Consider the following 72,089-nt stretch of genomic DNA (forward strand, 5'->3'; position numbering starts at 1 on the left):
CTCTGTCTGCTCCTCTTCGGAGACATCTTTGCACCTAGTTCTCCCAAGCAGATCAGAGGAGGGCAGCTTCAGTCAGGGAACTGTGAGTTCCTTCAGTCTGGAAAACTTACCAGGATCTTGGAACCAGGAAGGAATGGCATCAGCGTCTACAAAACCTTTGGAGAACTTTCCACTGGAAGTTGTCACAAGCACAGCAGAAGTGAAAGATAACAAAGCCATAAATGTATGATATTAGTGCCCATGAAGCAGCTGCTAATTTCAAACCTACCACTGCATGACAGTTTTAGTTTGCCTTTTTTGCCTCTGGTGGGTAGGAAGACTGAGCAAAGCTGGGAATCCTGCAGAAAAGAGTGTGAGGAGTCAGGGAAAGGCAGAACCACCTCCATGCTGTAGCAAACAATTTCTAGATGCTAGAAGCATAATAGAAACATTTTTCTGTACAGGTATTAAACTACTGGTCTGTTTGACAGACATTGGTAACAATCCAAAGACCCTGAGGGTCTGAGCAGCTAGAAGTCCTAGACAAAGAATTTGTGGATGACTTTTGTCCCAGGTGGCTTTTGTGAAGTGTGGCAAAGGTTTTTCATGAGTGCCTGATTGTCATTCCTGAACAATATCCATAGCACTGTTGGCCTCAGGAGTGTACAGCTCCTGCTGATCTATTTTTCTTTTTGTGAAGGCAAAGGGACAATTATCACTGCATGTCATCTCCTAGACAATCAGTCAAATAGAACTGGTGGCCAATTGTTAGCTATTCGCACGTTATTTGCCATGTAAATGAAAACGTCTTTATTTATCAAAAAAACACAGAGGCTATTTTTATATCCTTGGTATGAAATATGTATTTAAACTATTTAAATATTTATAAAGAAATGAATGTTTTCTTTTCATTTTGGTAAAAAAAAAAAAGCTTGCTGTTTTAACAAGAAATGCACTACTGTTGTGTATAGTAGATCAAAAATTATTTATTACTAAGAGGATGTAGTTTCCAAAGGAATCCCCCATTTTCTCTGCATGTAGTTTGCAACAAATGTATTCTCATGCTTCTGGATTATAAAAGAAAAGTGAAGTCATATTTTGTTGATGAAATAAAAACATGGACTGAGTGTCAACTACATGAGCTTTGGCATGGGGGTAGACAGGCTCCATCTAGGCTCTGCCGACTCATGTCAATGACCTGATTCAAGGTCGTTGTGCCAGCAGAAATGTCTGTCCTCTAGGCATCATATTTTGTGGCTCAAGAATTCAAAATGGGTCTGTGGACATAGGGCAATTTTGGACTCAAAGTGAGGGAGAAAACCTGGGTGTGTCCTTTCCCAGTGCTTTTCTTTTACAAGAGGTAGTAGACCAGTGGAAATCCCCAAATGGAGCCAAAACTTCTGAGCTGTAACTTGTGGGAGTAATACCAGCTTGCAGTGGGTCAGCACTTTACCTTTTTTCTTTAAGGCTCCACAACGCTATGCAGTGCAGTTGTTTTCATTCCTATTTTTCATAAATCTCAGGGGAAGCCCCAGAGATTACACAGTTAGGAATGCTGACACAGTCTAGAATCCATAATGTTCCCTACATCTCTCACTAACAGGCAAATTCAGATGCTGGGATTGGCAATGATTTAAGCACCTTCACTTAAGTTTTATGTTATGTTTTAGAACAGTTATGGTCTAATTGTCTTGGACATTTTGGGAAGACATATTGGGTTCACATTCTGGAGTTCTCTATTTTCCACCACAAAGAATAAACAATCTGAGAATTGTATCATTAAAAGTATCTAAACACACCAAGACTTCTGATGTTGTGTGAATCTTGCACCTTAAAACTGGATAGAACAGCAGAGAGAAAAGATATCTTTTCTAAGAAAAATGAACACAGGACATGTTTATAAGGCAGGTCACTCAGGACTCAATGCCTTCTACTTTCCTCCTCTCCAAAATTCAGTCTTTCCCTAAGTTAAGGCGAAAAGTGAGACAAAGACAGCATTCTAGATTTCATGTATTCATTTACATTCTGCCTTCTGCTCTTCTTGACCTGTGTAATCATTTTAAGTGCAGTTCAAACAGAGTTAACTGGTGTTGGCTCACAGGTGTCCTTCCGGCAAATTACACTGCTATTACTAATGTTAACAAGAATAACTGGCATTCTGTTTCTTGAGTACTGACTTTGTACCAGTCAGTTTTTAGGAATTAATACACATTATACTTCCTCGTGTATTAATCAAACACTGCTAACAGTTACTTATTTGTTATTATTATCCCTATTTTACAAGTGAATAATTGAGGCACAGATTTTTTTTTAACTTGCCCAGTCACTTTATTTTAAATGATTGATAGACTCATGGCTGCTCTAAGTACCTCTCTCTTCATGTTCACATGCATGCTTGTTGATCTTTGAAACTTTACTAATAATTACAATTGACCACTGAACAATGAGGGGCAAGGGGGCTGGCCCCACACACAGTTAAAAATTCATATATAACTTTTGACTCTCCAAAAATTTAACTTTAATAGCCTATTGTTGACTGGAAGCCTTACTGATAACATAAACAGTTGATTTACATACATTTTGTATATTATATGTATTATATACTGTATTCTCACAATAAAAAAGCTAGAGAAAAGAAAATTGTATTAAGAAAATCATGAAGAGCAAATATGTTTACTCTTCATTAACTGGAAGTGGATCATCATAAAGGTGTTCATTGTCATAGTCTTCACATTGAATAGGCTGAAGGAGGAAGGGGAGGAGTCTTGCTGTCTCAGGGGTGGCAGAAGCTGAAGAAAATCCTCATACGAGTGGATCATGCAGTTCAAACCCATGTTGTTCAAAGGTCAACTACAACTTTTTTCAAAATCAGTGAATAAAATATTTGAGTTATTTTTACAATGCAAGTAAACAAATAGGATTAATTAGCTAAGTTCTTGGGATTTGGGGATGTTCCCGTGAATTGGCTGGAAACAAGCCCATATTTTCCATCCAATCACCTTCTCTGTATTTACTCAACATCTGACTTCAGCAGGCATGAGAGCCAGCTCCCTGACCTGCATGGAGCTGCAGCTGGACAAAAGTGAGCAAGCACCTGGGAGGAGAGAGGGCTCCCATGCATTTCTTCCAGGAGGACCTCTGCCTCATCCAAATCAGTCCCATTTTATTCCTTATGGACACTTTCCCCCATCTACTCTGACAAATAGGACTCTCCCATATCCAGGGCAACTCAGGATGATACAGTTTAGTTCTATTTTGTTTAAGTATGTGCTAATAATATTCTAGAAAGTGAGAATTTCAAGTTTTCCTAGATGTTTCATTGTCCAAGCATTGTAGCTGCATAAATAGCAAAGGCCCTTGTTTTCTTATCAGGGATGCATTTTTGAGCCCCTCCATTTTCTTCACCTACTCACCCTCTGCTGAAGGAACATCCCAGGAACCCAGAGGCAACAAAAGCAGTTACTTTCTTGGTCAAGGTAGTTTTTTTTTTATTATTATTATGTTGAGAATAAATATCTTCTATGCAATTCTAATTAAAACGAGAGAGATTATGCAAAACTTCATATTAATTCTGATAGAAATTAATAAGAAGAAATTTCTGATAATTCCGGCTACTTACAAATGGAGTTTATTGTTTATCCCCAATAAAGTGTCCTCTCAGAGGCTGCATGAGTATTTGTAGGAACAGTTTTTCCAGAAGGGCTGTGCATTGGATGTGAAGTCAGCAGAACGCCTACATCACAACCACAGGGAGTATATATTTGAAATGCAGAAAATGTAGCTTCAAGCCAGCTGCTTTGGATGGGTCCTGAAACTCTACCATTTAGTAAACTTCCTGCATGACTCAAATCTAAAGGCTGAGAAGTATTGGTCTAGAATCTATAGAAGTACAAGTCTGAGTCCTAGCTAATCTGTATGTAAGTAGACAACTATTGAAATTCTATTAAGGACAGCCCAGAGTCTGTAATTGTATAATAAAGAAAGTTGATTAACTTCTAAATCAGTAGTCCTCCAACTTTAGTTCAAATAATGTATTTCTGGAGGATCTTATTAAAAGAGAGATTTCAGGGCTTCAACTCCTCGGACATGAGCTAAGTCCCCAAGTGATTCTAATATGTATGTTCCAAGAAATAAATTCTGAAAACATTGTCCCAAGAAGTACAACCATTCCTTTTACAATGAGCTAGTTCTGTGAGAAGATGGACCATCTAGAATCAAACCAATTAAAACCGACAAGTTTCTTTCTGTACAGTTCCAAATACATCAATGACTTTTTTTAATCAAAGTAACTGATATCTTTTCTCCAAGAGAACTTTGAACATGCATCAATTACTTCACTGAAAAATGATTGTCTACTGTGTGTCTTGCACCACTTATACCTCTTGATTTGTTGTAGATCTTTGTTTTCTTGTTTCATTTAGATTTTCTAGAAGAAAAAAGAAAAGTGAAAATACCTTCTGAAGTTTCAAAAACGGGTCAGTTATCTGATAGGAATCATATTTGTATGTGAAGCAAGATAACTATTTGGTCAGTAGATGACAGTTGCTGTGGATGTCCCCTATGTGAAATGGAATTGCTAATGTTAAGATTGTGATTTTATTCATAACAATGAAAACAGCCTGCCCCAAATAGTTCTTGCTAAAGCTACTTATTCTCATGGCATATATAGCTCATTTTCTAAGGTCATCTTTTTAAGACGTTGCTTTTATGTCTTCTTTTCTAAGTATATAGTGCTTCAAATGTAGTCTTCTCTTAGACACCATCATCACTGAAAATAGAACTTGGGTACATATGCAGGCACAGGCCTTATTAAAGGCTCTTCCAAAAGGCTTTCCTTTGCCTATTTATTTCACTTTATACAAAGGCAAATGGTCCAAATAAATATTAAGCTGAGAAAGGAGCAGGAGTTTTGGAAGAACACAAAGGAGTGTTTGCCTCCAACCATTTTTTCTTGCTCTGTGATCTGGACAGTTATTCAAGACATCTGAGCCTCAATTTCTTCATCTAAAACTTGAAGAATAAAATACATCCAATTTTCAGAGTCTTCGTGAGAGTTAATGAAGGAATTTTTGTGAAGGCACACTACCCGACGTACAATAAACGCTAAATAAATGTCAATTTATCTTCCTGACCTTTCATCCCCTGGTTCCTAACCTATTTCCCCCTCCTCCCCTCATCTCCTTCTGCCCTCTCCTTCCTGATTTTTTCACCTTTCCTTGCCCCCACCCTCCTCTTCCCCAACTTCTTCCTGGCTCTCCCTTTATCTCCAGCCTCATCCCACTTACATCTTCTCTGTTCTCTCTTTCCCGTTCCGTCCTCTCCCCTTGGCCCTTCCTCACGCTTCCTCCTTTTCCCTCCCTCAGTGTTCCAGGCCACTTTCTGGAAAATGAATCCTCTCTTTGACATTTTCTCTGCTTAGGTCACAAACTAGCTTTCATAATATGTCCCCTACAGTCTATTCATCACAGTGTTAACAATCAAGTCAACATTTACCTTTTTTAAAAAAGTTGTTAAAGAGCCACCAGGGCAGAAAAACGTGCTGTTTCTGCCCCCAGCCACCTTATCCCCAACCCGTGTGGCTTCTAATATGTCTATCTGAATTTCAGTGAAGTTTTATTTTGAACTATTTAATTACAGAAGATACAGGAAGTTTACTCACTAACACAAATATATTCTACAAACACACACCATGTTCCCCATAAAGTTTTTCTGTAGAGATTTGCTGTTGCTTCAGAAATCACACACATATATGTCACACCTACCACCCCTGGTAACAGAAGACCTGAGCACTATCAGCCAAAAGCCTCAGAGCTTTCTCTGTGGCAAATGTTGTTGCCCTCTTACCCACAGTTCCTCTGGCTAGAGGCAGAGCTTATGAAATATCTGCCACTACACACAGATGCCTTCAAAGCTTCCCTAAAGAAGCCCATCATGTGAGTAGGTCTCATCAGAGGAAATAAGCCAAATGTTACCTCCTGCAGCTTGTGTCCTGAAAGAACCTATTCCTTGGGTTGTGTCATTCAACAGAGCCCTGAATAAACAGTATAAAAGACACAAGGGCAGCACAGTGAGGCAGAGATAGACCAGCACTTCCACACCTGTCATTGCAGGTAATTAAATAAGCTGTACATTCCAGAAAAAAAAACAGCTGGTGGGAAAAACTGTGTCCGAAGGGCAAAACTATGCCTTCTTAGGCTACTTCCTTTTAATGTGGGTTTTTCCCTTAAGGAGATAAGAAGCTGGAAATGGGATGGAATTTGATGCTGAAGCTAAGCTTCTGGGTCTTTTTCACAGTTGGCTTGATAAAAATAGAACATACATATGTGATATATTTAAGTACAACAAAGAATCAAATAAGAGGAAGTGAGACTTAAAAGTGTGTCTGTGCTTTTTATTTTTGTAAAGAACTAATATACTAAGTTGAAAGGACCATTTTCATTTAAGAATTTCCTCCAGGGTAAAGAGTACCCCATTGCTTTGGCACTTTTACTTGCAATGGTAATTTTTTTTAACCAGTACTGACTCCTGAACTTTACACTACTCCTGTAGCTTTATTCTTCACTATGGTTTATTTGTCCTGAGAGAGAATTATTTCTGAACTCTGCATGGGGGTCAGTATTAAATGCTACTAAGGAAGGGGCTCAAACTCAGCCGCATCTTTCGGGGAACACAGAGCCCTCTGGGTAGCTGCAGCCACATGGCCGACACTCAGCATCTTCGGGGCCCCTTGCTATGATTGGCAGTGATGTCCAGAAGCCCTCAGATGGAAACACAGATTTCCAAAAGCTGCCATGATAACTTATTGACCAAAATGAGTCATAAGAGTTCCTCCTGCTCTAATCAGACAACCTGTGGAACCAAATCTAATTGTCAACTCTGGCTTCTAGTACCCCAAAGGTATTTGAGCCCTGGGCTTAGATCACTTAGCATATCTCTTGTTAACTTACACAAAAGTCACGTCTACAGAAAAGGGGTAAAGAAGACAAAATTTCTGACTTTTGGTTCCCAAGGTGTGATTTCCGGGACAATAGCAGCAGCTTCATCTGGAAGCTTGTTAAAAATGCAAAATCTTGGACCCCATCCCAGAGCAGTGAATCAGGATCTACATTTTGACAAGATTCTCAGGTAATTTGTGCACATGTTAAAGGCTTAGAAATACACAGACAAGGCCGGGTTCTGTGGCTCATGCCTGTAATCCCAGCACTTTGGGAGGCTGAGGTGGGCAGATCACAAGGTCAAGAGATGGAGACCATCCTGGCTAACATGCTGAAACCCCGTCTCTACTAAAAATACAAAAATTAAACAGGTGTGGTGGGGGGCGCCTGTAGTCCCAGCTACTTGGGAGGCTGAGTCAGGAGAATCGCTTGAAGCCGGGAGGTGGAGATTGCAGTGAGCAGAGATCACGCCACTGCACTCCAGCCTGGCGGCAGAGCAAGACTCCGTCAAAAAAGGGAAGGGGAGGGGAGGGGAGAGTAGAGGAGAGGAGAGGAGAAGAGAAGAGAATAAAGAGAAGAGAAGAGAAGAGAAGAGAAGAGAAGAGAAGAGAAGAGAAGAGAAGAGAAGAGAAGAGAAGAGAGAAAAAAAAAAAAGAAAGAAATACCCTGACAAACATTGGTTCTTGACTCTGGCTACCCATTGGAATTACCTATGTCACTTTTAAGAAACAGATTCCTGGCCTTAATCACAAAGAGTTTGATTTAGTTTGCGTGGGTAGTACCTAAGTATTGGTAATGTTTACATTACTTCAGTATACACCCAGGGTTGAAGAAAACACTGCTTTAGAACGGTAGTTTTCAAAATGTGGTGGCTTAACCAGCAGCGACCAGCATCACCAGGAACTTGTTAGACATGCAAACTCACACTCCACCCCAGACATATAGAATCAGAAACTCTGGGGGTAGGCCCAGCAACCTGTGGTGCTTCAGATACCAGCTAAAGTTCGAGAACTACTGCTCTAGTCTAGATGACAAAGGACCCAGCCTCGGCTGAAGTAGGGTTTAAGCAGGAAAGAATGTGCATATAGTTATAAAGTGTATAACAAGATGTGTATCAATATCAACCTTCCTCTTGGAGACTCATCATCTTCTTTCCACTTCAAATACTCCTCTGTTTTAAAACCATCGTAGTAGATGGACCTATCACTTTCTGATTAGAATAGGCTCCCCATAATGCCATCTATTCTATCATTTCTAGTTTAGCTTAGAGATATCATTGTGAAGGATTTTATTCCTCTGATATCATTGGCACATCTCAGTTTTATGAGTCTGAGCTTGGGAAAAGAATAATTGTTGGTTACAAGAGTAGATCACAATTGTAGGTCTTGTGAACCATGAGCTGAGACAGAACTTTCTCTTTCAAGACTACAGACAGTGTGTCCCAGGGAAAAACAACCTAATGTTTTTTCTCATTTTGAGTAAAGATGGTTGTTGTGTTCAGAAATCAGAGCTTTATATTGCAACACAAAACCAGCTCCATATATAAGCCGTAAGAGCAGCACTGTGTTGTTTTAACCACGTTCATAAAAAATAACTAATAGCCTCCTATCTGACTGTGAAGAGGTGGTATCTACTGACAATAAAATATCGTATATGAAATAATGAGAATGGAAAGTTTGCTGTTATTACAAACTGTTTCTATATCTTAATGCTGCTGCCTACATGGCTGATGTGGCAATCCTTTACAGAGTTTCACTTTTAAACAAGTTAAATTTATTTTTATATGTACAGCACCTATACTCCAGGGTTTATGTATTTAGACTACAATAATAGGTCTGCATTTATCTAACACGTAGTTAACACTGTCTTTATAAAGACATTTTCTGAAGTAAATATAAAGAATGAGACTTGGGCTAAGATAAATTGAGTTCTTTTTTTTTTTTTTTTTCTAGACGGAGTCTCACTCGGTCGCCCAGGCTGGAGGGCAGTGGCGCGATCTCCTCTTACTGCAAGCTCCGCCTCCCGGGTTCACGCCATTCTCCTGCCTCAGCCTCCAGAGTAGCTGGGACTACAGGCGCCTGCCACCACGCCCGGCTAATTTTTTGTATTTTTAGTAGAGACGGGGTTTCATCGTGTTAGCCAGGATGCTCTCGATTTCCTGACCTCGTGATCCGCCCGCCTGGGCCTCCCAAAGTGCTGGGATTACAGGCGTGAGCCCCCGCGCCCGGCCTAAACTGAGTTCTTTACTGCTTAACTATTTGGCTTTGAACCAAACAAATTCTCAGACTCTTCACTCCCTTTTCTCTGAGACTGGGTTATTTCCGTATGACTTCTCCTAGAAGCATATCCTGATACAAAAATTTTGGTGAAACAGTTTATTTGGAGGATGAATTCAGGAAGCACTGATTAGGGAATGGGAAAGTGAGACTGAAAGAAGGAAGCTAGAAAGTGATATATTATTGAGCAGGTAACCATCGTAAGCAACTGAGGTTCAATCCCTCTAAGGAGCTTCAGACAACATTATAGAACATGACTTATGAGTTGCACGGGCTAACAAGGAAGAAGCTGGATTATTCATCCTCCAAGTCTCATCTGTCAACGGCTAAAGGCTGCACCCAAAGATGTTAACTATACATCGGACCTGTCCCTATGCAAATATAAAGACAAAACATTAGCAGCGAGTCCCAGGAGTTTGCAGCAGAATGCCTTAAGCAGAGCCTGGAACCGTGAGTGCACAGTGTATGTGAGAAGAGCACAAAAGCATCTGCTACATGAGTTATGTGTGTATCAGGTCCAGTCAAAAGGCAGAAACCACACAGTAACTTGAACAGGAAATGCTTAGCATAAATAATTATTATTATGGAAGATAGGTTTCTAAGAAAAGATGAAAGAACATCCGTGGTGGAGAGAGGGTACCCAAGGAGGGAATAAATTTGGAAAGTTTCCAAGACTAGGACACAGACTTTCTGAAAAAGTGGTAGACGTAGCCCAATGAGAGATTTGCTGGGTTGCCTGGGTAAGAAGTGGTCCATTGTCCCTGGACTGAGGCCAGAGGGAAATGCATGCTGGGCAAACAGCAAATCCATCCAGAGGTTCAAGTGGACCAAGGCTAGTGTGAGAAATGGCTCTGGTGTTCAATACACCACTGGGCACCCTGTACCATAGGAACCAACAAAAGAAGCAGGACACAGAACCCATGAAAAGAGCCCTTTCCTCTGCAGTGTCTCTCCAGCGCCCTCTACTGACAACGAGGAAATACTTAGAAGATCCAGTTAGTATCACAAGCAGTCTCACAAGCAGAGCAATGAAGGGCAGATTCTGACCACTGACACAAGGAAATACTATTTACATAAGATCATTCGATATGAAGTAAATGGAATAACATGTATTAAAATTACTTTTTAAACGGTAAAGTTCTCTGTGTTAGTCTGTTTAGTGTTTCTGTGACAGAATATCTGAAGTTGAGTAATTTATAAAGAAAATAAGTCTATCTTGTGATTTTGCAAGTTGGAAAATACAATAAGCATCGCAGTGGCATTCTCTCAGTTTCTGGTGGAGGCTTTCCTGCTGCCTCATAACGTGGGAGAAGGTCAAAGGGGAAGCAGAGAAGCAAAGATGCATAAGCTGAGGGCCGGCACATCCTGGCTTTATTACAACCCACTCTGCAGGAACTAAGGAATTCCCACGAGAACGAATCTGAATCCCATCTTGCCTGAGTGACAACTCACCAAACCATTTATGAAGGATCCACCCCTCTGACCCAAACACTTCCCACTAAGCCCCACCTCCAATGTCACCACATTGAGAATCAAAAATTTCAACATCAGTTTTGGTGGGGACAAACTCCAGCTGGATCCAAACCATAGCATTCTCCTTGGTGTGAAAGTAATTGCAGTTTTAAAAGACATTACTTTTAATGTAAAAAAACGCAACTACTTTTGCACTAACCTAATAGTATTTTTTAAATGAGTGTTTGTATGCAAAAACATCATCAGAATTACTATTTATAATAAAACTATGTTTTTCACTAGTATGGTTGATTTATTATATTTTTTAAACTATCTTTAGCATATGGTCTTTTAAACAAGGTTTTCTTCTCTGTAAAAATGTCGTAAATTGACTCCCATGTCCATATACATTTTTCATGGTCTAAAATTCCTTTAATGGGAATCAAGTCTTTCTTCTACAGTTAATGATAAGTGCAATATATTTATTTTAATCCACAGAATACAAAGGCTCTAGCATATTTTTATTTCTTTTACAGAAAATTTTGACAGATAATGGAAGAAGTGAGGAAAATGGTCTATGTACAAAATGAAAAAGCTATTACTGGGCAGTTAGACTGTCCTTGCTTCTCTCCCTCAAAACCCTTCAGGAAACCACATCTTTTTCTCTCACCCTAGTTAGCACAGAGTCAGATCAGTGCAAAAAAAAAAAAATATTGTGAAGCTGGAAACCACCATTCTAAGCAAACTATCACAAGGACAGAAAACCAAACACCACATGCTCTCACTCATAGGTGGGAATTGAACAATGAGAACACTTGGACACAGGATGGGGAATATCACACACTGGGGCCTGTCAGGTGGTGCGGGGCTGGGGGAGGGATAGCATTAGGAGAAATACCTAATGTAAATGACGAATGGATGGGTGCAGCAAACGAACATGGCATGTGTATACCTATGTAACAAACCTGCATGTTGTGCACATGTACCCTAGAACTTTAAGTATAATAATAAAAAAATTATTTGGGAAATTATGAAAAAAAATTGAGTTGAAATCCTCTAATTTATCACACTCTTCTCTCTTATTCTCCTCACTAGTGATATGTCAATTAAAATATCTCCTTGAGAGGTCTTTATCACATACGTATCCAATTAACCTTTCCTCTAAATGAATTAATCTCTTGACTCATCAATGTGCTTCTGGCTATTAATTTATTGTTTCCTTTCAATTACCATTCATGTTCATAGTCACTTATAACTCTTAGAAATAGAAAACCAATCTGTTGTCAGGTCTGCCGATAGGTCAGAACATCCTTTTTTCTCCCTTCTCTTTATTTCATGAAGTTTCAAAGGCTGTCAAAGGGATGTAATAGTACAGCATAACAGACAGGCACAGAAACCAAAAGACAAGAGGTAACCATGGATAGAAACACAATTTCTGTTTTGAGAGTTGTGTACATGTCAAAATCATTGGCATTTGAAAGGGAACTGTAACAAAATGGTCAAAGATGGCTAGATAAACATTGGTCAAGTTCATTGTGGAGGTGATGCATGCGATGAATTACATTCAGCCAGGTGGTTTCTGAAACATTTTCTGGCTTAAGATGCTCGAGCACTGGGGAAAGGAGAGAGGCAAGTCTAAGAAAAACTTTCATGTATGACTTGGACTCTACTCAGATGCAACCAAAATTAAAACTGGTCATCCACACAAGCAGAGAAGGTGATTATCTAGTCACAAAAGTGAGAAACCATTTGGATAGTAAATAGTCAAGTAGCTTATGCCCCAACTCGCGAAGCTAAAAGAAACCCAGCATCTAGAACTAACAAAGAGAAAAGTTGAATCCCTACATCCTTCTGATACTAGGGCTGATTCTGGATCAGTTACTTCACCTGACTCTTCCTGGTGTTAAACAGAAGGGCTGTGGAAGAGAGAGCAGGCAGATAAAAGGTAAATAGAGATGAAAAGTAGTATACTTGAGAAGTATGCCCACCTCATGCACCCAGGATGTCCACAGCTCTGGGGAGGTGTGAGCTGAACCATCAGGGAATGGGAATGGGCCTCTATGTTGGGGTTCAATGATCTTCCTCCATGGTCTTCCATATTTTACCTTTTCCTCCTCTTTTCATATCAAAATAGGAGGATGTTTATTGACTGTCTATTATATGCCAGGTACTTTAAATATGCGGTCTCATTTCATCTTCCCAACAAGTCTATAAAAAATGCTTTGTTATCGCTTTGTCATGAATGAAAAAGCAGAGGCTGAGAAACTATGCAAGTTTCCACAGCAAATAGGAAGCACAGTGCCTTTAGATTCCAAAAACCATACTCGGCACAACTCCACGGTGTCACCAGATCTCTCTCAGACTCTCCTGGATGTTTGTAAGTACATACTCTACCCTGCCCTGAACCCAAACTTGGTAAATAAATCTTGAAAAAGCATATACATCTGCAAAGTGCCGTAAAAGTGTGAGTGCTTTTATTTATCTCCTGATACACCTGTAGTATTATCAGAGGATAAAATATAAAATGAGGCTTATTCTGTAGAGGAGGATATTAAGGTAAGATTAAACAAAGAGTCTAAACTAGAAAGACATGAAAATAGCTAATATTTAATGGGTACTTATAAAGTAACAGGCACTATACTTGAAGCTTTAGATATCAACTCATTTTGTTCCAACAATAATCCTGTTGGGTAGTTACTGCTATTATATTCATTTCATAGCTGAGGAAACTGAGTATAAAATAAGTTAAATAATATATCCAAACCCATGCTCTTAGTAAGTAGCTGAGTTAGAATTCCAACCCAATTATATTTGTTTCAGAACTCTTGCTCTTAGCCCTGTACTGTATTCCAGGTTTTTTTGTTTGTTTGGTTTGTTTTGTTTTGTTTTGTTTTGTTTTGTTTTTGAGACGGAGTCTCGCTCTGTCACCCAGGCTGGAGTGCAGTGGTGAAACCCCGTCTCTACTAAAAATGTATTCCAGTTTTATGCTTATCTATTGCTCATGTGCCTCTTTAGGTTATAAGCCTTTCCAAGATGGCCAAAGTCTTTCAATAGATTTCTGATCCCCAAACAACAACCAGGACAGAGGCTGATGCAAAATGGCTGATAGGCCATAAAATCTAGACAATTACCATTATTTATATGGAGATTAATAAAAGTCTTGCCATTGTAAAGCTTCCCATAACACAATAAGCATTTAAACTAAATAACTAAAATGGAACTCAAATTAACCACTCCAAAAGATCTACTTTTGTGCTTCCAAATCTTCCACCAACTGTGGAATGAAAATCTGTGCAATATCTGTGTTTCAAACTGGTACCCAAAGACAAGCAGAATCTCTACTTGGCATCTCTTTAACCATTATGAACCCCTGTCCTTAACATAGCCCTCTTTGAAGAAGCTTCTGGGCATTTGTATACCTTAGAGTGTGAATCATCTAGCAAACAAATAACCTGAGTACATAGCATTACTATCCTTATTTTTCAAAACAAAAATGAAGTCAAAGGAAATGGCATCTTTTCTTAAGGCTTAAGGTCTTTGAATGCTTAAAGTCAATAGCTCTGACTATTGACTGCTGGTGATAAATAGAAGAAAAAAACCACACACACACACACACAAAAGGCTGTATTCCTCTGTCTAAGCCAAAATGGCAAGGCATTCACAGACAAACATTCAAGACAGGCAGACCCCTTTCTCCTCAGTCTCTCATTAAAGCAGGAACAGGTTACATGTGACTCTTATTGTCCCTACTTAAACTATTTCTGGTTTAAACATAAATTTTTTATTGAGGTCCCAAATTCTTAGGTTTGCCACTGAAGCTTTCTTTAAGAACAAAACTCTTGTTATTTATAAAGCTTGAGACTAAACAGAAAATTTCTCTGCCCTTCTTTGCCACCCCTCCTCCCTTTCCTTCCTTGTTGCCCTCTTCCCCTTCTCTCTCCAATTCATGCCTATACTTGAAATATCAACACAAAGGAGTTGGCTTAAATGTGAGATAAAATATTTCCATCATCTACTCAAGAGACTTCTGCCAAATATCAAGGTTGTTGACTTACATGGAGTGTAAATATACTCTAAAAACCATATGTCAAGGGACCTTGGCTTACATTATTCACTTGGGTCTGCTCAGAACTAGGCTACTCAAAGAGAGGGCTATATCAGACACCACAGTAAAAGCAAAGGTATAGTGTGATTGCTTTTTTATTGCTCTGAATGAAATCAGAAGGGGTGATTCACTTGCTGTGATACATTTATTGAGAAACACACAGCTCAATTTTTCATTTACAGAGAGGATATTTGACAGAGTAAAGGGGGCTTCAGATTTTTTCCTAAGTAACCATCTTTATTAGTTTCAATAGTCATGACTCTTTCCTTCTCTACAACAGCTGTAGATAGCTAAGTGTGATAAGCAGCTTCTGGCATAGCCCCAATGATGCTTACTTCCTGGTGTGCACACTCATGAAATCCTCTCCCCTTGAGTATAGGCTGAATCTAATGACATTCTTCTCACATATAGAATACAGCAAACATAATGTGTATCACTTCCATTATTAGGTAACAAAAGACTGTGACTTCTCTCTTGCTGGTATTTTCTCTCTCGGGTTCTTCTCAGTTACTGTGATAGAAAGCACCACAAGGCAAAGAACTGAGGACAGCCTCTGGCCAACATCCAGTAAGGAACTGAGGCCTTCATCCCAATAGACAGAAGAGAATTGAATCTTATCAACAACTACTGAGTGAGCCTGGGGCTGATCCTTTTCCAGTTGGTCCTTGAGTTCAACCTTGAAGCCATTGACTATATTTTTTTTAATTTTTAAAGTCGATACATAAAAGCTATACATATTTGTGGTATACAACATGATATTTTGAAACATGTACACACTGTAGAATGACTAATTAACATATGTATTACCTCAAATATGTTTTATTTGAGGTTAGAACACTTGAAATCTACTCTATTAACAAATTTCAAGATTATAATACATTGTTATTAACTATAGTCACAAGCTGTGCAATAAAGTCCCTGCTTGTATCTTAATGGCAGCCTGTGAAACCCTGACAGAGGATCTAGTCAAGCTGTACTCAAATTCGAGACCCGCACAATCTATAAAATAATAAATATATGTTGTTTTATGTTGCTAAATTTCAGTATAATTTGTTACACAGCAGGTAGATAACTAATACAATAAGAATGGTGGGGATATGCCCTTAAATTGAGCAGAAATCAGAACATACCTTCTCAGCATAAAAGTAGCATCAAACAAAAAACAAGCAAAGAAGAAGAAGAAGAAAAAACCTTTATGGGTGTAGGATTGCTTGGTGAGCATGACATAGGTAAAAAGGAATACAGTGACCTTGACAGATATGTTATCCAGAGTGGAACAGCTCTTAGTCTAAGAAAAGACTAAAAAGCAATGTTCCCTCCGACAGACAGGACTGGAAAACATTTCTGATTTTTTTGTTTTTGTTTTTGGTTTTGCCCTTTTCAGTCACGCCATCCTATTACAATATAATTGACTAGGTTTCTATTTCCCATAGTTATCTCTCAGTATCTGCAGCCCTCAACCACGCTGATTGGTTTGCATGGTTTCCAAGCCTCTTGCAAATGGTTCCACTGTTCATCTTACACTGATCTCATACTTTCCATCTCATTTTTACCCCAGTAACTACAGTATTATTCGCCCCACTTTATTCATAAGGAAGACTGAGAGAGGTCATATGACATACAAGTGGAAGAACCAACAATAGAATCCAGTATCAAGGGATCTTCCCTTGGATCACTGAACTTCAATATCATTCCTTCTCAATTCTGTGTAGAAATATAAAATAAACTTCAAGACATACATCGAATTGTGCTCATAGCTCCTGTTTCTACCAATTTCTGCACTAATATCTTGTACTTAATATTAATCTCTTATCTTCTTGGGTTTATGGTCCCTGACCCACCAGAAATTCCTTCTGATCTCTTACCCTACCATGTCAAAATATCAGAATCCAGTACCTGAGAATCTTTCCCAAACACTGTTTCTTGACTTTTTTTTAAAGCTTAGAAAGGCATGGATTTTGAAATCTAACATACCTGGGTTCCAAACCTGGTTCTATGATTCAGTATGATACTAGCTGTGGGTCTGTCATATATGGCTTTTATTATGTGGTATTATGTTTCTTCTATATTCAATTTTTCAAAGGTTTTTTTTTTTATCAAGAAGTATGTTGAATTTTATCAAATGCTTTTTCAGCATCCATTAAAATGATTGTATGATTTTGTCCTCCATTCTGTTGATATGATGTATCACATTGAAAGATTCACATATTTTGAACCATCCTTGTGTCCCTGGGATAAATCCCATTTGGTCATGTTGAATGATCCATTTAATGTATCATTTAATGCAGTTTCCTACTATTTTGTTGAGGATTTTTGCATGAATATTAATCAAATATATTGGCCTGTAGTTTCCTTTTTGATGTGTTTTTGTCTGGTTTTGGTGTCAGGGTAATACTGACCTCATAAAATGTGTTTGGAAGTACTCCTCCCTCTATTTCTCAGAATAGTTTGAGTAGTTTGAGTAGGATTTATATTAGGTATTCTTTTTTTTTTTTTTAGACAGGGTCTTACTCTTTCACCCAAGCCGGAGTGCAGTGGTGCAGTCATGGCTCACTGCAACCTCAAACTCCCTGTCTCAAGCAATCTCCCCACCCCAGCCTCCCCAGTAGCTAGGACAACAGGCATGTACCACCATGCCTGGCGAATTTTTGTACTTTTTGTAGAGATGGCCATGGTCTTGCCATGTAGCCCAGACTGGCCTCGAATTCCTGGATTCAAGTGATCCTCCTGCCTCAGCTTCCCAAATTTTGGGGATTACAGGTGAGTTATTTAAAGGTTTGGTAGAATTCAGTGGTGGGGCAGTTGGGTCCCAGGTATCTGTTTACTGGACACTTTATATGACAATTTTGATCTTGTTACTTGTTATTGGTCTGTTAAGGTTTTGGATCTCTTCATGTTTTAAACTCGGTAGGTTGTGTCTAGGAATTCATTTCCCCTAGATTTTCCAATTTATTGTCATACAGCTGCTCACTTATGATCCTTTGAATTTCTGTGATATCAGTTGTAATGTCCCTTTATTCATTTTTATCTTAGCCTTCTCCCTTTTTTTTCTTCATCTGTCTTCATCTGTCAATTTTGTTTGTCTTTTCAAAAAAAAAATAGCTTTTGGTTTCATTGATCTTTTGCTTATTTTTCTTCATTTCAAATTCATTTATTTGTGCTCTGATCCTTATTATTTCTTTTTTCTACTAATTTTTGGTTTAGTTAGCTCTTGCTTTTCTAATTCTTTAAGATGTATCATTAAATTATTTACTTGATGTTTTTCCTCTTTTTATATGTAGGCATTATAGCTATAAATTTCTCTCTGAGTACTGTTTGTGCTGCATCCCATAGGTTTTGGTATGCTGTGTTTCCATTATCATTTGTTTCAAGAAATTTTTCAATTTCCTTCTTATTTTCTTCAATAACCTGCTAATCATTCAGACACACAATGTTTGATTTCCAGGTGTTTCTATAGTTTCCAAAATTCCTCTTGTTATTGGTTTCTAGTCTTATTCCATTGTGGTCAGAGAAAATGCTTGATATTATTTCAATTTTTTGGAACATTTTAAGACTTGTTTTGTGACCTAACATATGGTCTATCCTTGAGAATGATCGTTGTGTGAAAAAACGTGTATTTTGCAGCCACTTGATGAAATGTTCTGAAAATATTGATTAGGTCCATTTGGTGTATAGTACACATTAAGTCTGATGTTTCTTTGTTGATTTTCTCTCTGGGAGATGTATCCAATGTGAAAGTGGAATCTTGAAGTCTCCAGCTATTATTGTATTGAGGTCTATCTCTTTCTTTAGCTTTAATGATATTTCCTTTACATATCCGGGTGCTTCAATGTTGGGTACACATAAATTTACAATCATTGTAGCCTCTTGTTAAATTGACCCCTTTATCATTATATAACAAACTTCTTTGTCTCTTCTTACAGTTTTTGTCTTACTCCTGCTCTTTTTTGGTTTCCATTGGCCCATGGAATATCTTTTTTAATACCTTTATTTTCAGTCTATGTGTATCTTTGTAGGTAAAGTATGTTTCTTGTAGGCAACAGACCACTGTATTTACACAATTACCAAAGAATTATAGCCTGTTTCTCAAAGTCTGTGTTTTTAATAGTGATCAATAGATTATTGAGACAGTCGTATTAACTCTCACAGTCCAATATGTTACTAGTGGAAACACTGAAAGATACCTGGTGTTTATATTTAATATAAGTTTCTATCTTTTATCTGTCAGGGGAAATTGAATGAGAACGCTGTGTTTTAGAATATCTCAAAATTTCTTAGCTGTAGCTCAGTATACAGATATAATTAATGGTGGGAATGAAAATTCCCCGCACTGGGAATTCTAGCTTTATTGCTATTAAATCCTCTGCACAGAGGTTGAGCCAGAGGTCTTGGGACCACATATTTTACTTCCTCCTTCTATCTTGTTCCCATTTCTGTGACTGACTGTCATTTCTCAGTTTTAGTTCTCCTCAGTTTTCTTTTCTCTGAGAATAAAATTATCAGATGTAAATGGCACCTGTCACCACAGCAGCTAAAATATTCAGTTCTACCTTTCTCTTCTGAAAGGGACCTTAATGTATTCAGTGTCTTTCTCTGGGTTAGAACAAAAGTTAGGAGCTAGGCTAGAATTGACCTCAGATAGTCTCACACCCACTGAGATACAGCATATGTGTGAATTCATTGACTGTTGATATTCCAAATCATTGTAAAATCACCTGTGTCACGAGAAAAAGAAACAATCATATGATTAATCAATGGTTCCATATTAACCCCATCTGTCTAGGGGCTCTTCTAAGAGTTCTACAGCAAGAGAGAACAAAGTACACTAATGGAGTCTGAACTTTCTGTGGCTTAGAAAGTTGGTTCCATTTCAAGTTAGATTCATGTTTGATTCCCTGCAGTTTAATTTAGCAAGCAATACCCCCATTAAGATTGGTTCTCCCTCTGATTGAATCAGATAATTACTTGCTTATACTTCCAAGCTCTCACATTCTTTCCAATTTCTTTTGTTTTCTCAATGGAACTACTGTCTGCTTGGTTAGTTGAAAGGATTAAAACCTAACTGAAAGAAAAGTAGGAGTCTTTGAAGTGGCTGCTCTGTCTCTATTACAGAAACAGGAAAGGCAGAAAGTCCTACAAAAACTGTCACCACATTTATTGCCAAGTTTGTTCATGTCTGTATCTTTTAAGGGATGGCTCTCTAAAGTCATGGAAAATTAAAATGGAGGAGATGGATTCTAAAGAAGGAACATATGTCAAACAAAAAAATATGTCCACATATAAAAATTGTATACAAATGTTCATCACAGCCTCAAACTGGAAATATCCTCATGCCCATCAACAGAGGAATGCATGAACAAAAAATACTGCTCAGCAATAAAAGAAATAATCTATTAATATATGCAGTAACATAGATGGATCTCGAAAGCATTATGCTGAGTGAAAGAAGTATACTATGTGATGACACTTATATAAAACTCTAGAAAAAAACAAATCTAATCTATAAAGACAAAAAGCAGATCAGTGATTGCCTGGAACCAAGATAAAGAGAGGAGAGGACTGGCTAGGGACAAACACAAGGGACTTTTGTGGAATGATAAAATGTTCTGTATATTGATCCCAATGGTGTTTGTATGAGAATGAATTTACCAAAATGTATCAAAACACTTAAAAGGATTGTACTTTATTGTATATCAATTATATCTCAATAAATATGATTTTTTAAATAATATATATTACATTAAATATATACAATGTGAACATATACATACATACATATATATACACACACACACTCTTAATTTCTTACTACTGAATCCTGTCAACACAGAGACTATCTTTTACCCTGGACTTCACTTTCAAATAGGGAAACAGATTCAACATTAAAAAAAAATTAGGTTCCCTAGTATATGGTTCCACAGATAGATGCTATTTACCTATAGTTGGTAGGATAATATCCTCAAACTTGCCACATCTAATCCCAGGAAGTTGCAAATGGAAAAGGATATTTGCAGTTGTGATTAAGGGTCTTATCCTGGACTATTCAGGTGAGACCTAAAATGCAATAAAAGTCCTTATAAGAAAGGGGAAAAACGAGATTACACACAGAAAATGTGAAGGCAGAGGCAGACAGAGACTGGAGTGATGCAGCCACAAGTCAAGGAATGCTGGCAGCCACAGAAGCTGGAAGCAGAAAGAAAAGGATTCTCCCCTAAGGCCTCCAGAAAGAGTGCAACCCAGTTTTATTTGGGGCCACTGATACTGATTTTGGACTTCCGGCTTCCAGAACCGTGAGGGAATAAATTTCTCTTCGTTTAAGTCACCAAGTTTGTGGTAATTTATTACAGTAGTCACAGACACTAGTAAAATAGTTTTAATCAAATCCCAAACATTTAAAATTTTAGAAATTCCACTCAATCAAAGATTTTTTTGAGTTAGTATTATGAACAAGGCCATGGGAAAAACCTAGCTTAAGTCATTCATACTCAAAGGAAGGAAGCAGATGCTGGAACACAGATCAGAAGAGATCAGAACTATGTGATAACAGAGAAACTACAGTGGTGATGAGAAAGGTGGGAGGAGGGAATGGTGATGTTATCTGAGCAAAAGGATCAGCGAATCCTTCAGGAAAAAGCTGGCTTCAAAATTGGCCTTGAAAGACTTATAAGACTTCAACAAAATGTGACAGGATACCTGAATATATCTGAGAGTCACCTGTACAAATTTATTCACAATAAAGCTTATTTGGCACTTTTGATATCGTGAATACAGCTAGCTTTTAGTTCATACAATGCACCACGAAATCATAGAACCACGCTCAGTCAGTGTAAAAAGCCTCTAATATGTGCGCTGTTCTTATATCCCAACATAGCCATGGGCACTCCTTTGTATCCCCTCCTCTATGGGAAAAATCTTGATACTCATATGAATTCTAAAAATATAGCTTATCCTGACTCTAGTTTTTTAAATTTGTGTCTCAAAGCAGGGATCTGAGGTTATCTAGTTGAGAGCACTCCCAATATCCCAGAAACTCATTTTCCAAAAGGGGTAATAGTCACACAATGTTATAATAAAAAATGAAGAGACAAAACAACATTTGAGGTGTGCCATCGCAAAAGATGTTTAGGGACTAGTTACCAAAAGCAGCCCTTTTCAAAATGAAAACTAGGTTTTAGGATTTAAAGTTTACTGTACGATAAAACTCTCTTCAGATTTTACTAAGGCCCCACCTCATCTCCTATATACTTGCATATTATCAACAGTGAATGAGAATGAACTCTGCCAGGTATGAAAGCACATGATAGCCATTAAAGCAGCTTGGTACTGCAGATGGCATATACAGCTTGATGATATAAAATAAGCGAGATTTATAAACAAATATGGGTGAAAATTAGATATATTATAAGCTAGTGTTTCATATCAATGGACAATAAATAATACTAAAACAACCAGCTTTTAAAAAGTAAGCTGGATTCTAACTCACCTCTTCAATGAAGGTACAAATCCCAGAAGAATCAAAGATTTAGATATGAAACACACACACACACACACACTCTCTCTCTCTCTCTCTCCCCCCTATCTCTCTCTAATAAAATCCTTGAGTAAATAATTTTTTTTTTTTCAGATGGAGTGTCACTCTGTCACCCAGGCTGGAGTGCAGTGGCACAATCTCAGCTCACTGCAACCTCTGCCTCCCAGGTTGACACAAGTCTCGTTCTCACGTCTCAGCCTCCTGAGAAGGTGGAATTACAGGCACGTACCACCATACCCAGATAATTTTTTTGTAGAGATGGGGTTTTGCCATGTTGCCCAGGCTGCTCTTGAAATCCTGGCCTCAAATGATCCACCTGCCTCGGCCTCCCAAAGTGCTGGGATTACAGGCATGAGCCACCACACCTGGCCCAATAATTTTATTCCAATCAGAAAACAAAAACCTAATACCTTAAAAACTAAAAAAGATTGAAACCATAAAGAGATTCATAAAAATGAACTAAAAAGAATATCCTTAACAAAGTCAACAGTCTGGAGAATATGAGCAACCAAGGACAAAGTGCTAACTTCCTTAATGTATGAAAAAAATATAAATATTCATTAAAGTAAGAGATAAGTTATTCCATGGAAAAATTGACAAAGAACAAGGATAAGTGGTTCATGTAGCTAATAAACATCTGTCGGTCTATGTTAAATTGATATCACCTTCTTAAAGGGCAATTTGGCAACATCTGGCAAATGTTAAAATGCATACAAACATAATCTGACAAAGATTTTACTTCTACAAATATTCTCAACCAAGTAAACATAAGCATTTTTTGGCTTAGCCATTTCTTTGTATTTTTAGTGATTTTTTAAAAAATTTCTGCCCAGTTATGACAATGAAGTGGGAAACCACAATTACAATTCACAAACTGTGGCATGAAAAACAACACACACCCCATAAGGAATTACACCAAAGCCTCTTCTTTCTGTTCATTCAAGAGAGTGCAATACGCAAGTGTCAAATGTAAGCACTGTATTTCTTTTTCTTAAAAGGTTATGTACAAGAATATATTTTATACGTAACAACATTATGGTATCCTATTGGCATGTAAAATTGTTTCATCAAATTTGCTCATTGAATGAGAGCCTTCATTGTTTATTATGGATGGGTATTTAGTGTCTCTCTATGGAAAGAGTCATACGCTTGTTGAAAAGATTTACGATTATTCTATCTCGAAAAAGTTTTTATTGAAAAAAAGTCACCAAGAATATGCTATGTGAGTGTGTACATCTGTATATATTCTTAATTTCTTACTACTGAATCCTGTCAACACAGAGACTATCTTTTACCCTGGACTTCAGGGTAAAATGTGCTAAGAATGTGCTAGGAAGAGGAAGAGGCAACCTATACTTACAAGTTAGTTAATACCATTTTACTTTAAAGAGAAGGGCAATAGAATTTCAAAAAATATGTGAAGCTTGAGGTACAGATATCTTCTAGGACTACAGCAATGCTGAAACCCATTAAAGTCGGTCACCCTCATTTCCTAAAATTTCCAGTTAATCACTTTAAAAATGTTTCTCACTCCACAAGCAAATAAGTGAGAAAAAGTGATGTGGCAGAAGTTGTTTAGGTAGGAGTTTTTTCTCAAATGATTGATAAGCCAGTTATAATGGCATATTCATCTTCCAAGTTATTAATAACAAAAGAGTTTCATTAGAGTAGTCTAACCTGAAACAAAGGCAATAATACAGGGAACATTTTACAACTCACGAAAAAAAGATGCCACTTTCAATTGTCCAATTGTCAAGAAACAGCTTTTATAAATGCTCAGAATTAAAAATACATGCTATGCTCCAGACAACAAACATCTTCAGCAGCTATAACAGCTTGAGAGGATTGCTCAAGTTCCTCCAGGCACACAGAGGATAGACAGCTACACGAGAAATAAGAAATCCTCGATTGGCTTTCACCTGTGCTCTAAACCTTCGGTAACTGAGGGAACACAGCCTTTGTTCTACCGATTCTCTATCTAGAAATCCTGTTAAAATATCCACCGAAGGCTATTTAAAAATCAGCACCAGTCATATGAACCCCTTTGTCAGTTCATGGAAGGATTAATTCTCCTGGGAATTCTAATTTAGAGCAAGAGTGGAGTCAAGAAGAGGGGTGTTAAAACATCACAGGTGGAGGCACAACCTTAAGATTTAACCTCAGGTGACTTCAGGGACAAATCCAACCACAAGTAAGAGACATCAGATTCTGGGATTTGTTGCAGTCTTTTCCTGATCATCATGCCGGTTCCTGTAATGAGAGAAACCCTTATCTGCATTTTCTGAGAAATTAAATAATTTACACAAACATACACAGCTATAAAGACGCAAATATTCCAAATACACAAGACCATTCTTACATGCTGCCATGACTGCCTGCCTTTGTTATATTCTCTGTTTGATCATACAAAGAATTATTTGCTCTGTGGCAGCTTTATACATACTAATAAAGACTTCAAATAAAGCTATAACCCACTCTCTCAGGTAAATAAAAAATACTGATATATTTGTTGTCCATTTACAAATTTATTTTTCCATAATTAAACTCTCAGAAAAGGCATTGTATTTTTGAGATGTAAGGAACACCTACTGTCAACCCAATTACTTTACTTTTAAATTAAACCGTGTCAACTTAAAATATACATAGCAATTTTACTCTAACTTTATCAGCACAGGAAGCTATCAATTTTTTTAATTTTCTGTTTAATATTGCTCTATTTTGAATTTTTATCACTAGATAGTATGAACAATTTCATGTTATCATTTTCCAACTGCATTTCCCCTTTTGAAGCGTCAGCTCACGTCACTTGCCTGCTTATCTTCTGTAGTCTCAATATTTTTCTCATAACTTTAGTGCATCCTTAATATTTTATAAATATTAAATCAAAATGTATCATACTTGATGTAAACATGTTGTGGTTGATCTATTTCATTACTATTTTCATCATAAGGATATTTTAAACTTGTATATATGAACATATTTTCCTTCTTCTGATTAATACTTAGATGTTGAAAAAGTTATTTCTCCATAAACTATTTTATCTTCTGCCAGTTCTTCTATAATTCGATATTTTATAATTAACCCTCCAATTTGATGTGATCTAGACATTTCATTCTCCTTCAGCACACAAGCAGAAACAGATAAATTACAATTCCCACTCTCAATGGTATAATAGCTATAAAGCTACTTCTTTTTCTTACACCTAGTGAAGAATACAGCATCATTCTACAAACAACGCTTATTATTACTCCACACCTTACCACCCACTCTCCCACCCACCTCCACCCAAATGGCAATCTCTGCATGATACGGTTTGGTCTGTGTCCCTGCCCAAATCTCATTTGGAATTGCAATCTCCACCTTTGGAAGTAGGGCTTGCTGAAAGGTGATTGGATCGTGGGAGTGGATTTCTCATGAATGGTTTAGCACCATCCTGTTGGTGCTAGTCTCTTGATAGTCAATGAGTTCTTAGATCTGGTTGTTTAACAATGTGTAGCACCCCCCTCCTCACCTTCTTTCTGCTCCTGCCCTAGTCATGTGACATACTTGCTCCCTATTTGCCTTCTGCCATGATTGTAAACTTCCTGAGGGCTCCCCAGAAGCCAGGCAGATGACAGTACCATGTTTCCTGTACAACTTGCAGAAGCATGAGCCAATCAAACTGCTTTTCTTTATAAATTCTTTAGTCTCTGGTATTTTTTTATAGCAACACAAGAACAGACTAATACATTGCCCTTATTCAAATGGAGTATATTTTGGTGATTAGTATAATGTGCTTTAAAATGCTATCCAATTATTCCAATGTGAGATAGTTAACAATTTTTCCTTTTCCCTCCCATGTTTAGTAAATGTATTCATCTTTGTGAGGTTTATTTATATCTACTTGATGCTACCCCATTATTTTATATTTTTATTTTTTACCAATATCAAAATATCTTAAATATTATTGCTTTATTATAGGTTTCAATATATAGCAGGTATTTTTCTCTCTATTGCTGTTCTTTAAGGCATTTGTCTTGATTTTTTTTTACCTGTTCACTTTTCCAGTGATTTAGAAGTTTTTTAAATCAAAATTCTTAAAACTTCTTCTGAGATTTTGATAGAAATACTTTCAAATATACTTTTTAAAAACTTGGATGCCACAATGTATGAATATTTCAAAACAACATGTTGTGTACAATAAATACATACAATTTTCATCAATTAAAAATAAGATAAAACTTGGAGAACTTACAATCCGTACGGCACATTGAGTTACTATGCAAAACCGACTGTTGTGCTTCAAACATTTAGAAAAGCTAGACAATATAACTATATTAAAATAAATACTTAATCAGCTAACCAGAAAATGTGGAGTAAATAAGATAATAAAATTTGTAGGAATAAATCTAAGATATTAGAAAAATTTAACTGTCATTAGAAAAATTATAGCATCATATAGAATACTATGTACAAAAAATGGAGAAATTTAAAAATACTTTTTTACAAGTAATTATATGTCAGTTATTCTTTTCCTACATCATTCCTTTTCTGATTTTTAAATTAATGGACTTTATCAGTGCAATTTTAGTTTGACATAAAAGTGAATAGAAAGTACAGGGAATTTTCATGTCCTCTTTCCCTTCCCCTCTCTCCCAACATACAGTTTCCCCTATTAGTAACATCTTGCATTAGTGTGGCACATTTAGTACAATTAATGAACCAATATTTACACAATGTTATTAACTAAAGTCCATCACTTACATCAGGGCTCATTGTATGATACAGTTCTATAGATTTTGAGAAATGTATAATGTCATGTATCTACCAACACAGTTTAATACAAAATGGTTTTGTGTCCAAAACTGGTTCCTTCCAGTGGGTTCTTGGTCTCGCTGACTTCAAGAATGAAGCCACAGACACTTGCAGTGAGTGTTACAGTTCTTAAAGATGGTGTGTCCGGAGTTTGTTCCTTCAGACGTTAAGATGTGTCCAGAGTTTCTTCCTTTTGGTGGGTTCGTGGTCTCGCTGACTTCAGGAGTGAAGCTGCAGAGCTTCCTGGTCACTGTTACAGCTCATACTACAGTGGGCACCTCCCGAGTTGTTTGCTCCTCCTGGTGTTTGTGGTCTCGCTGGCTTCAGGAGTGAAGCTGCAGACTTTCGCGCTGAGTATTACAGCTCAAAAAGGCATGGACCCAGAGAGTGAGCAGCAGCAAGATTTATCGCAAACAACGAAAGAACAAAGCGTGCACATATGGAAGGGCACCCCAGCGGGTTGCTCCCAGCATGGGTGGCCTGCTTTTCTTCCCTTATTCGGCCCTACCCACATGCCGCTGATTGGTCCATTTTACAGAGCACTGACTGGTCTGTTTCACAGAGTGCTGATTGGTCCGTTTTTACAGAGTACTGATTGGTGCGTTTACAAACCTTTAGCTAGACACAGAGCGCTGATTGGTGCATTTACAATCCTTTAGCTAGACAGAAAAGTTCTCCAAGTCCCTGAGGGAGAAGCCCAGCTGGCTTCACCTCTCAGTTTCACTAGCCTAAAAATCCCCCACACTCCACCTATTCGTCTATCACTCCCTCCCTCTCCTCAAACCCCTGGCAACTACTGATCATTTATTGTCTCTGTAGTCTTGCTTTTTCCAAAATGTGGTATAGTTTGACTCACACAGTATGAATACGTAGCCTTTTGGATTGGTTTCTTTCACTTTGCAATATGCTTTTAACGTTCTTTCATGTGTTTCAGTGGCTTAATAGCTCCTTGTTTGTTAGTTTGTCTTTTTCTTTTTCTTTTTTTTTTTTTTTTTTTTTTTTGAGATGGAGTCTCACTCTATCACCCAGGCTGGAGTGCAGTGGTGCAATCTTGGCTCACTGCAACCTCCGCCTCCCGGGTTCACACCATTCTCCTGCCTCAGCCTCCTGAGTAGCTGGGACTACAGGCACCTGCCACCACACCCAGCTAATTTTTTGTATTTTTAGTAGAGATGGGGTTTCACCACGTTAGCCAGGATGGTCTCGATCTTCTGACCTCGTGATCCACCCACCTCGGTCTCCCAAAGTGCTGGGATTACAGGCGTGAGCCACCTTGCCCAGCCTGGTTTTTTTTTTTTTTTTTTTTAAGATGGAGTCTCGCTCTGTTGCCCAGGCTAGAGTACAGGGGCACGATCTTGGCTCACTGCAATCTCTGCCTCCCAGGTTCAAGCGATAGCCAGCTAATTTTTGTGTTTTTTAGTAAAGACAAGGTTTCGCCATGTTGGCCAAGCTGGTCTTCAACTTTTTTTTTTTTTTTTTTTTGAGACGGAGTCTCAAAAGCCTATATAGTCCTAGCTACTCAGGAGGCTAAGGCAGGAGGGTTGCTTGAGGCTGAGCTTGAAGTTGCAGTGAGCTGTGATTGCACCACTGCACTCCAGTCTGGGTGACACAGCAAGACCTTGTCTCTGAACAAAACAACAACAGCAGCCGCAACAACCAAAAAAAAACCACCAGCATGGTGTGGTGACTCAGGCCTGTAGTCCTAGCACTTTGGGAGGTCAAGGCGGGCGGATCATGAGGTCAGCAGATCGAGAGCATACTGGCTAACACCATGAAACCCCATCTCTACTAAAAATACAAAAAATTAGTAGGGCAAGGTGGTGGGCACCTGTAGTCCCAGCTACTCGGGAGGCTGAGGCAGGAGAATGGTGTGAACCCGGGAGGTGGAGCTTGCAGTGTGCCGAGATGGCGCCACTGCACTCCAGCCCAGAGGACAGAGCAAGCCTCCATCTCAAAAACAAAAACAAAAACAAAAACAAAAACAAAAAAAAAACAACGAATTAGTTGCTTCTAATTTGGTGCAGACTTTTCAGACCTTTTCTCTGTTTTTAGAATAAAATGCAGTTGTAAATAGGAAAAGCGATAATATATATCATTATTATTTTGTTCTTGAATTTAAAAAGAATGTCTATACTTCACCCACATACAAATGTTGGCTTTGTGCATATGAGTGTTAACCATCATTCTTCACACTTTTTTGTATTCTTAAAACTGCATACAGTCAAAAAATACATAATATATGTTGTTAAAGATCAAGGAGGGGAGAGTCCCAGGAGCCAGCTGTATTTCTTCATTCAAATCTTTTAAATATGTCAAAAAACTTTATTTCCTTTTCAAAGATTCTACAAAATTTACCTCTTTGAACAATACTCATTTTTACATATTTGCATTTTATGTTTTCTTTTGCCATTTCACATATTTGCTATTTTTTTAAAAAGAACTTTAAATGCTTATCAGAGCAAGGTGATGTACAAATTCATGTTTTTCATTGTGACTTTGTAAGGTATCTAGTTTTCATTGTTATTGAACATAATTGATTTTTGTGTGTATATAATGTATTTACATGTATATCTGTGTGTATATTTATACTTATATTCATACAAAATTTTTCTAGTCACTTTATCAAGTATTTCCATTAATTCTACATGCCCCCCCCCTTTTAATTCCTGTATCATGATATTTATCTGGTTAGAAACCTGATAGCACATTTTCTCTATAGAAAATATATTTTTAGAAGCCTCAAGTTCCCAAAATGATCTCTATAACATTATCTTTTACTTTGCTTAATGTAACATTTATTTTTCCATGTATTTAATTTTTTCTATTAAGTGTGTAATACATTAATTAAGGTGAGTTAAAAATCTTCTAGCTTTTTCTTTTCTGTGTGTTTCACATCATTTTTGTTGCTATTATTTTGTACATATAAGATTATCAGTGTTATATACTCATTATAATTTATGCATTTTATCATATTGTCATGATCCTCTTCACTCAGACTATCTTTTCTTTTAATTTTACTCTGCCATTTTTGCTAACTCATTTTACCTTTTGGTCTATTTTCAGCAGATATCCTCAGAGCAATAAATCACTAGACCTTTTAAATAAAAAACAGTCTAAGATTCTGTGTGTTTTATGTATGAATATCAAATATTTATGTTACTTGCTGCATCTGTCTTATGCCTTTTTTGGAGAAGCACATTTCCTTTTTCTTTTTCTATTTCCATTGTCTTTTGTATTTTTATAATTGGAAAAAGCAAATATCTTCTTTCTACCCTTACTCCTAATTGTACCACTCTTATTTTGTAATCGAATTCACAGGATTATTTACTTATTTGTAAATTGGGTAAGTGATTTCAATATTCTTTATATTTTTTCCACAATAACTAAAAATTCAACCTTTTTTTAAAAAAAAATTAGTTAATGATTGAAAATCTAAATATCATTATCACTAAAGGTAAAGCTTTTGGAAAACAAATCTGAAATATACTAGGCTGTATTTCACATAGTGACAGCATTTCAACTGGGTGTGACATAGCTGCATCATACCTTCTTCTTAGAGAACATTTCAAACACTGCTCTATTATCTTTTGACTGTGATAGTATGATAAAGAAATAGGAGCTATCCAGATTTTAATTCCTTTGATAATTTATCTTTAATTTGGGATGGGAAGAGCAAAATAAAATTTGTACACTATGAAAGATATAAAATAGCCAGAGTATATCTTATAGAGTGTTTTTGCTTCTTTTATTTATCTGAAATAAAGTGAGACATTGTTGTCTCCTACCTCAGTTATTTTTTACCATCTGTATTTCTTTATCTTGTATGCCATTGATTAACAGTCTGTTTTTTTATTCAGAAACTTCTATTTTCCATGTCTGCCCTGATATCTCTCACATTTTCTTTCATCTTTCAGTTTTTTTCTTACGTCCCAACATGTTCCACCAGTCTGACTTTCTGCAGCATTGAATTTGCTGTCTACTGTTTTCAGAAATTATGTGAATTGATCAACAGCAGAATTCTACCTTTTTCTTCCACAACTCTCATATTCTCTTTTATCAATGAAAATAGATAGCTGTTATTTTCTGAAAACCATTATTCGTCTCTCCTGCACAAAATCCATTTCAAGTCTTTTATCTGAATATTAGGAAAATTATCTCAGGAAATAGAAGGAAACAAAAAAAAAGTCAATTATCTCGTTCCAGTCGTAAGTAAATACAAATGAGAAAGGAAAAGAGGAAAATAAGCAAACAAAGAGGCTGACCATTTTCTCTTGTATACATCTTATATGCATTATTATAAGGTTAATATTTTTAATTCAATTAAATTTAGTTCAGTGGGTATGTCACTGAAGGATAAGCACACTCTCAGTGCTGAAAATCAAGTCTAAGTCCTAACCACTTCTAGATTTTATCTACAGATTAAGCATTGGAATGATTTATTCCATCCCATCATTGCAATACCAGTTTTATACACAGAAGTTCAGAGCCAGAGTTTTGATGGGCCTCCCCTCAATTCTTGCTCCATTGAGGAAGAAGTAGTGTGTTTGAGGCCGGGTGCGGTGGCTCAAGCCTGTAATCCCAGCACTTTGGGAGGCCGAGACGGGCGGATCACGAGGTCAGGAGATCGAGACCATCCTGGCTAACACGGTGAAACCCCGTCTCTACTAAAAAATACAAAAAACTAGCCGGGCGAGATGGCGAGCGCCTGTAGTCCCAGCTACTCAGGAGGCTGAGGCAGGAGAATGGCGGGAACCCGGGAGGCGGAGCTTGCAGTGAGCTGAGATCCGGCCACTGCACTCCAGCCTGGGCGACAGAGCGAGACTCCGTCTCAAAAAAAAAAAAGAAGTAGTGTGTTTGTTTGATATTTCACAATTATTCACCGTCTCACCATATTTCCTATAAGAAGTTTGCACATCCTTGCCATTGCCATGTGACTCACTTTGGCCAATGAAATGTGCTCAGTGACTCACATACACCATAACTGGGCAGAAGTTGTAAAAGGCCTTGTAAGTCTCCACCATTCCCTCACCTCTGCTGTCCACCATGAGAATGGTACATCCCAGACAGGTGCTGCTCTTTCAGTCTGGGATCCAGAAGAACACATGTGGAACAGAACTATAGCCAAGTGCAGAGAACTGCCTGGAGCCACTGAGATCTAGGTGTGTGTGTTAGCAGAGCAAAGCTGACTAGCACTGTTGGATTTGGAGTTGTATTCATTTGCTAGGGTTAACATAAAAGGTTCCACAAACTGGGTGACTTAAACAACAAAAAATCGTTTCTCACTGTTCTAGATGCCAGAAATCTGAGATCAAGGTATCAGCAGGATGGATTCCTTTTGAAAACTGTGAAGGAAAACTGTTCCATGCCTCTTCCTTAGCTCCTGCTGGTTTGCTAGAAAGTTTTGACTTCCTTGTCTTGTAGATGTGTCACCCTGAGCTCTGCTTTCATATTCACCTGGAATTCTGTGTGCATGTCTATCTCTATGTTCAATTTCCCCTTTTATTAGGACACCAGTCCTGTTGGACTAGTGTCTACCTTGACTTCATCTTAACTTGATCATCTATAAGGATCCTATTTCTAAGTAAGGTTACATCACAGATACAAAACATTAGGATTTCAACATCCTTTTAAAGAATATAATTCAACTCCCAGCACAGGAGGACATCAGGTTAACAAGAGGTCAAGTAAGGATCTTCAGCTTCAGCCAGCAGCAATCTTCTCATATCTGTGTTTTAGTCAAGCAATACCAAGTTTGGGGCTGGAGAGCAGCCAGCAGGTTAGCTATTGCAAATATTTTTACCAGTGGAGTAATTTCTTTCTAGATAAATGATTGCCTATGCTTTTCCTTGAGAAATTAGAAGGGAAAATCTACTGGTGCTTTTCCTAATTCAACTATCTTTCTAGACATCATCCAATAGAGAGATTATTGTCAGGAACAATTTTCTGTCGACATCAATCAAATTAAAAAGAAGTAATAGCAAACAATGGTATAATTTCTACTTTCAAATATCTAGTAGGAATGTTTAAGACAGCCATCAATGATCATTATGAAATAACTTTTAGTAACTGAGGCAACATTTCATAATGCCCTGCATTCATTCATGCACACACACACACACACACACACACACACACACACAGAAACAGAGTCATTGAATTAGTGGTGGTAGTCGACCCAAATTAAGTAGAAGTCTGTATTAACTTATAGCTTTGCTGCCAGCTGAAGGTAATAATAATAGAAACCCTCAAAGTTATCAATTTTCTGTTTTATTTTTATTTGGCATGGATTCTTTATTTTCTGCCTGTATTTCCAAAGTTTCATTACATTAGACTCATATTTAATAAGACTGAAATTTTAGTGGTTGTAGCAGCAAATGGTTGTAGAGTAGTAAGTGAATAAATTAATATAAAATCAGTTTTCTAAAGCATGTGATTTTCAGCTTAATCAATTATTATTCTCTGTGTCCACATTAATTTCTAGGCCCATTATTATTAAAATACTCCTGATTAAATAAATTGAGCTGATACTTATACAAATACTAGTTATGGTTTAAACCAAATTTATATAAACATTTCTACTGGGTTTGCACATACTACATTATATGGAATATTCTGACATCAAATTTGTATTCTACTATTAAATTTAACTCAATTTTAAAATACTTCTCACTGGTCTGAAATCATAGGAACTCTTACCTCTGCCATGGTTAAGTGAAATGTATTATGCCATTTACATGGCTTCCACAGCTATGGGACCTAGCAGATAATTAGGTGGTAGAAAAAAATCAGAGACTTAGTTCCAAGGCTCCTCTTCTACTGTGCAAAAAGATTGGCAGCACCAGGTCCATTAGCCAGAGACCACATTAAGTCTGAAATTTCAAATGCAGTCAGGGTGGCTGTGTCTCCAGTAGTTGTAAATGGTCATTGACATTTAAGATAGATAGTCATATTTTTAACATTTATTTTCTTTTCTTTATTCTTTACCTTCAATATGACTGTCATTGCTGAAAGCATCTAGGAAAACAAAAGGGATGAGGATAAAGAGTGATAATGCTTTAGTAAGAATGAAGCCTGAGCAATCACAGCATGACTATACATAATATCTAAAAGGTTATAATGCAGTTCTCTTTCAGAATTATTTTCTGTATAGACCAAATTGATTGTCATGTCATTGAGTAGAGTTTTCATTTATTTTATTATTTTTTTCTCAAGCTGCCACATGAACCCAATATTTCATATCCATCCTATAACCTGGAGATAATTTCGTTTGTCAGGGATAGTATAAGAAATAAAAGATGGATAAAGATTCAGAAGCAAAATAAAAAAGAAAGGAAGATGAAAACAAACTCAGGATTCAGAATCCTGGCATTGCACCCAATATAAAGGAGATGTGGGGGTGATCATGAAGGCAAATACTGGAACTCAATCAGAGACAAAACTTCCTCATATGCCTTCTGGAGATCCAAAAACAATCTGTCAGAATTATATTATTAAAATGAGATAAATACCTTATGTAAACAGGATGAAAGTGGCTCGTACAAACGGGGAACGCAAAGCAGAGAATGGCATACAGAATCTTGGTCAATGTCCACTGTCTCGGGATGATGTCATGGCTATAAAATAAAATTTATTGTGATACTGTTTCAATGAGATTAAGGAGTCTAGCGTGAGTTCAGAGCACCCTGTGGCCTGCTGAGTTTGTCTATAACATATGGTTAAGAGTCATACAATTTGCAATGTTAGAGCTATCATGTTGGTTGTGAACCATCAAAAGATTCTGTGGATTATATTAATGTTGAATGGATAGACATACCTCTTTGGGGTGGCAGCAACAAAGCTATAGCAATGAAGGAAGAAGCCTGTCCATTTACATGTCTCCTAAGACCATCTCTATGTGACTCTAAATCTTAGTCAGGCACTGGTATTCATGAGCACCTGGATGAATGCTCACTAAGAGACCTTCCTGGGCAAGACTGCCAAACTCATTCCCAAATTATGCAGCCCGGGAAACAAGACACCTAACTGGTTATTTCAGGAACCCATCAAATCCAGATGCTCCTCAACTTACAATGGAGTTAAGTTGTGATAAACTCACTGTAATTCATGATAAACTCATTGGAAATTGAAAATGATGTAGGCTGAAAATGCATTTAATACGCCTAACCTACCAAACATCGTAACTCAGCCTTGCCTACCTTAAACGTGCTCAGAACACTTACATTTCCTACAGTTGGGCAAAACCATCCAGCACAAAGCTTATTTTATAATGGAGTATTGAGTGATCTCGTGTAATTTACTGAGTATTATACTGAAAGTAAAAAACAGGATGGTTGTAGGGTGGTTGGAATACAGTTTCTACTAAATATATATTACTTTCACACCATCACAGAGTCAAAAAGTCGTAAGTTGAGCCATCATAAGTCAGGGACCATCTGTATGCAATATAGAACACTCAAAAACTTCCAGTACCTTTTTGGCATCATGCAGACAAGTTGAATAGACTGAACATGGACTAGGTATTTCATTTTTTGGCATACAAAGTTAATTTCCCAAGGTTGATATCCCGGTAGTTCTATCATACTTGCTACAGAGATACTCAAACCAGAGGTCTACATGAAGTTGCATTTATCATGTTCATGAGAATATTACCAATATGGAGGATAGTTGTGCTTAATTTCCTTTATTTGTTACCCACTGGGAGATTGTAGAGTCACTGTGTAGGCCAAAAATAATAATACTTCATGACTAGACTTGTCTCCATTTGGAGGAAAATTCTTTACTTCAGGATCACTGGACTACATAGAAAAGGCTTTAGTCACACTCCTGATCTAGCTTCACGAAGTCATTTGTTCCATCAAGTTTGTCAGCAAGCTTGATAGTAGATTTCTTGAATGATGATTGAGATGAGGCTGGCATAATCTCAACATATTTAGTCCATCATTCTTCCAGTTAATATGTTTGTATGTTTGTATCTATGGAATTTTGGGAACTTAGATGTAGTTTCAGAAAATGGGGACTTGGTGAGATCTTGGGCTCTATAACTTCAGTTATGGAATTTATTGGCATTCATCTTACAAGTAGAACATTTGTTCAGGGTATCATCCTGAGACATGATTCTACTGCAGGGCAGACAGGTGGACAGGTATAGGTAACGTAGGCAGCAAAACTGAAGACAAGAATAATGCATGGGTCTTCTAAATAATAATGAGATAGTATATCAGCAAGCAAAAGCTCTGTGAGTGAGAGGTAGCATGGTCAGTAGACGTTGAGCAGCAAGAGCCTATTGATGTGATAGAGGGTCACTTGTGTTATATTTTGGGTAATGATTCCAGCAAGAGATCTGCAGTGTCAGCTTTCACAGAAGAGGCTTTGAACATGGGAGCAGGTAGACATGCTAATGCCCCTCCTTAGGAGTTAGTACAACTACCCTGCAAATGTACAAAAATGGCTCCAGGTGGTGGAAGAGTGGGATTGCAGAATGAGCTCTAGACTAGACCAGTTCTGCACTGGGTGGATTTTTTTTTTTTTTTTTTTGTAGTGAGGGTAGTACCTCTTGAACCATACAATCTGCCTTACCACAAATTGCACATGGTTGTCCTCCCTTGATTTGCCATCATTTGCAGTGGGCATACCCTATAAATGCCAACAGGGAGGAGGAATGTGTGTTCTACTCCATCTCCCTTGGATAGGAATTTGCCACACCTTCATGTTCCTGGCAACCAAACCACATACCCCTGACTGTCCTTCACAGGAGAGTGGGCAGTCCCTATCCAGGCTCCTGTCTAGCTTCTCAAATTCCTGTCAGTTCAGAAAACCTAGAGGTTAATAATGATAGCAGTAAGAGCAATATTTATAATAAAAGCAATGCCTGTTATTGGAAGCTTACTATGTACCGTACCAATCACTGTGCTAAGAGCTTCACACATATTTTCTTACTTACTGATCACAAAAATATTTCATGAATTAAATACAATTGTAATCTCAGGAATATGAGACTTAGTGAAACAACTTCCCTGAGGCCTCACATCTAGTAGATAGTAGGAAAGAATCAAAACTCAGTTCTGTCAGATGCCAAAGACTACAGTCTCAAACATGCTCAGGATATATACACACACAAACATACATTTCTGCATATACATATATACATACACAGATGAGAGAGAGATTATTCTTAGAAAAGAGATTTTGTATGTCTCTCTAATTACCTACTGAATGTCAAATCTCCCCTTCTCCTTTATTAACCAAAAGCCTTGATTTTGGTGGAGTGCCAATTTGTCCAACTAAAAATCTTCATTTTTCCAGCCGTTCCTGTATCTGTAGATGATTCTGTGACCCAGTTCTCACAAAGAGAACACAACTGGGAATCTGGTAGAAATTTCTTCATGAGTTTTTCACACTCCTATAATAATTCCTGCCCCTTCCTCTTTCCTGTTTCTATTTTCGTTCAGGCTAGGATATGAACCTGATGCTTGGAGGTACAGAACCATTCAGAGACCCACACACTAAGGATAGTGGAGCAGGAAAATGGAAGAAATCTGAGCCTTAATGATATCACAGCATCGCTGAATTTTTGTCTATTTATGGCTGAGTGCATTCCTTACTGATATGAATATTAATAAATACTAGTTGTGTATCTTATAGTTCAAATTTTGTGAATTAAAAGCTCTTCTCTCTTAATTCTTATTATACTGGGGTCATCTTTGGTAGTGATTACTTCTAGAATACACAGTAGCCCTCACAAACTTCAAAACGTTTCTATCTAGGTCTCACTGCAGTTAAAACACCCACACAATTACACACCAAAGACTTCCATGTCCCAAGCACTTAGCATTGGTGCTACAACTTGATTAGTTTAAGTAAATTATGGAGGTGGGAAGATTATGATAGCTTCTACTGCATTCCAGCCAATTTTCACATTTTCCTAGAATTATTTTCAATGTTGTTATCACCCAAACACCTGCTGCTATGTAGGCAGGGAAGCAAGCCAAAAACAAGTGAGGAAGCTAAACATAATAAATTAAAAACAAATGTGCACAATCCCTAAATACGGATACAAATCATAGCTTTTAAATTTGAAGGGCAGTACACTTGGTTACTAACCAGCCTCTAAGTCTCTATAAGTACTCAGACCCAGATGAAAAGGAAAAATAATCCTTATAGTTTCTGTATTGCTTTCTCTTCTTTTCACTCTATGCTTTCCATAGAATGAAAGAAAACATTTTAAAGGGTCCATTCTTATTGCCTTTCTTCTTTTTAAATTCAGTTGTGACTGACTTTACAGCCAAAATTTTGCCCAAAACATCTATTAAGCTTCTTTACTCAAAAGCAACACGAATACAAAATCATAGTGTATTAGCCTGTTCTCATGCTACTATAAAGAACTGCCGGAGACTGGGTAATTTATAAAGGAAGGGGGTTTAGTTTACTCAGAGTTCCGCATGGCTGGGAAGGCATCAGGAAACTAGCAATCATGGTGGAAGGGGAAGCAAACATGTCCTTCTTCACATGGCAGCAGAAGAGAGAAGGAGTGCCAGCAGGCAAAAATAAAACCACCAAATCTCATGAGAACTCACTCGCTATCACAATGGCATGGGGGAAACCCAGCTCCATGATTCAATTAGCCCCCCCCAGGTCCCTCCCACAACATGTGAGGATTATGGGGATTATAATTCAAGATGAGACTTTCACTGGGGACACAGCCAAACCATATCACATAGGTAGTAAGGAAAAAATGATATTAAATATAACTTTATGTGATTTGAACATTAAAAATTGTTGATTTTTAAAAATTTGATGATTCAATGGATGGAGGTGGGAAGTGGGGAGAGCAACTTAGAGCTTTCAACATGAAGAATTTAAGGCTGGTTCTTAGAATACATATCACATCTCCAAAGCCCTTTTGTAACTCCTAACACTGGCCACTTTCTTCGTATTTGAGTTTGGGAGAAAGGAACCAAAAGAGAAAGAAACCGAAATCCAAACTTCAGTGTCTTAACGACCACCCTTTAAATAGTGATAGCGAATTTTATTAATTACTGTTCCAAGGTCGAGTTGGTGCCTGATTATCTCAAAAAGGCCAGCAGAGGAGGGAACGGGACCATCTTCTCAAAAGCCACACACAGCTATTCCAGGAGGTGGTGTTGCATGTGGTATGCACCTGGGGAAGAGAAAGTCAGTAGGATGCTTGGAGGTGCTGACAGGGCAGTAAGAATGAAAGTAAAGGTAGAATGTTTTCAGCTGTTGCCATAAGCAGAAAAAAAACACATAAGGACAGAGAATCATCTATAGAGTACTTTTTTCAATTTTTATTATCCATTTATAGAATGCTTGCTGTAGTGGATAAAAATGCTATACTGCCCCTTGAACCCACAACAAATATTGACACTATTCTTTAAAGTGTATAATAGTGGAAAGGTATTTTTGAATGAAACATGAATCATCAGGTGACTGGGATTCTATTGGTTATATATTGATGGCTACTGTGCAGGTCGTATGAACTTAGGCACGGAGTTTGTGCTGTGAGGAAAGCAATAACAAAAATCCAAGTCCAGTAGCATTGCACCCTCCATGCCAACTCAACTCCTAGCAGAATGGTGTCAGTGAGTCACAAGGCACCAAATGTGGTTCTTTGAATATCATTGCAAACCCAGAGGGACAAGTTGGGGAAGAATACCGTTATAAATTGTACCCTCTAGGCAGAAAATCAGATGTAGATAGCATTATATAAATTCCCTAAATTTAGGAAATCTAAAAACTTGCTCATGAAATCACCTCCTGGAAATTGGTTTTTAACCTAGATGTAATGATCTCTCTATTACTTAAGATTTGGGTTTAGTTTTGTTTTTCTGGAAGAATTGAGGGAGTAAGTGCAGATATACTGGGGCTGGATCCAAACTTTTACCCTTCGGAGCATACTAAGACCTGATATTTTGAACTTGATTTTTATTTGCAATTAAGGAGACTTTTGAATTACATATCCAGTCTACTGTCTACCAGAAATTAGAGAAAAACACTTTGAGGCATGGTTAGAAGATGTCATAGGGCCAATAACAGCCCCATGATTCCTGCTTTCTTTGTAGCCTCGTGTAATGTTCTCTCCTTGAGTGTGGACTGAGCCTAGGGACTCCCTTCTACTAAATAGAATATGGTAAAGTAAAGTGATGTCAGTTTTGAAGCTGGGTTACAGAAAGACAATGGCTTCTATCTTGGGAAGCCTCTCTTACTCGTGTTCACTTGCTCTATGGAAAGCCAGCTGCCATTTTATGAACAGCTTTATGATGAGTCCTACATGATGAGGAATTGCTGTCTCCAGTCAACATCCAGGGAAGACCAGAGGTCTGCCCATAGTCATGTGAGAAGGTTGGGAAACAGATTTTCCTCCATTTAAGCCTAAGCACTGCAGCTTGGCTGACACCTGATTGCAGCTCAAAGACGGATGCTGAGTCAGAGGCACCTAGGTAAGCTACACTTGACTCCCAGACCTTGGAAACTGTGACATAATAATGTTGTTTTAAGCTGCTCAGTTTTCCGGTAAGTTGTCATGCAACAAAAGGTAACTAATACAATTTTTATGGATTCAAAGCCTCAAAGGCTGACATAGGCTACAGAGAAGATAAGATTATACAGAGTCCAAATTCGGAGTTAATTACAGACTCAAAACTACACACTTGGTCTTCCAGTTCACTAGTGAGTTATATCTCCACCCTGACGAATATACACTACAAGGAAATAGTAGGGATTCAAGTCAAGCAGCAATTAGAACTGATTTGTCTTCAGTTCCTATATAGTTCCTTTAGTAGTGAGTTCTCTATCAGGAACATAGAACAAGGCTTACAGAATGAGAGGTGCACAGTTCAAGTCTAGGAACAAAGGTTAGTAGCTGGATATAACTGGTTTGGAGAGTCTACTATGAATATTTCTCCCACCCTCATACTCAGTATAGTGAAGTTGGTAACTTGAAATTGGCTATGATGAAAGCATTTACACCAAGAAAACTGGCAAATGCTACAAATCAATTTTTTTTTTCAGAATCAACTGTTGAACGTTTACCAGCACACCACGATTTATAACCAAGAACTACTGATTTTCTTAAACATTATCAAAGACCCAAGGAACTACCCAAATTTTATTTCTGGTGAAACAAATCAGGACTAAGGAAAAGAAAAAGGTGATCATGGTTGTCTTACGGAAAAGGGCAAAATGAGTAGTTGAGTTGGGATTGAACACATTAGTGCGGACTTGGGGAGCCTAAGTTGATGCAAGTGTACCTCAGCCTCTTGAACTTAGAGTCATGTGAGCAAGATCCTAGTAGCTACTGTTATAACCAATTAGTAGACATGGAAGGTAAGTACTAGTTCATCGCAGCTCCAGGAGAAAGAAACAGAGAATAATTCATCTTTCCTTTGTTTTTATTCTAGCTCCCAGCCAATTATATGGTGCCCCCACACATTGAGAGAAAATCTCCCTTAGTATAATCAGATTCACATGCCAATCTCCACTGGAAACGTCCTCACAGACACACCAGAAAATAATGCTTTATCAGTTCTCTAGGTATTTCTTAATCCAGTCAAGCTGACACCTAAAATTAACCATTGCAATGGCTAAGGTAAAAGATTCATTACTAAAACTGGGGTGACATCTGGGGACAAAATGAAGCAAAAATTAGAGAATTCCATTCAAGATGTTTTATAGGAGCAATTGTAAAGCCCACTGCACAGGAAGTAAGCTATACAAAATAACTCAACACAGTGAATGTAACACAATGTCACATTCATCTCTGAGACCATCAGAATCTGCAACATATTTTCTAAGGTTCATGGTTCCCATCATTTGGGGTCCTCACTAGTGAATTTGCATGAGGCAACAGTGATGCACAAACTAAACAAACATAAGGCTACTTTTTAAAAATCAAATTGTCCTGAAAACAATATTCAAAACCAAGTACTAGGCAAACATTAAGTAAGATCTGAGGGTCCTAACTTGAAGGCAAAATAAAATAAAATAAAATAAAATAAAATACAAAAAATATCAGATAGTATTTGGCCTTTCTGGTTGCACTATAAATATGGATTAAAGATAATTATCTAATCTCAACCTAATGACCAAAGAAATATGTATAAGGTATGAACAAAAATCAAGATTTCCAGCTAAATGAGAAAGTAAGCTGCCTGGGTGGCTTACTGAAGAGAGAAAGGCTTAAGATAAAGGGATCCAGATGCCATTTAGTACAGAAAGTACCAGATACCCCATAAGCAATCTTACCTGAAACAAGTATTTGCTAAAACAAAGAAAATCAGATGTCACAAGAAGACACCAAAAAATAAAATGATAAAGCTTTATCCGATCAGATAAAACATAGGCGAATGTTTTTCTTCAGGGCCACTACTGACCTCAGAAACAGACTAGAAAATACTTAGTTTGTGTGAAAGCCCATTCCAGGAGTTAGATAATCTGTATGACTTTAAAATCTTTTCACAAGAGCATCTGTGGCTGAATATCTCATTAGGTTTTTATTTCTTGCTAGATTCTACCCTGTAACAGTTTTAGATCTTGTGAGACAAAGCATGAAAAGGTTATATGATAAGGGTCTTTTGAGAGCATTGATATAGGGATTTTATGTTTTTTAGAGAACATATTTAAAAGACATGGTACACTTGTTAGAAGTTATATAAAACAATAAACATCTTATAATCACTACTCCTGGAGAGAATAATAATAGCAAAGGGTATGAAGGGGTTTCTGGAGGTACTAGCTATGTTTCTTTTAAGTCTGGGCTGGCTACATGGATGTTTTCCAATTTGTGAGACTACATAGAGCTGTATAGTTATAATTTGTGCACTCTTCTGTATGTACATTATATTTCAATAAAAGCAAACAAGTAAATGATAGCTACCTGAAATCACTATTCCACCTGTTTTGGGAAGACTAATCTAACAGAAAATATTTATGATGCACTAAATAAGAGAAGAGGGCTATGATGGGTGCTATGTGACAGAATCTCCCTTCTCCAGGAGCTTTCCATTCAATAAAAGAGAGAGGAAGGACTCACAACCAATTAATGCACACTGCATTGTAAATAAATAACAGGGAGTAATAAGTGGCAAGTATTACAGAAGTAACACAGATGCAGCACCATTGTTACAGAAGCTGGAGAGAGGGAAAATCATTTTTGATGGTAAAAACCATAGTATGAAAATTCTATTACTATCCCCTCAACACCTCACCCAGAATCCTGAAACACCTTGCATACGCTGGGCATTAACTCGATCAATGGAAGCAGATCAAAAAATAGCAAAGGCTTTGTAAACAGTGACAGGCAGAACTGGTTTTAATCCCAGTTCCATCATTTACAGAGTGTGTGAGACCTTGAATAATTTACCCAGATTAATCAAGTATGGGTTTTGTTTTCCCAGCCCTACTACTCTTTTCAAATTGAAATTATTAAGGGGAGTGAGGAGACCCTTTCTCTTCTCAGTTGAAACTTGATACTATAGTGGAGGCAACCAGTGTTCGTACCCAATTCCCTACTTTTCAGTGGTCCAGGAGTGGGCATATGGCACATACCAGACTACTCAGAGTTATGGCCTGTCTCTTGGATTGCAAAACTGTGAGAGAAGGAACTTCCAGGGACCATGTGTCCAGCCATATGGCAAAAGTAATGAAAAGGAATGAAGATCATATGCAGAAAAATGCAGGGAGAGCCAGTAAGAGAATGGGGACAGTTATCACTTCTCTTCCGTTTCAGAAAACTCTGATACAAGAGTTGTCCCTTTCCTTTCCATGACTTGGGTGTCATGGAAACCAAGTATGGTTTGCCATGAAAACCAATTGTTATGGCAACCAGTTCCCCATCTTGCCTAAATAAATTCAAGCTGGGTTTTGGTCACATAAATCAAAAAAGTCATGACTAACACATTTCCCCCTATTGAGCCATGGTTTTTTCATCTGCAAAATTAACAATGCAAATATTTAATACATAAGTTTGTAATAAAGATGAAATACTTTATGCAAAGTACAGTTGCTCAATACTAATTTCTTACCATGTACTACCAATGTGAGGATTCCCATCACCCATACAAGAATTCTCCAAATGATGGAGATTTCTCAAAGAACTTAAAAAAATATCATTCAACCCAGCAGTTCCTCTACTGGGTATATTTCCAAAAGAAAAAGATGTCTTTCTACCAAAAAGACACATGCATTTGCATGTTCATTTGCAGCACTGTTCACATAGAAAAGAAATGGAGTCAACCTAGGTGCCTATCAATGGTGGACTGGATACATGAAATGTGGTACATATACACAAAGGAATACTATGCAGCCATAAAAAAGAACAAAGTCATGTCCTTTGAAGCAACATAAATGCAGCTGGAGACCATTTATCTTAAGTGAATAGGAAAAGGAAACCAAATGCCAAGTGTTCTCACTTACAAATGAGAGCTAAACACTGTGTACTCATAGACATAAAGATGGCAACAGTAGACACGGGGGACTACTAGAGGGAGGAGGGAGGAAGACAAGGGTTAAAAACTAACTATTGGGTACTATGCTTAGTACCTGGGTGATGAGATCATTTGTACCCCAAACCTCAGCATTATGCAATATACCCAGGTAACAAACCTGCATGTGTTACCTCCTGATTCTAAAATAAAAGGTGGAAAAAAAAAAGACTTATCCAAACTAGTTTCAATCTACATTGCCTCTACTATACTGCCTCTACCTCCAAAGCAGCTGGACAATTGACAAATCATACACTATCATCCAATAAAGGCAAAAGATAGACTGCTCTCAGATATTTTCTACACACCCTCCTTTCTTTTTCCCCAACCAATTCTTTCAAACCCACGACTGTCTGATTCACTAGATTGTTCGCCATCTCAAATTTGATCCTGCCTCTGGCCTATTGGACTAGGATTTCATGCTTGTTTTCCACAGCACTTTACTTTCTAATATCCCTGAAGATTTTTTTGTCATTTGACACACCCTCAAACTCTTCTTCCTAAAGGTAAATTTAGTTAAGGAAGTTCTTAATTTGGTCTCCCAAATTTTAACCTCTGGCAGTAGCTGTGTGGTTAACACTTCTGGTCTATTAACTAGATTGATCTTCACCCCTTTCCAAGGAGTAAGTCCAACCAGTCTGAAATTATTTCCAAAATATCAGAAAATTTAATAATTATAAATAAAATTTAATGAGCAGGTATTATGTATCAGGCTCTGTGCTACTCTGAATATTTACTTTATTTCATTTAATCTTCACTGCAACACTGGAAAGTAGGTACTGTTACTTTCCCTGATTGGTAGACAAGGAATCTGAGTCATAGAACATTTAAATAACTTTTTACTATACAAAATGTTTAAAATCTTATAGATACTAAGTTGGAAAGTTCACATTTAAACTCAGGCAATATGACAATAAAAACTAGTTTTGTTTTTTTTGTTTTTTTTACAGGATCTTGTTCTGTCACCCAGGCTGGACTGCAGTGGCACATTCATGGCTCACTGCAGCCTCGACCACCTGGGCTCAAGTCATCCTCCCACCTCAGCTTCCTGAGCAGCTGAGACTACAGGCATGTGCCACCAAGCTGGGCTAATTGTGGTATGTTTTGTAGAGACGGGGTTTTACCATGTTGCCCAGGCTGGTCTCAATTTAAATACTGTAAAGGGATATGCAATAAACCAAAAATTTCAGATTTCATCCTGGTCCCATCCTTCCTCCTCGTACCCCCACCAAATTCATGTTAGAATATGAATTCCCTAGACTGCATCTGCTTATGGATTATATATTGTCAGTAGACAAATTTGCATACCATTTTGTGATATATGGGCTCAACATAAACGAAAAACACTACTATGATTTTACTTGTCCCACTATCGTGAGCATTTCCCTCCTAGGAAACACAAATATATATTGGTATGAGATGAAGACTCAGAGATCAAAGCATTTAGAAAAGAGACTTACTTTCAAAAATGTTCGCAGGGGAGTCAGACTTCAGAAAGAGTAGCTTGTCAAATAAAAAACACAACAAAAATTTAAGGGGAAAAAACTGTGAAATTACCAAGGTTACATAGTTTGCACCAATCTATTTGTAGTAGATGAACAACAACTTTCTCACGTAATTATCATATCCACAAAGGATGTTACATATCTTTAGCAATCAACTCTGCAAAATCTGGGTTATAGTCATTCTGCTAGAGATTAAGTAATGTAGATGAAGTGCCCAAGGTTTTATTTATTTTAGGCAGCAGAATTAGACCAGGTGACCCTGTTATTTTTTGTTTATCTCATTCTGAGACATAATATGCATCTTTATTTATGATGGGGGCAGGACAAAGTGTTCATTTTGCTTCCATATTGGCCATTTTTTACATGGCTATGATGGCACTAGACAAAAGTCAGGTCATCTGGGCAACCTGAAAAATAAAAATACTTTGTGGCTGACTCAAACCATGTCGTTGCTGAAATAGTAATTACCATTAGCACTTCATGGAAGGAAATGTTTAGGAAAGGCATTTTAATGAGCTGAGACAGCTCTGATTTCCCACAATTTAAAGAAAGCAACATAATCCCGCTGAAAGAACACAGATGCAGAAACAGTGGACATGAGTCCTAGCCACATAAATTACCAGGGCTGTGACTCCAACAAAGTCACTGTTTTGCGAGTGATATGGAGCACAATGATTGCATTCCTTTCGTTAATGGGGTATTGTATAAAGACACATGGAGAATAATTGTATCACTCAAAGAACAATCAGACAAGCAGACCTCCTAGGAGACATACATAATAAGAGATTTATTATAAAGATTTGACCTTACACAATTACGGGGCTAAACAACAGCAGGAAAATTTTAACTCTTCAACTTTCCAACTAAATTCAGAAGTATATAATAGAATAATTCATTGTGTCAAGGTAGAATTTCACATAGAAATATGAAGGGATAAATTAGAAAATGTATTATCATTTATTATATTAACAAATTAACCAAAAAATATTAATTATTAATTATATCAATACATGAAAAAGTACATTTAATAAAATATAGCACTCATTTATTATAACTTTAACAAATATAATCAAGAATACATCCAATCAAAAGCTACTTCACTTGATGAAATTTTAGGACAATGCTCATTAAGTTGGCATCCATAAAAGGATGTCAGACATCAAGTATTAATGCTACTATTCAATATTGTAGTTGAGTTTTTGCCTAATATAATAAGGCAAGAAAATAAATAATAAGGACAAAGACAGAAAAGATAATCAAAGGACGTTATTGGTCCTTTCCCTAAGTTTTTATAGTGAGAACATATTCACGTTACTTACATATTAAAATTAAAATAAGTTTAAAATTTATATCTCAAACCAAATTTATTTTTTTCCAACCTTTATTTTGGATTCAGAGGATACATGTGTAGGTTTTTACTTGAGTATATTGACTTACATGGTTTGCCGAGGCATAGAGCACAGATGATCCCATAACCCAGGTAGTGAGCATAATACCCAATAGGTAGTTTTCCAGCCCATGCCCCTTCCCTTTCTTTCTCCTCAAGTAGACTTCAATGTCTATTGTTGCCATCTTTACTGCTATATGTACTCAGTTTTTAGCTTCCACTTATGAATGAGAACATGAAGCATTTGGTTTTCTGTTTCTATGTTGATTTTCTTAGGATAATAGCCTCCAGCTGCATCCATGTTGCTGCAAAGGGCAAGATTTTGTTCTTTTTTATGGCTGTGTAGTATTCCATGGTGTATAGATACCACATTTTCTGATTCCAATCCACTGTTGATGGGCAGCTAGGTTTACTCTATGTCTTTGCTATTGTGAATAGTGCTGTGAAGAACATGCAAGAGCATGTGTCTTTTTGGGTAGAATGATTTATATTCCTTTGGGTATATAGTCAGTAATGGAATTTCTGGGTTGAATAGTAGTTCTTTTTTAAGTTCTTTGAGAGGTTTCCAGATTGCTTTCCACAGTGGCTGAACTAATTTGCATCCCCACTCACAGTGTATAAGCATTTCCTTTTGTCTGCAGCCTCCCCAGCATCTGTTATTTTTTGACTTCTTAATGATTGTCATTCTGAGTAGTGTGAGCTGTATCTCTTTCGATTTGCATTTCTCTAATGATTAGTGATGATGAACACTTTTCCATATGTTTGATGGCTGCTCGTATGTCTTATTTTTAAAAGTGTCTGCTCATGTCCTTTGCCCATTTTTTAATTGGATATTATTTGGTTTTTGCTTGTTGATTTAAGTTTCTTATATATTCTGGGTATCAGACCTTTGTCAGATTCATAGTTTGCAAATATTTTTTTCCATTCTGTAGGTTGTCCATTTACTCGTTTACAATTTCTTTTGCTGTGCAGAAGCTCTTTAATTTAATTAGGTCCCATTCTCAATTTTTGTTTTTGTTGCAATTGCTTTTGGGGCCTTTGTCACAAAATATTTGCCAAAACCAATGCTGAAGAGGGTATTTCCTAGATTTTCTAGTAGGATTTTTTTTGTTTGAGACCCTGCATTTAAGGTGTTAGTTGATCCTGAGTTAATTTTTGTATATGGTGAAAGATAGGTTTCATTCTTCGCATATGACTAGCCAGTTATACCATCACCATTTATTGACTAGAGAACCTGTTCCCCTTTGCTTATTTTTGTTGACTTTGTCAAAGATCAGATGACTGTAGGTGTGCGGCTTTATTTTTCTATTCTCTATTCTGTCCCATTGATCTATGTGTCTGTTTTTGTACCAGTACAAAAGCCTTGTAGTATAATTTGTAGCCTTGTAGTATAATTTGATATCAAATAATATGATGTCTCTGGCCTCGTTGTTTTTGCTTAGGATTACTTTGGCTATTCAGATTCTTTTTTGGTTCTATACAAAATTCAGAATAGTTTTTTCTAGTTCTGTGAAAAATGATGCTGGTAGTTTGACAGGAATAGTGTTGAATCTACATTGGTTTGCACAGTCTGGCCATTTTAACAATATTGAGTCTTCCAATCCATGAGCATGGGATAGTTTTCCATTTGTTTGTGTAATCTCTGATTTCTTTCAGCCATGTTTTGCAGTTTTCCTTGTAGAGAACTTTCAGCTTCCTGATTAGCTGCATTCTTAGGTACTTCATTTTTTGTGGCTATTATAAATGTAATTGTGTTCTTGATTTGGTTGTCAGCTAGAACCTTTTTGTGTAAAGAAATGCTACTAATTTTTGTAGATTGCTTTTGTATCCTGAAACTTTACTGAAGTAGTTTTTCAGTTCTAGGAGTCTTTTGGCAGAGTCTTGAGGTTTTAGGTATAGAATTATATCATCGGCAAATAGAGATAGTTTGACTTCTTCTTTTCCTATCTGGATGCCTTTATTTCTTTCTCTTGGCTGATTGCTTTGGCTAGAACTTCCAGTACTATGTTGAATAGAAGTGGTGAGAGTAGGCTTCCTCGTGTTGTTCCAGTTCTCAAAGTGAATGGCTTTAGCTTTTGCCCAGGCAGTATGATGTTGGATCAGACCAAATTTCTAAAAGACATATTTACAAGATCAATTACACTCTATTAAATTCTATAAATTAAATTCTATTAAATTAGATGTTGAGCATGTACTCTATGCAGGGTGATAGAATAATATATTAACACACAATTAATGTAATTTTCTCTCCCTGCTCCAGGATTATACCCATACCTCGGTGGAGGTTTGTATTATAGAGCAGAAAGTAGGCATTTAGCACCAAGAAATGTCAGTAAATGTTATGCTACTTTATGATTCCTACATTGTGGTAGTAAGAGATGAGCCAAGAGATGGAAACCAAGCAATCTGGAGACCTACTACTTAAGGTTAGCCTAAAAGGAAAAAAAGAGTGGCACACAAAGTAAACCCACATCTAGGTTACATTTTTCACTACAAACATATAAAAAAGCAATTATGGAAACACAAGGAAGAGAAAAAGACAACATTGAAGACTGAAGATATGGCATTTGAAATAAAAGGATGGATGAGATTTCAACTTGTTGTAAAAATGGTGAGAGAGAAAGACATACACAGTAAATATGGGATATATTAGAGACATACCTCAGAGATATTTTCAGTTGAACTCCAGACCACTACAATAAAATGAATTTTGCAATAAAACAAGTCACACACGTTTTTAGGTTTCCCAGTGCACATAAAAGTTATGTTTATATTATACTATAGTCTATTAAGTGTAAAATAGCATTATGTCTAAAAAACAATGTATATGTCTTCATTAAAAATACTTTATTACTAAGGAGAGCTTTGCTTCTATGTTGACATCTGCTGACAGATCAAGGTGAGTAGCTGCTGAAGGTCAGGGTGGCTGGGGCAATTTCTTAAAGTAAGACAACAATGCCACATCACCAAAATAGCAGAATAAAAAGTAACCTGTTCATATCCCTTTATAAAAACAAGAACTCTGCAGCCATCTACCATTAAAAAAAAAAAAAAGTCTCTCTACAAGCTTCGGGATTCAAGTAGGAGTTTGTGAAACTCCAGTGAAGCCTAAGACCATGGAGTGTCATTTTGAGAGTGCAAACTGAAACCTAGTTGGCTGATTCACCGAGCTTTCTCCTAGGTTCAAGCCCAGAAAAGGCCCAGTCCTACAAGAGGCTTGATTACAGCCCTGTTTGGCCCTGAGCCTATAACCAAAACCATCTGCCAAGAGGTCCAGAAAGAACTGTGCACACTAGTACTTTGGCAGAAAGGCTCATTTGCCCACTACCATTGGTCTCAGCAGTGAACCTGAAAGCTGCCTGATAGCTTGGCGTCAGCCCCCCTCAACTGGGGTCCCAGCTCAGAGCTGCTCACACAAGAATCCAAAGGAAGACTCACCCATATCTTACAGCCTTGGAGTCTGAGACTCTCTAATGAGCTTGCTGATCTCTGTTCCAAAGCAGATCCAGAGGGGGCCCTACAATTAATGTAATTTCACCTACAGTGAACTCATTTTTGACAAAGGTGTCAAGAACATGCATTGGGGAAAAGACAGTGTTTTCAATAAACGATGCCAGAAAAACTGAATATCCATATACAGAAGAATAAACCTAGATCCCTATCTCTTACCATATAGTAAAATCAAAATCAAAATGGATTAAAAACTTAAAACTAAGATGAAAAATGATGAAACTACTACAAGAAAACATTGAGGAAACTCTGCAGGACACTGGGCTAGGCAAAATTTCTTTGAGTCATGTCCCATAAGCACAGGCCACCAAAGCAAAAATGGACAAAGGGGATCACATCAAGTTAAAAAGCTTCTGCACAGGAAAGGAAACAATCAACAAAGTGAAGAATTAACCCACAGAATGGGAGAAAATATGTTCAAACTGTCCATCTGACAAGGGATTAATAATCAGTACATATAAGGAGCTCAAACAAATGTATAGGAAAAAAATCTAATAATCTGATTATAAAAATGGGCAAAAGATTTGAATAGATATTTCTCAAAAGAAGACACATAAATGGGAAACATAAAAAGTTGCTCAACATCACTGATCATGAAATAAATGCAAATCAAAACTACAATGAGATATCATCTTATTCCAGATAAAATGTCCTTCATCCAAAAGTCAGGGAATAATAAATGTTGGTGAGGATGTGAAGAAAAGGAAAAATTTGTACACTGTTGATAAGAATGTAAATTAGTACAACTAATATGGAGAACAATTTGGAGATTCCTCAAAAACATAAAAATAAAGCTACCCTATGATTTAGTAATCCCACTGCTAGGTATATACCCAAAAGAAAGGAGGTCATGGTCAAGTGCGGTGGCTCACACCTGTAACTCCAGTCCTTTGGGAGGCTAAGGTGGGTGGATCACAAGATCAGGAGATAGAGACCATGCTGACCAACATGGTGAAACTCCACCTGTACTAAAAATACAAAAATTAGCTGGGCGTGGGGGCACGTGCCTGTAATCCCAGCTATTTGGGAGGCTGAAGCAGGAGAGTGACTTGTACCAGGGAGCTGGCGGTTGAATTGAGCCAAGATCATGCCACTGCACTCCAGCCTGGCAACAGAGTGAGACTCTGTCTCAAAAAGAAAAAAAAGAAAGTCATTATATCAAAGAAATATCTGCACTCTTATGTTTGTTGCAGCACTGTTCACAATAGCTAAGATTTGGAAGCCACCTAAGTGTCCATCAACAGATGAATGGATAAAGAAAATGTGGTACATATACACAGTGGAGTACTATTCAGTCATAAAAAGAATAAGATACTGTCATTTACAAAAACATGGATAGAACTGGAAGTCTTTATGTTAATCAAAATAAACCAGGCACAGAAAGGCAAACATCACATGTTCTCACTTACTTTGATCTAAAAATCAAAACAATTGAACTCATGGAGACAGAGAATAGAAGGACGGTTACCAGAGGCTGGGAAGGCTAGTGGGAGGTGGAGAAAAGTGGAGATGGTTAATGAATACAAAAATAATAGTTAGAAGAAAGAACAAGATCTAGTATTTGACAGCACCACAGGGGGACTATAGTCAATAATAATCTATTGTACATTTAAAAATAACTAAAAGGGTATAATTGCATTATTTGTAACAGCGAGGATAAATGCTTGACCAGATGAATATCCAATTTTCCACGATGTGATTATTATGCATTGCATACACGTACCAAAATATCTCATGTACCCCATAAATATATACACCTACTACGTACCCACGAAAAATAAAAATAAACATATTTTTTAAAAAAGAAAGCAAGAAAGCAAGCCCACTTATGATAGTGACAAAGAAACAAAATAAAATACTTAAGACTTAATTTAACCAAAGGAGTAAAAGATATCTACAAGAAAAATTATAAAACACTCCTGAAGAAAACTGAGGAACAAAAAAAAATGGAAAGATATATCATTTTCATGAATTGGATGAATTAATATTGTTAAATGTCTATACTACCACAAGTGATCTATAGATTCAATGCAATGTTTATCAAAATACCAATGACATTCTTCACAGAAATAGAAAAGAAATCCTAAAATTTATATGGAAACACAAAAGACCTGAAATAGCTAAAGCAATCCGAAGCCAAAAAACAAAGCTGAACCTGTCCATTACACTGCCTGATTTCAAATTATACTACAAAGTTACAGTAATCAAAACAGCATAATAATGGCATAAAAAACAGACAGACCAATGAAACAGAATAAATAACCCAAAAGTAAATTTACTCCCTTAAACATCTAACTCATTTTTCACAAAGGTGCCAAGAACATACAGTGGGGAAAGGACAGTTTCTTTAATGAATGGTGCTGGGTAACTGGATATCCATACACAAAAGAATGAAAGGAGATCCTTGTCTTTCACCACATACAAAAATACATGTAGAATGGATTAAAGACAAATGTAAGACTTGCAGCTATGAAGCTACTAAAAGAAAACATTAGGGAAATGCTATAGGACATTGGTCTGGGCAAAGATATTTTAGGAAACACGTCAAAAGCACAGGCAACAAAATCAAAAACAGACAAACAGAATTACGTTAAGCTAGAAACCTTCTGTATAGCAAAAGAAACAATCAGCAAACTGAAGAGACAACCTATCGAATGGGAGAAAATATTTGCGAACTATCCATCCAACAAGGGATTAATCACCAGAACACTTAAGGAATTCAGACAACTCAATAGAAATAAATAATCTGATTTTAAAATGACAAAAGGCTTCAATCGACGTTTCTCAAAAGAATACATATGAAGGGCTAATAGGTATATGAAAAAAATGTTCAACACATTTAATCATCAAGGAAATGCCAGTCAAAACCGCAATGAGATATCATCTCATTCCAGTTACAGTGGCCATTATCAAAAATACAAAAAAAAATAACAAATGTTGGCAAGGATGCAGAGAAAGGGGAAGGCTCATACATTGTTGACAGGGATGTAAAATATTACAGCCATTATGGAAAACAGTATGGAGGTTCCTCGATAAACTAAAATTAGAGCTACCATATAATTAAGCAATCTCACTGAGGAGTGTATATCCAAAAGAAAGAAAATCAGTATATCGAGGAGATATCTGCACTCCCATGTTTATTGCAGCACTATTCACAATAGCCAAAATATGGAATCAACCAAGCATCTATCAATGAATGAAGGGCCAAAGAAAATGTGACAGGGAAGGGTAATGGCATGGAGAGCAGATGAGGATGGTTAATGGGTACCAAAAAAAATCATTAGAAAGAATGAGTAAGACCTACCATTTAATAGAACAACAGATGACTATAGTCAATAATAATTTAAAGGTATATTTTGAAATAACTAAAAGAGAATAATTGGATTGTTTGTAACACAAGGATAAATGCTTGAAGGGATGGATACCCCATTCTCCAGGGTGTGATCATTATGCATTGTATGCCTGTATCAAAACATCTCATGTACATCATAAATACATACACCTACTATGTATCCACAAAAATTAAAAATGAAAAACTTTTATGAAAAAAGAAAACGTGACAGATACACAGAATGGAAGACTATTCAGCCACAAAATGAATAAAATCCTGTCACTTTTAGCAACACAGATGGAACTAGACTAGAGGTTATTATACTAAGATATTCCAGCGACAGAAAGATGAATATTGCATGTTCTCACACATGAGAACTAGAAAGTGGACCTCATGGAGGTAGACAGTAGAATGATGTTTACCAGAGGCTGGGAAGGGAATGCGATGAGGATTGGGGGATGAAGATAAGTTGGTTAATGGGTACAAAAACACAGTAAAATAGAAGGAATAAGTTCTAGTATTCTATATTAGAGTAGGGAAATTATAGCTAATAATTTACTGTATATTTCAAAATAGCTAGAAGATTAGTAATGTTCCTCACACACATACAAAAAATAAAACTTTGAGTTGATGGATTTCCCAATTACGCTGATTTGATCATTACACATGATTTTGCTACATGTGTCAAAATATTTTGATACACAAGTGTCAGAATATCACATGTTCTCCCAAAATAAGTGCAAATAAGATATATATCAATTTTTAAAAACACAATAATGAAATTTGCTGCACTGATTGATTCCTTTCATGGAAGATTTCTTTATAGCATGTGATGCTGTTTGATAGCATTTTATCCACAGCAGAACTTCTTTCCAAATTGTAGTCAACCCTCTCATACCCTGCCACTTCCTTTTAAACTAAGTTTAATAATACTCCAAATCATTTGTTTTCATTTTACCAATATTCACAGCACCTTCATCAGGAGTAGATTTCACCTCCGAAACCACAATGTCCATCCATAAGGAGCAACTCCTCATAGATTAAAGTTTTACTATGAGATTATAGAAACTTAATCACATCTTCGAGCTCTACTTCTAATCGTAGTTCTCTTGCTATTTCCACCAAGTCATCTGCAGTGACTTCCTTTGCTGAAGTCTTGAACTCCTTAAAGTCATCCCCGTGGGTTGGAATAAACTTCTTCCAAAATCCTGTTAATGTCAATGTTTGGACCTCTTCCCAAGAATCACACGTATGCTTAGTGGCCTCTAGAATGTTGAAATTTTTCCAGAAAGTTTCCATTTAATTTGCCCAGATCCATCAGAGGAATCACTATCTACAGCAGCTATAGCCTTACTAAATATATTTCTTCAGTAATAGGACTTGAAATTCTAAAGTGCTTCTTGATCCATAGCTGCAGAATGAATGTTGTGCTAGCAAGCATGAAAGCAACATTAATCTCCATGTACATCTCCATCAGAGCTCTTGGGTGACCATGTTCATTGTCAGTGAACAGTAATATTTTGAAAGGAGTCTTTTTTTCTGAGCAGTAGGAATCAATAGTGGGCTTAAAATATTCAGTAAATCATAATGTAAACAAATGTGCTGTCACCCATGTTTTCTTGTTCTGCTGATAGAGAATAGGCATAGTGGATTTGGCATACTTCTTAAGGGCTCTAGGATTTTCAGAATGGAAAACAAGCACTAGCTTCCATTTAAAGTCACCAGCTACATTAGCCCGTAACAAGAGTCAGTCTGTCTTTTTAAGCTTTGAAGCCAGACATTGACTTCTCCTCTCTAGTTAGGAAAGTTGTAGTTGGCATGTTTTCCCAATGGAAGGCCATTTCATTTCAGGAAATATCTGTTGTTTAGCCACCTCCATCATGAGCTTAGCTAGATCTTCTGAATAACTCGCTGCAGCTTCTCCATCAGCACTTGCTGCTTCACCTAGAACTTTAATGTTATGAAGACAGCTTCTTTCTTTAAACCTCATGAACCAACCTCTGCCAGCTTGCAACTTTTCCTCTGCCACTTTCTCACCTCTCTGAGCCTTCATAGAATTAAAGAGAGTTAGGAACTTATTCTGGATTAGGCTTTGGTTTAAGGGAATGTTTTGACTTGTTTGATCTTCTATCCAGACCACTAAATATTTCTCCCTATCAGCAATAGGGGCTTTTTGCTTATCATTTATGTATTCACTGGAATAACACTTTTAATTTCTTTTAAGAACTTTAATTTTACATTCATAATTTGGCTACCTGTTTGGTGCAAAAGACCTAGCTTTCCACCTTTCTTGGCTTCCAACATGCCTTACTCACTAAGCTTCATTATTTCTAGCTTTTGATTTAAAGTGAGAGATACGCGACTCTTCCTTTCACTTGAAGAGTTGGAGCCCATGGTAGGTTGATTTACTGGCCTACTTTCAATATTGTTATGTCTCAGGGAATAGGAAGGCCTGAAGAGATGGAGGGAGATGAGCAAACTGCCAATCAGTGGAGCAGTGAGAACGCACACAACCTTTATCAGTTACATTCACCGTCATTGTCATGCTTCGTGACACCCCAAAATAATTCCAATAGTAACATCAAAGATCACTGATCGCAGATTACCATAGTAAATATAATAATAATAATAAAGTTTGAAATGTAATGAGAATTACCAAGATGAGACAAAGAGACACAAAATGAGCAAAAGCTGTTGGAAAAATGGCACTGACAGACTTGCTCAATGCATAGTTGCGGCAAACCTTCGATTTGTTAAAAAAAAAAAAAAAAAAAAAAAACAGTATCTGTGAAGCACAATAGAGCAAAGTACAATGAAGTGCAATAAAATAAGAATGAAGTATGTCTGTATATCTCTCCTCATATCCTGCCACATGGACAACTTACTCAATACAGATTAAAAGTATTGATTGTGTAGATAGGCTGTCTGGGACCTAATCCTGACTTTGTAACTTAATTGGTTTTATGTCCTAATCCTGACTTTGTAATGTATTGGTTTTGTCTGGGCCTTTATAATCCTGCTTCTGCCAGGCGCGGTAGCTCACGCCTGTAATCCCAGCACTTTGGGAGGCCAAGGTGGGTGAATCACTTGAGGTCAGAAGTTCGAGACCAGCCTGGCCAACATGGTGAAACCCTGCCTCTACTAAAAATGCAAAAATCAGCCAGGCATGGTGGCAGGCGCCTGTAGTCGCAGCTACTCGGGAGGCTGAAGCAGGAGAATTACTTGAACCTGGGAAACGGAGGTTGCAGTGAGCTGAGATTGTGCTACTGCACTCCAGCCTTGATGACAGAGCGAGACTCCATCTCAAAAAAAACAAAAAAAAAAGAAAAGAAAATCCTGCTTTTTCATCTCTGAAAAGGATGTACCAGTAGTAGATGCTTCATAGTGTTTGTTGAAGAATTAAATAAGACAATATCTGTTTAATGCTTAGAGTAGTACATTACCTATTGAATATATAGCAAATAATCAATGCTACCTATTTTTATTAATTTTTCAGCAGTACAATAACATCTTAATCGAAAGCTGGAGCTCACAAATAATAAGCATGTCTCCATATGTGGTGCCTGAATTAATTCAAAATAAATCTGATAGTATGCTAAACATAAGCATAGGCCTTTGCCATAACTTTGTTCATTACTTTGACTTTTAGTAACCCATTAGCACTAATATTCGTGAGCATTCAAATAAATTCTCAAGAGAAAGATATTAAGTATTCTCCAAAATTTATACTTTAATGAAATTTCCAATATGTGTGGAATCATTTTCATTTCCAGATAACTCATTTCCAGCAACATCATTTTTAAGTCATTGTCAATGGCTAAAGACATGGGGTAGAGTTTGTATTCCACTTTTACGTGTAGATCACTTTGCGTAGTAAAGAAATGTCTGAATAATAATATCCCCTTGATTTACATTGTAATTTCAAAAACTTGAAACCATTACTAATGGCTCATTAATTGTTTATGACTTTCGAAAATCCGAATATTCATTTTAAGTTTGGATCTTTCTGAGATGGTCATTTTATTTTTTTTTTATTTTTAGTTTTAAATTATTTTTTATTATTATACTTTAAGTTCTAGGGTACATGTGCATAACGTGCAGGTTTGTTACATATGTATACTTGTGCCATGTTGCTGTGCTGCACCCATCAACTCACCAGCACCCATCAACTCGTCATTTACATCAGGTATAACTCCCAATGCAATCCCTCCCCCCTACCCCCTCCCCATGATAGGCCCCCGGTGTGTGATGTTCCCCTTCCAGAGTCCAAGTGATCTCATTGTTCAGTTCCCACCTATGAGTGAGAACATGCGGTGTTTGGTTTTCTGTTCTTGTGATAGTTTGCTAAGAATGATGGTTTCCAGCTGCATCCATGTCCCTACAAAGGACACAAACTCATCCTTTTTTATGGCTGCATAGTATTCCATGGTGTATATATGCCACATTTTCTTAATCCAGTCTGTCACTGATGGACATTTGGGTTGATTCCAAGTCTTTGCTATTGTGAATAGTGCCGCAATAAACATACATGTGCATGTGTCTTTATAGCAGCATGATTTATAATCCTTTGGGTATATACCCAGTAATGGGATGGCTGGGTCATATGGTACATCTAGTTCTAGATCCTTGAGGAATCGCCATACTGTTTTCCATAATGGTTGAACTAGTTTACAATCCCACCAACAGTGTAAAAGTGTTCCTATTTCTCCACATCCTCTCCAGCACTTGTTGTTTCCTGACTTTTTAATGATCGCCATTCTGACTGGTGTGAGATGGTATCTCATTGTGGTTTTGATGTGCATTTCTCTGATGACCAGTGATGATGAGCATTTTTTCATGTGTCTGTTGGCTGTATGAATGTCTTCTTTTGAGAAGTGTCTGTTTATATCCTTTGCCCACTTTTTGATGGGGTTGTTTGTTTTTTTCTTGTAAATTTGTTTGAGTTCTTTGTAGGTTCTGGATATTAGCCCTTTGTCAGATGAGTAGATTGCAAAAATTTTCTCCCATTCTGTAGGGTGCCTGTTTACTCTGATGGTAGTTTCTTTTGCTGTGCAGAAGCTCTTTAGTTTAATTAGATCCCATTTGTCAATTTTGGCTTTTGCTGCCGTTGCTTTTGGTGTTTTAGACATGAAGTCTTTGCCCATGCCTATGTCCTGAATGGTACTACCTAGGTTTTCCTCTAGGGTTTTTATGGTATTAGGTCTAACATTTAAGTCTCTAATCCATCTTGAATTAATTTTCGTATAAGGAGTAAGGAAAGGATCCAGTTTCAGCTTTCTACTTATGGCTAGCCAATTTTCCCAGCACCATTTATTAAATAGGGAATCCTTTCCCCATTTCTTGTTTCTCTCAGGTTTGTCAAAGATCAGATGGCTGTAGATGTGTGGTATTATTTCTGAGGACTCTGTTCTGTTCCATTGGTCTATATCTCTGTTTTGGTACCAGTACCATGCTGTTTTGGTTACTGTAGTCTTGTAGTATAGTTTGAAGTCAGGTAGCGTGATGCCTCCAGTTTTGTTCTTTTGACTTAGGATTGTCTTGGAGATGTGGGGTCTTTTTTGGATCCATATGAACTTTAAAGCAGTTTTTTCCAATTCTGTGAAGAAACTCGTTGGTAGCTTGATGGGGATGGCATTGAATCTATAAATAACCTTGGGCAGTATGGCCATTTTCACGATGTTGATTCTTCCTATCCATGAGCATGGTATGTTCTTCCATTTGTTTGTGTCCTCTTTTATTTCACTGAGCAGTGGTTTGTAGTTCTCCTTGAAGAGGTCCTTTACATCCCTTGTAAGTTGGATTCCTAGGTATTTTATCCTCTTTGAAGCAATTGTGAATGGAAGTTCATTCATGATTTGGCTCTCTGTTTGTCTGTTACTGATGTATAAGAATGCTTGTGATTTTTGCACATTAATTTTGTATCCTGAGACTTTGCTGAAGTTGCTTATCAGCTTAAGGAGATTTTGGGCTGAGACAATGGGATTTTCTAAATATACAATCATGTCATCTGCAAAGAGGGACAATTTGACTTCTTCTTTTCCTAACTGAATACCCTTTATTTCTTTCTCTTGCCTGATTGCCCTAGCCAGAACTTCCAACACTATGTTGAATAGGAGTGGTGAGAGAGGGCGTCCCTGTCTTGTGCCAGTTTTCAAAGGGAATTTTTTCAGTTTTTGCCCATTCAGTATGATATTGGCTGTGGGTTTGTCATAAATAGCTCTTATTATTTTGAGGTACGTTCCATCAATACTGAATTTATTGAGCGTTTTTAGCATGAAGGGCTGTTGAATTTTGTCAAAAGTCTTTTCTGCATCTATTGAGATAATCATGTGGTTCTTGTCTTTGGTTCTGTTTATATGCTGAATTATGTTTATTGATTTGCGAATGTTGAACCAGCCTTGCATCCCAGGGATGAAGCCCACTTGATCATAGTGGATAAGCTTTTTGATGTGCTGCTGAATCCGGTTTGCCAGTATTGTATTGAGGATTTTTGCATCGATGTTCATCAGGGATATTGGTCTAAAATTCTCTTTTTTGGTTGTGTCTCTGCCAGGCTTTGGTACCAGAATGATGTTGGCCTCATAAAATGAGTTAGGGAGGATTCCGTCTTTTTCTATTGATTGGAATAGTTTCAGAAGGAATGGTACCAGCTCCTCCTTGTACCTCTGGTAGAATTCAGCTGTGAATCCATCTGGTCCGGGACTTTTTTTTGGTTGCTAGGCTATTAATTATTGCCTCAATTTCAGAGCCTGCTATTGGTCTATTCAGGGATTCAACTTCTTCCTGGTTTAGTCTTGGAAGAGTGTACATGTCCAGGAAATTATCCATTTCTTCTAGATTTTCTAGTTTATTTGCGTAGAGGTGTTTATAGTATTCTCTGATGGTAGTTTGTATTTCTGTGGGGTCAGTGGTGATATCCCCTTTATCATTTTTTATTGCGTCTATTTGATTCTTCTCTCTTTTCTTCTTTATTAGTCTTGCTAGCGGTCTGTCAATTTTGTTGATCTTTTCAAAAAACCAACTCTTGGATTCATTGATTTTTTTGGAGGGTTTTTTGTGTCTCTATCTCCTTCAGTTCTGCTCTGATCTTAGTTATTTCTTGCCTTCTGCTAGGTTTTGAATGTGTTTGCTCTTGCTTCTCTAGTTCTTTTAATTGCGATGTTAGAGTGTCAATTTTAGATCTTTCCTGCTTTCTCTTGTGGGCATTTAGTGCTATAAATTTCCCTCTACACACTGCTTTAAATGTGTTGCAGAGATTCTGGTATGTTGTATCTTTGTTCTCATTGGTTTCAAAGAACATCTTTATTTCTGCCTTCATTTCGTTATGTACCCAGTAGTCATTCAGGAGCAGGTTGTTCAGTTTCCATGTAGTTGAGTGGTTTTGATTGAGTTTCTTAGTCCTGAGTTCTAGTTTGATTGCACTGTGGTCTGAGAGACAGTTTGTTATAATTTCTGTTCTTGTACATTTGCTGAGGAGTGCTTTACTTCCAATTATGTGGTCAATTTTGGAATAAGTGCGAAGTGGTGCTAAGAAGAATGTATATTCTGTTGACTTGGGGTGGAGAGTTCTATAGATGTCTATTAGGTCTGCTTGCTGCAGAGATGAGTTCAATTCCTGGATATCCTTGTTAACTTTCTGTCTCATTGATCTGTCTAATGTTGACAGTGGAGTGTTGAAGTCTCCCATTATTATTGTATGGGAGTCTAAGTCTCTTTGTAAGTCTCTAAGGACTTGCTTTATGAATCTGGGTGCTCCTGTATTGGGTGCATATATATTTAGGAGAGTTAGCTCTTCCTGTTGAATTGATCCCTTTACCATTATGTAATGGCCTTCTTTGTCTCTTTTGATCTTTGATGGTTTAAAGTCTGTTTTATCAGAGACTAGGATTGCAACCCCTGCTTTTTTTTGTTCTCCATTTGCTTGGTAAATCTTCCTCCATCCCTTTATTTTGAGCCTATGTGCGTCTTTACACATGAGATGGGTCTCCTGAATACAGCAGACTGATGGGTCTTGACTCTTTATCCAGTTTGCCAGTCTGTGTCTTTTAATTGGAGCATTTAGTCCATTTACATTTAAGGTTAATATTGGTATGTGTGAACTTGATCCTGCCATTATGATATTAACTGGTTATTTTACTCGTTAGTTGATGCAGTTTCTTCCTAGCCTAAATGGTCTTTACATTTTGGCATGTTTTTGCAATGGCTGGTACCGGTTGTTCCTTTCCATGTTGAGTGCTTCCTTCAGGGTCTCTTGTAAGGCAGGCCTAGTGGTGACAAAATCTCTAAGCATTTGCTTATCTGTAAAGGATTTTATTTCTCCTTCACTTATGAAACTTAGTTTGGCTGGATATGAAATTCTGGGTTGAAAATTCTTTTCTTTAAGAATGTTGAATATTGGCCCCCACTCTCTTCTGGCTTGTAGAGTTTCTGCCGAGAGATCTGCTGTTAGTCTGATGGGCTTCCCTTTGTGGGTAACCCGACCTTTCTCTCTGGCTGCCGTTAAGATTTTTTCCTTCATTTCAACTTTGGTGAATCTGGCAATTATGTGTCTTGGAGTTGCTCTTCTTGAGGAGTATCTTTGTGGTGTTCTCTGTATTTCCGTGATTTGAATGTTGGCCTGCCCTACTAGGTTGGGGAAGTTCTCCTGGATGATATCCTGAAGAGTGTTTTCCAACTTGGTTCCATTTTCCCCCTCACTTTCAGGCACCCCAATCAGACGGAGATTTGGTCTCTTTACATAATCCCATACTTCTTGCAGACTTTGTTCATTTCTTTTTCTTCTTTTTTCTTTTGGTTTCTCTTCTTGCTTCATTTCATTCATTTGATCCTCAATCGCTGATACTCTTTCTTCCAGTTGATCGAGTCGGTTACTGAAGCTTGTGCATTTGTCACGTATTTCTCGTGTCATGGTTTTCATCTCTTTCATTTCGTTTATGACCTTCTCTGCAATGATTACTCTAGCCATCAATTCTTCCACTTTTTTTTTCAAGATTTTTGGTTTCTTTGCGCTGGGTACGTAATTCCTCCTTTAGCTCTGAGAAGTTTGATGGACTGAAGCCTTCTTCTCTCATCTCGTCAAAATCATTCTCCGTCCAGCTTTGATCCGTTGCTGGCGATGAGCTGCGCTCCTTTGCCAGGGGAGATGTGCTCTTATTTTTTGAATTTCCAGCTTTTCTGCCCTGCTTTTTCCCCATCTTTGTGGTTTTATCTGCCTCTGGTCTTTGATGATGATGGTGATGTACTGATGGGGTTTTGGTGTAGGTGTCCTTCCTGTTTGATAGTTTTCCTTCTAACAGTCAGGACCCTCAGCTGTAGGTCTGTTGGAGATTGCTTGAGGTCCACTCCAGACCCTGTTTGCCTGGGTATCAGCAGCAGAGGCTGCAGAAGATAGAATATTGCTGAACAGCGAGTGTACCTGTCTGATTCTTGCTTTGGAGGCTTCCTCTCAGGGGTGTACTCCACCCTGTGAGGTGTGGGGTGTCAGACTGCCCCTAGTGGGGGATGTCTCCCAGTTAGGCTACTCAGGGGTCAGGGACCCATTTGAGCAGGCAGTCTGTCCCTTCTCAGATCTCAACCTCCGTGTTGGGAGATCCACTGCTCTCTTCAAAGCTGTCAGACAGAGACGTTTGCGTCTGCAGAGGTTTCTGCTGCTTTTGGCTTTTGTTGTTGTTTACTGTGCCCTGTCCCCAGAGGTGGAGTCTACAGAGACAGGCAGGTTTCCTTGAGCTGCTGTGAGCTCCACCCAGTTCCAGCTTCCCAGCGGCTTTGTTTACCTACTTAAGCCTCAGCAATGGCGGGCGCCCCTCCCCCAGCCTCGCTGCTGCCTTGCCGGTAGATCACAGACTACTGTGCTAGCAATGAGGGAGGCTCCGTGGGCGTGGGACCCTCCCGGCCAGGTGTGGGATATAATCTCTTGGTGTGCCCGTTTGCTTAAAGCACAGTATTGGGGTGGGAGTTACCCGATTTTCCAGGTGTTGTGTGTCTCAGTTCCCCTGGCTAGGAAAAGGGATTCCCTTTCCCCTTGCGCTTCCCAGGTGAGGCAATGCCTCGCCCTGCTTCAGCTGTCGCTGGTCGGGCTGCAGCAGCTGACCAGCACCGATTGTCTGGCACTCCCTAGTGAGATTAACCCAGTACCTCAGTTGAAAATGCAGAAATCACCGGTCTTCTGTGTCGCTCGCGCTGGGAGTTGGAGACTGGAGCTGTTCCTATTCGGCCATCTTGCTCCGCCACAAGATGGTCATTTTAAAAGATGGCTTATTCAGGTTTGAGTTTTTGTGTAGTGTTTTTTTTTTGTTTTTTTTTTTTGAAAGCACATTTGTACCCTATTTTTGGCTTTGTTTTCCATCCCAGGTTGGTAATGGCTCCCACACTAGGGGTCCAATGTAGGGATCATTTCACACCACATGGAAATGCAACTGCTGAAGTGAACTACTTCAAGTCCAAGGGAAGCTGAAGGGACTTTCTGAATCCCACAAGCTGTAATTTCCCAAGGGGAATTTAGTTAGGGCGGTGAAGTTCATGGATTTGAAGGCAACTTAGAGAAACTTTAATGGTGATCGAGACCCTCAACTTTAACATCTCATTTTAAGGCCAGGAACAAAGTCATGAAAAGGCTGCATCAGGGCAAGCAGAGTCAATGCTAAAAAAAAAAAAAAAAAAGTGCTGGTAGAATTGTCTATTTACAACTCCATGGTATTCTTGAACAGCAGTTCTCAAACTTTTTGGCCTTTGGCTTCTTTACACCTAAAATTATTGAGGAAATTCTTAAAAAACTTCTTTTTTTTAGGTTATATCTATCCATATTTACAGTAGCACAAATTAAAACTAAGAAATATTTGAAATATTTTTCATTTTAAAATGTATTTATTGCATGTTAGCATAAATAACATATTTTACAGAAATAACTATATTTCCCCCAAAAAAGAGACAAGTAGTATCATTTTGCATTTTTGTAAATTCCTTTAACATCCAGTTTAATAAGAGACACTGAATTCTCATATTGGCTTCTACATTCAATCAAATGTTGTGTGTTTTTTTGGTTGAAGGATATGAAGAAAATCAGGGCTCACACAAATATGTAGTAGGAAAGGAAAGAGGGTTTTAATAGCATTTTTATATATTTGTGGATTTCTTCCTTTGACACTACATCAAAACTCAAATGGTAGTTTCATAAAGCTAAGTTTCAATAAGTAATCTGAAACACATCAATTAATTTTGCATACTCTGTAACATTAAAATCCGTTGGGCTTTTCTTGCACTCTAAATGGATCTTTTACACATGAATGATTTTGTAACATCATGAGATGATCATTTAGAAAACACTGCTTCACTGAGTTATGCAGATCTTCAAAATGTTGGCAGATTTTATTACATAATATCAAAAAATATAACCACTGATCTCATCATAAAAGTCTAATGAGTATTGGAAAAATCAAGATCACATATCTGATGCAAGTTTTTAAAAATTCTTCTAATTTTCACTTGAAAGCTTGAGTGACAACTCATTTAATTTGTTTTTGAGAAAACATCTGTCAAATGTCCAAGTTTGAAGAACCACAGTTTGTCAGTTGATCTCTCAAAATGGAAATTTTAAATTTCACGAAAAGGTGGCTATGTTACTAGGTTCGTGCAAAAGTAATTGTGGTTTTTTGCCATTACTTTTAATGGCAAAAGTAATGATATTGAAAGTAATGGCAAAAACTGCAATAACTTTTACACCAACCTATAGCTTTCAACTCAAAGCACACACAAATGCTTTAAACATCACTCCATCCCATTTTGTTACTCCAAATATCTAAAAAGGTGTACTGTAGGATGAGTTAATAAAACTAGAATTTTACTCTTTCATAAGGAATATTCCTAAGTAAGACTGACATTTTTGAAAATGTGCAATTGTATTAGTCTGTTCTCACACTGATAAAGCTGGAAACCATCATTCTCAGCAAACTATCGCAAGAACAAAAAACCAAACACCGCATGTTCTCACTCATAGGTGGGAATTGAACAATGAGAACACTTGGACACAGGAAGGGGAACATCACACACCGGGGCCTGTCATGGGGTGGCGGGAGGAGAGAAGGATAGTATTAGGAGATATACCTAATGTAAATGATGAGTTAGTGGGTGCAGTACACCAACATGGTATACATATGTAACAAACCTGCATGTTGAGCACATGTACCCTAGAACTTAAAGTATTTAAAAAAAAAAAAAAAAGACATACCCAAGACTGGGTAATTTATAAAGAAAAGAGGTTTAATTGACTCACAGTTCCACATGACTGGGGAGTCCTCACAATCACGGCAGAAGGCATGAGGAGCAAAGTCACATCTTACATGGCAGCAGGCAAGTGAGCTTGTGCAGGGGAACTCACATTTATAAAACTATCAGATAGTTGGGCGCTGTGGCTCACGCCTGTAATCCTTGCACTTTGGGAAGCTGAGGCAGGTTGATCACGAGGTCAGGAGCTCGAGACCAGCCTGACCAACATGGTGAAACACTGTCTCTACTAAAAATACAAGAATTAGCTGAGCATGGTGGCGCATGCCTGTAATCCCAGCTACTCAGGAGACTTGAGACAGGAGAACCACTTGAACCCGGGAGGCGGAGGTTGCAGTGAGATGAGATTATGCCACTGCACTCCAGCCTGAACGACAGAGTGAGACTCTGTCTCTAAAATAAAATAAAATAAAATAAAATAAAATAAAACCATCAGATCTGATAAGTCTTATTCACTACCAGGAGAACTTATGGGGGAAACAGCCCCCATGATTAAATTACCTCCCACCAGATTCATCCCATGACACAGGGGGGGTTATTACAATTCACGGTAAAATTTGGCTGGTGACACAGAGTCAAACCATATCAGTGGCAATGAAGAATACCATACCTACTAATCGAGTTAGTGAAACTGCCTTGATTCATGTGCCAGAAGTGTTACACACCACAGCTGTCACACCATCAGAACAAATCTAAACACAATGCAAAAGATAAATATCACCTCAGTATTATTATATTGTAAAAATAGTTATGACTTCATAGACATCCTAAAAGGGTCTTGAGTACCCCAGGAATCCATGAACCACATTTTGAGAATTGCTAGTCTAGAGAATTCCAGTGCTATTTAGTTGGACCACTCTGAAGGAGGAAAAAAAACTATAGCCTCTTTAGAAGAGCTGAATGTCTTCTGTTTCAGCTTTCCTTGCAGGATCTAGCTTAGGACTGGAAATTGGGGTTCCCTACTTGACTGACACTATGAGGAATATTATCAAAATATAGAAAAAACAAATAAGACAAATTTAGCTCCCTTTTTTCTAAAACAAAACAACAGAGTAGCCCTTATTTTTCTGAACCCCTAAAACTCCATTAGTGTTCTAACAAATTCTATGTCACTCTGTACAAAGCTCTATACACAGTGAAATAATTAAATAAGAAAAAATCAAAATAATGACATAATTTAGAAAATTGTTCATCGTGACAAACCATGAACTTTGCTCTACCATTTTGAACTTGCCTAAGCATGTTCACTATTTTTCTACAAAATGTTATGTACATATACCTTAAATGTTCTGAAAAATACCTTATTTTACAGATAACATAAACTGAAGCTCAAGGAATTTCTATTTAAATATTATAATTTTAGAACTGAAACAGTCCTTCAGTTCACCTAGTTCAACCTTCCTCCTAAGTAAACTTCATGCTTCTTACATGGTCTTCCTGGCTTGCCTTGAACCCCACCAATAGCAGCTAGCTCCCTGCCTCTAGAGGTGTTATTGCATTCCATACTGGACATCACCAGCAATTCCAATCTTTCTCTTTATATTGAGATAAAGCAAGTCCTAGATATACTTTCCGATTCAGCATAATATTTCTATTTCCTAGGAATATGTTAGCTTTTCCACAGTCAAAACATCATATTAGCTTGTAGTGACCAGGTGACTTGTAAAACCCATAAGTCTTTCACATGAATTGTCAAGTCTACCCTAGGTCACCTTTGGATTATCCTGCTGATAGTTTCCTCTAATGTTAAGGTTTTTTGGTTCGTTTGTTGTTTTTTATGTTTAATAATTTCATATCAAGTTACATAATGATTTGTATTAATCATTAATGGTAACATTTTAAAATTAAATTTCATGTAGCTCACCTTGGCCCATAGTCTAATGTCTTGTGATCATTTCAATTTTTGATTTATTCAACTCTGATAGTACCTACACACAATTTATATCATCAGCAATCTTGGTTTAGAAGCCAAACATATCTTCATCTAATTTTCTTTTTAATAGCAGTAATAACAGGGAGAAGAACATAGGACTGTGGCTGTGACATGATACTAGAGATACTCATTTGTTAAATCACTTTTGTTACAATTTCACAGTAGTGTTCTAGGCCGTTAGCATGAGTACACTAATCTATACACATTGAGCTTGAAGGATTCAACCACCAACAATCCCATGTAATTCATTCATACTAAAAGCTCTATTAGCAACATTATTCTCATGGCTATTACTATTATGCTTCTTATTAAATATTTTTTCAGAGAGTCAGTACTGGAATGTTTTTCTCCTCAATCCCATTTCAGAGGCTTTCTCATAATATCACAATGACTTTTGAGGAGAGAAGCCAATGAGCTATCTCTTGAATTCTTACATGGTCTATGAATGCTGAATTGATATCAATCAAGGGAAGATATCAGGAAATGTGTTTCTGTGTTTTATCTTTATTTATAGCAAGGCATCTGTAGCAAGGATCTGTAGGTAGAGACAGATCCATTTCTGAATTCCAGCTCAACCAACCAGTATCTTTCAATCTACTAAATTGTCATGAACTTCAAAAGTTATGGTGAGAATTTAATATGAAGTATTCAATACCTAATACAGTGCCTGACATATAGTAGGCACTCAATGAATGGTGATGTTTATCACTCAATGTTAGTATTTATTATTCAATTATATAGAAATATTTGAAAACTAAATAATGAAAATGGATATAAAATAAATTTCTAAATCATGTTTTTTCAGTAAAAAGGTTTAGTTTAAAAGAGAGAAAGTTTGAAAACTAAAGTGTTTGCAATTTCCTTCTATTTGTATATATTCAAAACTAATTGATGATATTTCATCGGTAAGCAAAAGAATTTCCAAAACTAATCTCACGCACAAGAAGTCAAGCTTTGATAAGTATAATTTGTAGACCTAGAGGAAAAACATTGACCAAATAATATTAAGACCAGCAGGAGAAATTTTCTACAGAAATTTCTTCTACCTACAGTCTGAAACTGTAGGCCAAAAAATCTGAAAAGCCCAGATGTCCTTTATGTGATGTATAATGATGTCATTATAGAATACAAAATGAACCACAGTAGCACAGAATGAGGAGCCTCCCTATTTATAGTCATATTTGCTGGCATATGTTATCTGTAATTCCACAGGCTGGAATTCAGGAAGATGAAATAGATGTCATTATTACTTATATGAAAATCACTCATTTTTCCCCCCAAAACATGAATTCTGTATTTGAGATTTATGGCTGTCATATTTAGAGTAAAATGGGATCTGTTATTTCCTGACATTTGGATTCTCTATCTATAAGCTACCTTTACAATTTATTCTCTTTATTCTTTGTGTACTAGGGTCTCTGTAAGTAGCCCTAAATTTGAATACATGGTTTTCTCCCTGATTAATTTTATTCATGTATCTATTCATGTATTCATCACTTCATTCATTTATATGTCCATCCAATTATTCATTGAGTGATTGCCATATGCTTGTCTGTGGGGACACCAAGTATAATACAGAAACCCACTATATATTGAATTTGTTTTAAGAAAAGGGAAGCCAATATTTTTTCAAATACTTAAATAAAAGACTGAAATAAAAATATACCAAAATGTTAATTAATAGTGATTGTCTTGAGTAGTATTTTTATTAAACTTTTCTTATCTATCTGTATTTTCTACCAAAACACAATGATCTGAAATTTTCTAGTTTAAAAGGAGACTCATTTTTCAATCAAGTCATGTAACAGTAAATACTATGATGAGATGAAAATTATACATATGAGAAAATATACTTCAATAATAAGTAGTACAGTGGGCTGGATAACCAGTTTCCCAATGGTTCAACAAGTTCATTGATCATCTTGCAGATCAGGTATGTTTTGTCCTTCTTCCATATTAATAGCATAATATTCTTTTATTTTCTTTGTGTAATTTATAATGACCGTATGTCTGAGTAGTGATCTGTGCTCACCTCTACTATAAATACTTGATCTCATAGTCCCATATAGAAATCAGCACTCATCAGATCATGTGATATGATTTGGGGTTCAAAACATGTGTCCCCTAAGGGATGTAAATTGGATTAGCTTTCCTGGCAACTTGATTCCATATCCCAGTGAGAGAGGTGGAAGATGGTAAAAAAAAAAAAAAAAAAAAAATTGTGAATGAAAACCAATATAAGGCTTCCACCAAGTTCTCTAGTCTTAATTTCATATTCATTTGAGAAGTGAAAACTGACTATGAATCCATTAGTATTACTATAGCGAGATGCCAGAGCATTCCCTAGCCAGGAACTAAAGTCAGGAAGAACTATCAGGTTAAGAACATAATGCTATGTGGAATCATCTCACAAAACTGGAAAGGACTGAAGCTGCCACAAGGGGAATCAGCAGCTACCATGTGGTGAACTACCTTTTTATTTCTATCATCATATTTTTTTATTTTGCTGCAATTTGCTAGATTAATGAACTTTAGGATACTTCCTTTCCCTGTGCCCTTCCACTGGAGAAAAGTAGGGGTTACTCTTAAATTTTCTAATATACTTATTTGGGTCTTTGTTTTTCTAAGTTTGAGGCAATTTGAGATTCCTTTCTTCCTCTTGAAAATGACATTGGTCTATTACCAGTTAACTCTCCACAGAACAAAGTACCCATGTTGTCACTGTGACCTATGTTGTACCCATGGTGTCACTGTGACCTATGATATTAGTCTTTTCATTTTATTCATACGTATTTCTTCTGCATTATTTTTACATCCAGTAGTTAATTAGAACTATTATATTTTTTAGATTTAGTTTCTCTATCATATATACCTGTATTAGCCTGTCCTCATGCTGCTATAAGCACGTACCTGAGACTAGGTAATTTATAAAAGAAAGAAGTTTAATTGACTCACAGTTCTGCATTTCTTAGGAGGCTTCAGGAAACCTACAATTATGACGCAAGGGAGAGTAAACACATCCTTCTTCATATGGCAGCAGAAGAGAGAAGAATGAGATCCAAGCAAAGGGGGAAATCCCTTATAAAACCATCATATCTGGTGAAAACTTACCTACTATCATGAAAATACCATGAGGGAAACTGCACCTATGATTCAATAACGTTGCACCGGGTCCCTCCCACCACAGGTGAGGATTATGGGAGCTACAATTCAAGAAGAGATTTGGCTGGAGACACAGTCAAATTGTATCATTCCACCCCGGCCCCTCCCAAATATCATAGTTTCACATGTCAAAAAACAAACCTGTGCTTCCAACAGTCCCCCAAAGTCTTAGCTCGTTCCAGCCTTAATCCAAAAGTCCAAGTCCAAAGTCTGATTTGAGACAAGGCAAGTCCTTTCTGTCTATGAGCCTGTGAAATCAAAAGCAAGCTAGTTACTTCCCAAATACAATGAGGGTACAGGCATTGGGTAAATACACCCATTCCAAATGGAAGAAGTTGGCCAAAACAAAGGGGCTATAGGCCCCATGCAAGTACAAAATCAATGAGCCAGTAATTAAATCTTAAAGCTCTGA

The 72,089-nt window shown here is 37.3% G+C and overlaps 1 protein-coding gene across 1 annotated transcript in view; it reads left to right on the forward strand.

Moving 5' to 3' along the window:
• The window catches only part of KCNH8 (potassium voltage-gated channel subfamily H member 8), a 398,046-nt gene extending 396,268 nt beyond the window's left edge, over window positions 1-1,778 (forward strand). Inside the window, exon 16 of the mRNA XM_025375699.1 lies at window positions 1-1,778. This exon is cut by the window's left edge and continues 476 nt beyond it. Within this exon, the coding sequence (XP_025231484.1) occupies window positions 1-229 (229 nt within the window). The 3' untranslated portion in view covers window positions 230-1,778.
• The last annotated feature ends 70,311 nt before the right edge of the window (window positions 1,779-72,089 follow it).

This window comes from Theropithecus gelada, chromosome 2 (assembly GCF_003255815.1).
Source record: "Theropithecus gelada isolate Dixy chromosome 2, Tgel_1.0, whole genome shotgun sequence".
In the NCBI taxonomy this organism is placed as follows: domain Eukaryota; kingdom Metazoa; phylum Chordata; class Mammalia; order Primates; family Cercopithecidae; genus Theropithecus; species Theropithecus gelada.